Below are 72,089 nucleotides of genomic sequence, written 5' to 3' on the forward strand. Positions count from 1 at the left end.
TTTTGCGACTCAGATTTGGTGGCCCAACAAGTATCAGGCAAGTGGGATTCCAAGGACCCCCTCATGGCGGCTTATCACCGTGAAGTTGATGCCATTGCCGGACATTTTCAGGGTTACCAAGTAGAGCACATTGACCGCAGAAAGAATGAGGCGGCTGATGCCTTAAGCCGGCTGGGCTCTCAGCGAAAGCCAGTGCCGCCTAATACTTTCTTGGATATTCTGCATAACCCTTCTGTCAAGTTACCTACAGAGGAAGACTTGGCTGTTCCAGACCCTGAAGCACAGTTGGTGGCGGCTCTTGATGTTATCCCAGATTGGACAGTGCCATACTTGGCTTACATGACCCGGGGAGAATTGCCTGAGGATGAAATTTTGGCCAGACAAATAACCCGGCGGTCTAAGTCAATGATAATTGCCAATGGCGAGTTGCATCATCGCAGTGTCACTGGGGCTTTTCAGCATTGTGTTTCCCCTGAGGAAGGGCAAGAAATTTTACGAGAGATTCACGAGGGGGATTGTGGCCATCATGCCGGCTCAAAATCCCTTGTGGCCAAAGCTTTTCGTCACGGTTTTTATTGGCTGACGGCTCATGCCGATGCAGAGGACTTAGTCAGTAAATGTGACGGTTGTCAGAAGTTCTCAAGACGTGCTCACGTGCCGGCTCAAGAGTTGAGGATGATTCCAATCACTTGGCCGTTTGCAATCTGGGGGCTTGATATGGTTGGACCTTTCAAAAGGTCCAAGGATAAGAAGACCCACCTCTTGGTGGCGGTTGACAAGTTCACAAAGTGGGTTGAGGCAGAGCCAGTTAGTAAGTGTGATGCAGCCACGGTGGTTCAGTTCATGAAAAAGGTGATATTTCTCTTTGGTTTTCCACACAGCATTATAACTGACAATGGTACCAATCTGTCTAAAGGCGCCATGGAAGAATTTTGTCAACGAGAGCATATTCGACTTGATGTTTCATCAGTAGCTCACCCCCAATCCAATGGTCAAGCTGAGAGAGCCAATCAGGAAATCTTGAAAGGCATCAAGCCCCGGCTTTTGGTCCCTTTGCAGCGGACGCCGGGTTGTTGGGTGGAGGAGTTACCCTCTGTGATATGGAGCATCAATACTACTCCTAATAGGTCTACGGGTTATACGCCTTTCTTCATGGTTTACGGAGCCGAGGCGGTTCTCCCTAGCGACATCCGTCATGACTCGCCTCGTGTGGTGGCTTATGTTGAGACGGACAATGAACAAGCGCGTCAGGATGCTCTTGACTTGTTGGATGAACAGCGTGATATAGCAGCAGCTCGCTCGGCGATTTACCAACAAGACCTGCGCCACTATCACAGCCGCCGGGTTAAGTCCAGAACCTTTCAGGAAGGTGACTTGGTGCTCCGGCTCATCCAGGATCAGACAGATGCACACAAGTTATCCCCACCTTGGGAAGGGCCTTTTGTGGTCAGCAAGAACTTGCACAACGGGTCATACTACCTCATCGATGTTCGAGAGCACAAAGATTCACGTAAGTCGGAGGAGGAGACCCGCCAGCCGTGGAATATAGCTCAGCTTCGGCCTTATTACACTTGAGCCACCGGCTCTCATAATGTACATACTTCCGTGACAATGTATATATTATGATAAATAATAAAGCAGGACATCTGTCCTTTTTCCCCTCAAAGGTAAATGTGTCATTGTTATTTCCATTATGATCTCACATGGTCACTCGGGGGTTGATCCGGCTTACGATTGTATTCGAATCTAGCCGCTAAAAATTATGATCACTAGGGGGCTTCCTATTCAAACATAGGTCGTATTCGAACCAAAGAGAACATAGCTGTCGATACCCTTTTGATCGGCACACTGCCGAGCTCATTGGGGAGTTTCTTGGTCATATTTGAACCATAGCTCAACCCCCTTTGAGAACCGACGTGGATCGTATTCGAATCAGCGTCGATAAACAACTCTCAAGGTCATTTGAGGGCTTCCTGTTCAAACATAGGTCGTATTCGAACCAAAGAGAACATAGCTGTCGGTACCCTCTTGATCGGCAACACCAAAGCCATTGGGGGCTATACGATTGTATTCGAATCTTAGCTTAACCCTTTTTGGGATGGTTTTCTGGTCGTATTCGAATCAGAAGCCTCTAAGTTTTTTGAAGTTTTTTTTCTTGAAAACAATGTTTGGATTCCATTTGAAGTTCTTCTGATCATGTCTAAAGTGTTCAAGGGTGGTTCCTATTCCACTGGCTTAACCTTGATCAATAAAGATGATCGCATATAATAGACATCGTATTACAGAGTTGGGTTCTCACCCTCATTGTTCGGGTCACATAAACCGGAAGTATAATCAAAGGGTCACAGGTATGCTGTTGTGGTTGTTTCGAAGATATAATTGAGAACCGGCTTTTTATGATTTTGACTCCGAGTTATATGTAAAATATATGACCCTCTATGCGGTAAGCCGCCAAGGGACTTGTAATTGGTTCTCTATGCAGGACAGTTAAAGGCAGCCCTTTAAACATACGGAAGAAGAGGATCAGCATAAAACAGGGGAATATAAGATGGCGGCTTAAACAGTGTTGAGCGCCACACAGGTGCGCGATGGCACGACAAAAATAAGTGTTTTCCTATTCTATTACATGACTCCCCGAGTCCAAATAGTGAAGCATTGTTTTTTATCAAGACATAAATATGAGCCGCCTGAGGAGTCAAAGGTGTTGTTGGGCTGACGCTTCCGGTTCATCCCTTTCCACTCCTCCGGTTGTTTCCCTGTCCTGGAAAGTTGATGATTTCCAGTCAATGCCACTCAAGGCTTCAAATTCAGCTTCATCATCAATTAACCCGGCCGGATCAACTTCAGGGGCGAAAGAATGCTTACGAGGGGGAGGGATCAGACTGATTGCCTCATAGTGTGGTGTTGGAATTCTCTGATTATCGGCGTCATAATCCGGTTGATATTTGCTAACATCCGTATCATTACCGATCAGAGTGGCCACAGGACGTACGTCCTTCACGCAAGCGGCGAACTCCTTCTGGTCAAATGGGGTGCCATCCTCCTTCAAACTGGGATACCCAAGGGCGATGTCGATCGGGTCTAGCTCCGGTAGCCACGCCTTGGCCCGGCTTAAAGCAGCTATGGCTCCGGCTCTTGCAGAAGCTTGTCTCAATTCCTGGAAACGTTGAGGTAGCATGGCAAGCCGCCTTAGCACATCCGCCAGATGAGTGGGAACTTCATTTGACAGAGCCACGACGGCTAAGGCGCGTTGTGACCCGGTGTAGAGTTGTTCCACCAGGGTATAAATGGCCTTCAGTTTTGTCAGGATGTTCTGGTTGAGATTGGCACTCCTGGAGCCTGCATTACAAGGTCAGGTGAGCTGAGGACAATTGAGATGTTTGTTGAAAAAGATTGAAGCTAGCTAACACTTGCAGAATAACTTACCAAAGATTGCTGAGACCATCTGAGATATATGGCGTTTTAAGCCGGATAGCTCGGCGGTTGTTTCTGCAAGAGTGGCCTCCGCTTGTTCAGCCCGGTTGAGTAAAGCGGTCTTTTCATCCACCCAGGCCTTTCTTTCTGCCTCAAACTTCTTTTTCAATTTTTCTTGTGCGGATATACTGACTTCAAGCTTGGAATTCGCCTTTTGGGTTTCAATTTCTTGAGTTTTCAGGCGATTCTTCAAGTCGGAGATCTCCGATTCAAATTGCTTAATGGCGGCCTGTATACATTCCGGGTTATAGTTAGGATTATCATAATGCAACATTAAGTCTCAAGCACTTTGCAAGCAAAGATACTTGGCACTTGGGGGCTAATGTATGCTAAAGCGCTCTAATTACAGTGGCGGTTCATGGAAATAAAGTCCCAAGCACTTTGCAAGCAAAGATACTTGGCACTTGGGGGCTAATGCATATTGTTGTTCAAGTACTTGGTTAAAATACGGTGAAGACCGGTTCGATCATGCTGTCTAAGCCGGCCCTTGGGTGCTACCGGATAAGCCGGTTTTCTTACAGTGATTATTAAGCTGATGACAAGTCTATAACATATTTCATCATAAGTAATAGACTTGGGGGCTGGCCTAGTAAGGATAACTAAGGAACAAGCAACAAGAGTTATACCTCGGATTTTTGGTGTATTTGTTTCACCATATCAACTTCCAGATCTCGGTTGTTGTGCACTTGGTTTACATAACTAGAGACGATTTCTCCAATACTCAGATGAGCATAATCAGTGACATCCAGCCGGGTTTTGTGACGTTCCAGAAGTTCTTCTTTGGCGGAGCACTTGGCCAGCGCAGTGGGGTTTCCCGGTTCAATGAAGTCAGTCCGGGTGATTTCGACGTCCGGGTCATCCGCCTTGGCCGGGCTAGGGTTCTCCGGATCTTCAGAACCTTCCATGGCTTGTTCGACGAGCGGATCAGTGGTGAGAGTTGGAGTGTCATGTGCTGGTTCAGGCGATGGCTCATGAGCGGAAGTATCAGGAGCAGCCGCTCTGAGCTCCGGATCAGCAAAGACTGGTTCTTTGGCCGGCTTACTTTTCTTCGTCCTCTTGCTGGGCTTTACTTGTACACTGAAAATTAAAGGGTTAGTACAAAAAGCATGAGTAAGATAAGCACAAGATAAACAGATTATCATTACCCTGGAGCAGTTTTGAAAGCCGGCATGCTGGACTGCATTGATTCATCGGAGGAAGGTGAAGTTCCCTGATAGTTTGAGTCAGAAGAATTGAGTGGTTGACGAGTAAAACCCGCCAAAGGATACAAAGAATATAAATCAGAGATAACCTCAGCTCGGCGTTTTCTTGTTGCATCGGGTAAGCCGGAGGAGAGGTCTGCATCTTTACTGGTCCGGGTCTGCCTCTGACTCTCGTGAATCTGTTGCTTCAAAAGAAATTGAGGATCTTGATAAGCTAAAGGATGTGAAAATCTTACTTTCCGGGTTACCCTTCGGATTTTCTGTCTTGGTAAAGGCTCGGAGTCGGAGGAAATTATAGTTACCTCTTCAGTTACTGCATGACTTGCTCCTGTATCCTCCTGCTGATAATCAGTTTCAATAAGATGGTTAAAGAAGGAGTCTAAAGAGTGAAGAGTTACCTCTGACTCGGAGGTATCATCCAGATGAAACATGTCTGAGGCGCTAGGTTTGTTCCCCTTCTTACGGGCAGTGGCTTTTCTGGCGGCTTTCTTGGCCTTTCTGGCCTTCTTTGCAGCCTCATGGTCATACTTGACCTTCCAGAATTTATCACCAGCCTGTAAAATATAGCAAGAGTTTTTGAGTAAAGATGAAATTGACAAAATGGAAAGTAAGATGCTCAAGTTAATGGTTTACCGCTGGAGCCCGGTTAGCCTTGCAGAAAGGATTTAAGCCCGCTTTCCCGCAATCTGCCAGGCTCTCGTTCAGAAGAGATTTGGTCATGTCATTAACGACATCCTCAGGTAAGTCGTCAGGACTGTGCCGTAGAGGATCATTTTTCTGGCATGTGTAATTGCACATCAAGCCGGGGCGGCGGCTCAAGGGAATCACCCGCTAGGCAATCCAAACCCGGACCAAGTCAATACCGTTTAGGCCGTTCCCCAGAAGAGCTTTGATCTTGTTGATAGTGGGGGCAAGTGTTTGACGTTCAGCCGGAGATAATTTATCTGGTAAAGGGTGAGTTGACTCCAGGCGCAGGGCGCGAAAGCCGGGCAAGGGGTTCTCATCAGCCGGAGAAGTGTCTTGACAGTAGAACCAAGTCTGGTTCCAATCTTTAGGGTGACTCGGCGGCTCGGCATAAGGGAAGAGGCAGTCTCTACGTCGTTGGATTGAGATCCCACCAAGTTCCAAACTGGGCCCGTGGGCACATTCGTTTTGACGGTTCAGATAAAATAACTCTCTAAAGAGTAGTATGCTGGGTTCTTCTCCAAGGTACACCTCACAGAATACTTGGAAATTACAGATGTTTGACACGGAATTGGGTCCGATGTCTTGAGGGCGCGGGTCAAAAAAGTGTAAGACGTCTCTGAAAATTTTTGAGCCGGGTGGAGCAAAGCCCCGGCTCATGTGATCAGTAAAAATGACAACTTCCCCATCCTTGGGTTGAGGTTTTTCTTCTGACGGGTCAGGAGCGCGATAAGACAAGATCTCTTTCTTCGGCAGATGACCACTCTTCACAAAACTGTCTAAGATGCTATCAGTGACGGTGGATTTAACCCAGTTGCATGTGATGGGTGCTTTGGGAGCCTTGGGCGGCATTATGAAGGGTGGAAGCCTATGACAAAATAAAAATTTCCGGTTCAAATTTAAGCCGGAGAAAATACTTCAATTCATATTCAAGATGGCGGCTTACGAAGCGGCCTAATGATATATGGCTAATTGTGTCAGATTGTTTAAACCGCCATGGGAAACAGTAGCAATTAAATTATTTAAATCCACTATGAGTGATCAGGATCATTCATTGAGCATTGCCTCGTTAAGCCGGCGGTAAGAGCCGTCATGGATAATGGATACAGTTTTTTGCCTAAGTATCGCACAAACAGGTTTCACAGGTTGCAGTTGCTATTTTGGATCAAACGGTGGTTCAGAAAAGAAAATATTCTAGACCTAAAAACTAGTACATATGAGTTCGTGAGCTCTAATGAGGTCTTTTTACAAGCAAAAGGGATCTGCTAGTATTGAAAATGGATGCGAAGCAACTACCGCATGAGTTCCATACTACTTTTGGATCAAATAAAGCCGCGGTGGAGGAATTACGAAGAAACTGTGTTGAACCATGAAGAACACGGAAGAACTTGAAAACCCTAAATGCAGGTCTGAAGTGCGGGAAGGTGAAGACTTACGGCTGTAGATCTACTGCGGAGGATCGCCGCCGTTCTCTGGTCGATTCAGGTTGATGCAGCGGCCAAGATCGACGAAGATGAGGTGCTCTGCTGCGGCGGCGGGGAGAATGAAGAAAGACCTAAAGGTCATGCTTATTTATAAGGAAGGACTGACAGAGAGGGCGCGAGAAACGAGGAGGCCAGACATGGATATCCAGCTACTCCGACGCCTCGATTTTCGGGATGGTCATTAAGATAAAGATCCATTGAGATATGACAGAATAAAATGAATTTAATGGAAGATGACGTCATGGCGGGTTATCATGAATTCAGAAGATGACGTCATGGCGGGTTATAATTTTGCACAGACAGAAGCCAGAAAGTTTTTCTTAAAGTATTGAAGATTGACATGAACCGGTTCAAATCAATCTGGGGCCTAATGTTGGGGATATAACTACTGGTGTAACCCGCCCAGGAGGGGCCGGGTTACGCTATAGCAATTCATTATATGAAGCCCAATATAAAGCTTGAAGATGGCGGTTCAATAAAGGGCCTAAAGCCCGTAGGCGACTTAAGGCCCGTAGTGATAAACCGCCGTAATGGCGTGACTTGTGTTGTAAGGCAAGATTAACTAGTTACCGAGCCGGATACTGTTTATAAGCCGGCTGGGACTCTGTAGGCCGCGGGGCGTCAACCCGTGTATATAAGGGGATGACCCGCCGGCGGCTTAAGAGAGATAACATCAAATCGGTAGCCAGGCATAGCGGAATCGCTCCCTGGTCATCGAAACCCTAGTAATCCACCTCAACTGGAGTAGGCTTTTACCTTCACCGTAAGGGGCCGAACCAGTATAACCCTCGTGTCCTTTGTCCCGCTTTAACCCCTTTAAGCTTCCTAGTTGCAATGGCTCCACGACTAAGTCCTTTCACAAGGGCATCTGTCGTGACTATTCCACGACACTACCAATGTGAGTTTATTGATAATGGAATCATATCTTCATATGCTAAGGGTGTTTATAATTACTATGATGTTCAACAAATTGAAGAATTTGTTGCTTTTAAGGGTGCTTATGAAATTGCTTCTTTGATTGAAAAGTATGATGCTACTCTCTACAAATCTGAAAATTTTGCCATACTTAAATATTGCTATGATAATTATGCTTCTAATGCCTATGTTAAATTATATATTGAGGACTCCTCCGCTGTCCTAGCAGAGACTAATATTTTGCAGGAGTCTATGGAAGAAGAACTTGATGAAACTGTGAGCTCATTGGATGAAAAAGATGATGAGGAGAGCGAAGAACAAAAGGAGGAAGAGCGGATTAGCTACCCGTGCCCACCTTCTATTGAGAGTAACTCTTCAACCCATACATTGTTTACTTCCCCTTCGTGCTTACCGAAGGATGATTGCTATGATGATTGCTATGATGATTGTTATGATCCCTTTAATTCGTTTGAAATATCCCTTTTTGATGATGCTTGCTATGCTTATGGCCAAGATGCCAATATGAATTATACTTATGGAGATGAACTTGCTATAGTTCCTTATGTTAAACATGAAATTGTTGCTATTGCACCCACGCATGATAGTCCTATTATTTTTTTGAATTCTCCCGACTACACTATATCGGAGAAGTTTGTGCTTATTAAGGATTATATTGATGGGTTGCCTTTTACTACTACACATGATGATTTTGATGAATGTAATATGCATGTGCTTGCTGCTCCTACTTGCAATTATTATGAGAGAGGAACTATATCTCCACCTCTCTATGTTTCCAACACGATAGAATTGCAAGAAACTGCTTATATTATGCATTGGCCTTTACTTGGTGTGCATGAATTGTTCTTTTATGACATGCCGATGCATAGGAAGAGAGTTAGACTTCGTTGTTGCTTGATATATGTTACTTTGTGCTCACTACTAAATCACAAAGCATTGTTAATTAAAATTGGCTTTGATATACCTTGGGATCCGGGTGGATTCATTACTTGAGCACTATATGCCTAGCTTAATGGCTTTAAAGAAAGCACTGCCAGGGAGACAACCCGGAAGTTTTAGAGAGTCATTTATTTCTTTTGTGTGCTTTTATAAAGTTTAAAAATAAAAATAATGTGCCAAGGTTTGCCTTTAGGATGTTTACAATGCTTGTTGGTTTGTACGGTGCAGGACAGAAACTTTGGCTGTAGTGCGCAATTTTACATTTTTTACTAGAACGTCAAACAGTTCTGATTCTTTTTGCACTGTCTTTACATACAAATTTTTTATTTTTTATAATTTTTGTAGAATATTTGGGGTACGATAAGTATGGTGAATATTCAGATTGCTACAGACTATTCTGTTTTTGACAGATTCTGTTTTTGATGCATAGTTTACTGGTTTTGATGAAACTATCAATTTCTATCAGTGGATTAAGCCATGGAAAAGTTATATTACAGTAGACACAATGAAAAAACAAAATATGAATTGGTTTTCAACAGTACTTAGAGTAGTGATTTGCTTTATTATACTAACGGATCTTACCGAGTTTTCTGTTGAAGTTTTGTGTGGATGAAGTGTTTGATCGAGGAGGTCTCGATATGAGGAAAAGGAAGAGAGGCAAGAGCTCAAGCTTGGGGATGCCCAAGGCACCCCAAGTAAATATTCAAGGAGACTCAAGCGTCTAAGCTTGGGGATGCCCCGGAAGTCATCCCCTCTTTCTTCAACAAATATCGGTATGTTTTCGGATTCGTTTCGTTCATGCGATATGTGCAAGTCTTGGAGCGTCTTTTGCATTTAGTTTTAACTTTTCTTTTATGCACCATGCTGGTATGAGATAGTCCATGGTTGATTTATAGAGTGATCATTGCACTTCACTTATATCTTTTGAGTATGGCTTTATAGAATGCTTCATGTGCTTCACTTATATCATTTGAAGTTTGGATTGCCTGTTTCTCTTCACATAGAAAACCGCCATTTGTAGAATGCTCTTTTGCTTCGTTTTTATTTGTTAGAGCGTGGGCATATCTTTTGTAGAAAGAATTAAACTCTCTTGCTTCACTTATATCAATTTAGAGAGATGACAGGAATTGGTCATTCACATGGTTAGTCATAAAATCCTACATAAAACTTGTAGATCGCTGAATATGATATGTTTGATTCCTTGCAATAGTTTTGTGACATAAAGGTGGTGATATTAGAGTCATGCTAGTTGGGTAATTGTGAAATTGAGAAAATACTTGTGTTGAGGTTTGCAAGTCCTATAGCATGCACGTATGGTAACCGTTGTGTGACAAATTTGAAGCATGTGGTGTTTCTTTGATTGTCTTCCTTATGAGTGGCGGTCGGGGACGAGCGATGGTATTTTCCTACCAATCTATCCCCCTAGGGGCATGCATAGTAGTACTTTGCTTCGAGGGCTAATAAACTTTTGCAATAAGTATACGAGTTCTTTATGACTAATGTGAGTCCATGGATTATACGCACTCTCACCCTTCCATCATTGCTAGCCTCTTCGGTACCGTGCATTGCCCTTTCTCACCTCGAGAGTTGGTGCAAACTTCGCCGGTGCATCCAAACCCCGTGATACGATACGCTCTATCACACATAAGCATCCTTATATCTTCCTCAAAACAGCCACCATACCTACCTATCATGGCATTTCCATAGCCATTCCGAGATATATTGCCATGCAACTTCCATCATCATCATATACATGACTTGAGCATTCATTGTCGTATTGCTTTGCATGATCGTAAGATAGCTAGCATGATGTTTTCATGGCTTGTCTGTTTTTTTATATCTTTGCTATGCTAGATCATCGCACATCCCGGTACACCACCGGAGGCATTCATATAGAGTCATATCTTTGTTCTAGATATCGAGTTGTAATATTGAGTTGTAAGTAAATAAAGTGTGATGATCATCATTATTAGAGCATTGCCCTAGTAAGGAAAGGATGATGGAGACTATGATTCCCCCACAAGTCGGGATGAGTCTCCGGACTTTATGAAAAATAAAAGAGGCCAAAGAAGCCCAAATAAAAAAAAGGCCAAAGAAGCCCACCAAAAAAAAGAGAGAAAAAGAGAGAAGGGGCAATGCTACTATCCTTTTACCACACTTGTGCTTCAAAGTAGCACCATGTTCTTCATAGAGAGAGTCTCCTATGTTTTCACTTTCATATACTAGTGGGAATTTTCATTATAGAACTTGGCTTGTATATTCCGATGATGGGCTTCCTCAAATGCCCGAGGTCTTCATGAGCAAGCAAGTTGGATGCACACCCACTTAGTTTTCAGTTTGAGCTTTCATACACTTATATCTCTTAGTGCATCCGTTGTATGGCAATCCCTACTCCTCGCATTGATATCAATTGATGGGCATCTCCATAGCCCGTTGATTAGCCGCATCGATGTGAGACTTGCTCCCTTTTTGTCTTCTCCACATAAACCCCCACCATCATATTCAATTCCACCTATAGTGCTATATCCATGGCTTGCGCTTATGTATTGCCTGAGGGTTGAAAAGGCTGAAGCGCGTTAAAAAGTATGAATCAATTGCTCGACTTGGCATCGGGGTTGTGCATGATGGGAGCATTTTGTGTGACGAAAATGATGCATGGCCAAACTATATGATTTTGTAGGGATAAGCTTTCTTTGGCTATGTTATTTTGATAAGACATAATTGCTTGGTTGGTATGCTTGAAGTATTATCGTTTTTATGTCAAATGATAGACTATTGCTTTGAATCACTCGTGTCTTAATATTCATGCCATGATTAGATTACATGATCAAGATTATGCTAGGTAGCATTCCACATCAAAAATTATTTTATCATTTACCTACTCGAGGACGAGCAGGAATTAAGCTTGGGGATGCTGATACGTCTCCGTCGTATCTATAATTTTTGATTGTTCCATGCCAATATTAATCAACTTTCATATACTTTTGGTAACTTTTTATACTATTTTTGGGACTAACATATTGATCCAGTGCCCAGTGCCAGTTCCTGTTTGTTGCATGTTTTATGTTTCGCAGAAACCCAATATCAAACGGAGTCCAAACGGGATAAAAACGGACGGAGAATATTTTTGGAATATTTATGATTTTTTGGAAGTAAAATCAACGCGAGACGGTGCCCGAGGGGGCCACGAGGCAGGGGGCGCCCCTGACCCTCGTGGGCACCCCGTAAGGCAGTTGACGCTCTTCTTTAGCTGCAAGAAAGCTAATTTTCGGAGAAAATTCTGGGCGAAGGTTTCAACCCAATCGGAGTTACGGATCTCTGGATATAAAAGAAACGGTGAAAGGGCAGAATCTAAGAATGCAGAAACAGAGAGAGACAGAGAGACAGATCCAATCTCGGAGGGGCTCTCGCCCCTCCCACACCATGGAGACCATGGACCAGAGGGGAAACCCTTCTCCCATCTAGGGAGAAGGTCAAGGAAGAAGAAGAAGAAGAAGGGGGGCTCTCTCCCCCTCGCTTCCGGTGGCGCCAGAACGCCGCCGGGGGCCATCATCATCACCGTGATCTACACCAACACCTCCGCCATCTTCACCAGCATCTCCATCACCTTCCCCCATCTATATTCAGCGGTCCACTCTCCCGCAACCCGCTGTACCCTCTACTTGAACATGGTGCTTTATGCTTCATATTATTATCCAATGATGTGTTGCCATCCTATGATGTCTGAGTAGATTTTCGTTGTCCTATCGGTGATTGGTGAATTTCTATGATTGGTTTAATTTGCTTGTGGTTATGTTGCTGTCCTATTGTGCCCTCCGTGTCGCTCAAGCGTGAGGGATTCCCGCTGTAGGGTGTTGCAATATGTTCATGATTCGCTTATAGTGGGTTGCTTGAGTGACAGAAGCATAAACCCGAGTAAGGGGTTCTGGCGTATGGGATAAAGGGGACTTGATGCTTTAATGCTATGGTTGGGTTTTACCTTAATGATCTTTAGTAGTTGCGATGCTTCATAGAGTTCCAATCATAAGTGCATATGATCCAAGAAGAGAAAGTATGTTAGCCTATGCCTCTCCCACATAAAACTTGCTATCGGTCTAGTAACGTAGTCAATTTCTTAGGGACAATTCCACAACTCCTACCACCACTTTTCCACACTCGCTATATTTACTTTATTGCTTTTTTATCTAAAGAGCCCCTAGTTTATATTTACGTGCTCTTTATATTCTTGCAAACCTATCCAACAACACCTACAAAGTACTTCTAGTTTCATACTTGTTCTAGGTAAAGCGAACGTTAAGCGTGCGTAGAGTTGTATCAGTGGTCGATAGAACTTGAGGGAATATTTGTTCTACCTTTGGCTCCTCGTTGTGTTCGACACTCTTACTTATCTAAAGAGGCTACAATTGATCCCCTACACTTGTGGGTTATCAGGCGTCCCTATGATTCGGACGGTGAAAATCTTGTTGAGGAATTGATAAAAGTGGGTTTGAAGAGGTCAAGACTTTAACTAGTGATGTGCCCACTATTTTGGATTACAAAGACTTCAATTATGATAGTTTCTCTTTGATTGATTGTATTTCTTTGTTGCAGTCCATGATAAATTCACCCCATGCTTATGAACAAAATAAAGCTTTTACTAAACATATTGTTGATGCCATGATGAAAGCTTTTGAAGAAAAGTTGGAATTAGAAGTTTCAATTCCTAGAAAATTGCATGATGAATGGGAACCTACTATCAAAGTCAAGATAAAAAATTATGAGTGTTTTGCTTTGTGTGACTTGGGTGCTAGTGTTTCTACAATCCCGAAATCTTTATGTGATGTGCTTGGTCTTACCAATATTGAGGAATGCTCTTTAAATTTGCACTTAGCGGACTCTACTATTAAAAAGCCTATGGGAAAAATTAATGATGTTCTTATTCTTGCAAATAGGAATTATGTGCCCATAGACTTTATTGTTCTTGATATTGATTCTAATCCGTCTTGTCCAATTATTCTTCGTAGACCGTTTTTGCGTACTATTGGTGCCGTGATTGATATGAAATAAGGCAATATTAAATTTCAATTTCCACTAAGGAAGGGAATGGAACACTCCCCTAGAACAAGAATTAGGCCACCGTATGAATCAATCATGAGGGCATCTTATGGATCTAGAACCAAAGATGACCAAACTTAGATCCTACGCGTTATGCCTAGCTAGGGGCGTAAACCGATAGCATTTGTTTGGAGGCAACCCAATGAATAAAATTTATTTTTGCTTTTTGCTTTCTGTTCTTGAGTGTTAGCACAATTATGCTACTGTTAATTGTGTTTTTTGTGTTTTAATTAGTGTTTGTGCCAAGCAAGGCCTTTGGGAAGACTTGGGTGAAAGTTTATTTGATCTTGCTGGAAAACAGAAACTTTTGCGCTCACGAGATTATTTGTCATTTTTAACAGGAGAGTGATTTTACGTTGATTCTTTTTGCATAGGATTAATAGACAAATTCCTCACGTCCACCAATTTATTTCATAATTTGTGGAGTTACAGAAGTATTCGAAATATTCAGATTGCTACAGACTGTTCTGTTTTTTGAAAGATTCTGTTTTCTTTGCGTTGTGTGCTTGTTTTGATGATTCTATGGTTTTCTTTGATGAGTTTTTGCCATAGAAAAGTTGGAATACAGTAGATATGATGCAAAAACAAAATAAGAATAGGTTTTCTACAGTACTTATTGTAGTGGTTTGGTTTCTTATACTAACGGATCTCACGAAGGTTTTGTTTGAGTTTTGTGTGATTGAAGTTTTCAAGTTTTGGTTTATCTTACGATGGATGAAGGAATAAGGATAAGCAAAAGGATAAGCTTGGGGATGCCCGAGGCACCCCAAGATAATATTCAAAGAAGTAGCATCCAACTAAGCTTGGGGATGCCCCCGAGTGGCATCCCCGCTCTCTTCTAACAACCATCGGTATTTTACTTGAAACTATATTTTTATTCATCACATGATATGAGTTTTGCTTGGAGCATCTTGTATGATATGAGTCTTTGCTTGTTTTGCTTTGTGTTTTAAGTGTTGAATCCTTGCTGGACACACCCTTTTGAGAGAGCCAAAAATTATGCTATGCTTGCTCCTATGCTTTACTTAAATTCATAGAGCCTTGGATTTGCTCTAGTACTTCACTTATATCTTTTTGAGCACAGTGTGCTTTGTTATTTTTGAAGAAATGCTCTCATGCTTCACTTAGATTTATTTGGGAGTTAGTAAATTTGAAGAAATTCTCTCTTGCTTCACTTAGATTATTTTGAGAGAAAGAAAAAATTATGCTCATGATCTTCACTTATATTTGTTTGACTTATCAAAAGCAACATATGAAAATAGTCCAAAGTGATAGATATCCAAGGAGGGTATAATAAAAACTTTCATGAAGATCATTGGACAAAATAAACTTGATTCTTAGTAATGGTTTTGAGATATGACGATATGATATGTGAGTCATGTTGATGAGTAATTGTGCTTTAGTAAGAATATTGATGTTAAGGTTTGTGATTCCCTATGCAAGCACGAAAGTCAATAGCTATGCAATGAAATTTATATCCTACTTATGGTGCATTATTCGGTGTTACTTATGCTTAATGCTTGGGTACGAGATTTTTGCTTTTTGGTTGGTCGCTTCTCAATCTTTTTGTTAGGCTTCATTTTGCACTAAGTATGATCACTACTTGTGCATCCAAAACCCTTTAAACCAGTTTTGTCGTATGAGTCCACTATACCTACCTATATGCGGTATTTCCATGTCGTTCTAAGCAAATTTGCATGTGCCATCTCTAATGTTCAAAATAAATTTCTCTTTTGTGTGCTCTACTACTCGCGAAGCGGTAAAGGGTAGCCAATATTTTCCATGCTAGATGTGTTATTCTCATGATGAGTGTTTATTCACTTGTCATTGCAAGAGAGTACGACAAAGTTACTAGGGATGCCCAGTCCCAAAATGAATAATGAATTTACTTTATGTTGTCAAATAATAAATTCCTTTGAAAGTGTTGGTATGGAGGGCACCTGTGGATACGGTTAGCCATTGAAAGTGAAAGTTATGGTGGAAAAAGAAATAAACTTTATTTTCTGTTTGGGAACCGCCTATGATGTATCTAGCATGGAAAGTGTTGGGATGCTCTAAGTCGTTTTCGTTGGTGGGAAAAGTATGCCTCTCAAAAATAATTTTTATCTCTCAATTTAAGCTTTGAGCTCTGGCACCTCTACAAATCCCTACTTCCCTCCGCGAAGGGCCTTTCTTTTACTTATGCAATTTTTATTTTGAATTTGAGTCTCCATCTTCTCTTATAAAGCACCAACTAAGGGGCACTATGATCGTATTTGAGCATTGGGTGTAGCTAATATTCGAGTGTGTTTCATGAATGGATCAATGATTGACCATAATGGGCTAGGGATAACTTGCTTTAGTGTTGATATTTTGAAAGACATGGTTGCTTGTTGGTATGCTTGAGTATTAAAGTCTTCATGTCAAAACTAGACTATTGCTTTGAATCATATAAAAGTCCATATGTCCATGCTATAAAGAAAAGAAATGTGATGAACATGTTAGGCAGCATTCCACATCAAAAACTCTGTTTTTATCATTTACCTACTCGAGGACGAGCAGGAATTAAGCTTGGGGATGCTGATACGTCTCCAACGTATATATAATTTTTGATTGTTCCATGCTATTATATTATCATTCTTGGATGTTTTACAATCATTTTATATCATTTTTTGGTACTAACCTATTGACATAGTGCCCAGTTCCAGTTGCTGTTTTCTGCATGTTTTTTACATCGTACGAAATCAATATCAAACGGGGTCCAAACGCAACGAAACTCCTGGAGGATTTTTTTGGGCCAGAAGAAAGCCATTGGGCCAAGGAAGCACCTTGGGGGCTGCTGGAGGGGAGCAGCACCCACCAAGGCGCGCCAGGAGGCCCAGGCGCGCCCTGGTGGGTGCTGCTCACCTCGGGTGCCCCCTGAACCGCCTCTTCGCTCTATAAATACCACAATATTCCAGAAACCCTAGGGGAGTCGACGAAAATCAATTCCAGCCGCTGTAGACTCCAGAACCACCAGATCCAATCTAGACACCGTCATGGAGGGGTTCACCACTTCCATTGGTGCCTCTCCTATGATGCGTGAGTAGTTCTTTGTAGACCTACCAGTCCGTAGTTAGTAGCTAGATGTCTTCCTCTCTCTCTCTCTTGATTATCAATACAATGGTCTCTTGGAGATCCATATGATGTAAGTCTTTTTGCGGTGTGTTTGTAGGGGTCCGATGAACTTTGAGTTTATGATCAGATCTATGTTTTTATACATGAAAGTTATTTGAGTCTTCTTCGATCTCTTATATGCATGATTGCTTATAGCCTCGTATTTCTTCTCCGATATTTGGGTTTTGTTTGGCCAACTTGATCTATTTATCTTGCAATGGGAAGAGGTGCTTTGTAGTGGGTTCGATCTTACGGTGCTTGATCCTAGTGACAGAAGGGGAACCGACACGTATGTATCGTTGCTACTAAGGATAACAAGATGAGATCTACATCCCCGCAATAGATAAACGGATCTCGTCTACATCATGTCATCGTTCTTATTGCATTACTCCGTTTTCTCATGAACTTAATACACTAGATGCATGCTGGATAGCGGTCGATGTGTGGAGTAATAGTAGTAGATGCAGGCAGGAGTCGGTATACTAATCTTGGACGTGATGCCTATATAATGGTCATTGCCTGGATATCGTCATGATTATTTGAAGTTCTATCAATTGCCTAACAGTAATTATTTTTCCACCGTTTGCTATTTTTCTCGAGAGAAGCCACTAGTGAAATCTACGGCCCCGGGGTCTCTTTTCATCATATTTGCCTTTACGATCTATTTTCTCTTGCATTTATTTTCAGACCTATCAAACCAAAAATACAAAAATACCTTGCTGCAATTTATTTGTTCCGCGATCAATTTATCCTATCTACCACTTTTACCTCACATTATTTGCCTATATTTTGAGGCGCCGTACCCGAAAGGGATTGGCAACCCCTTTAACACGCCGGGTTGCAAATATTTGTTATTTGTGTGCAGGTGTTGTTTCCGTGGTGTGAGGAGGTTCTCCTACTGGTTCGATAACCTTGGTCTCAGCACTGAGGGAAATACCTTACGTCGCTATACTCCATCATCCCTTCCTCTTTGGGGAAATATCGACGTAGTTCTAGCAGACATCAGTGGACGCCACCGAGCTGAACTTGTGCTGAACGCGGAGGTGCCATACGTTCGGTAATCGATCGGTTGGATCACGAAGAAAGTTCGACTGCATCAACCGCGTTGTTAAACGCTTCCGCTTACGGTCTACGAGGATACGTAGACACATTCTCTCCCTCGTTGCTATGCATCTCCATGGAGGCCTCGAGAAGGTGCAAAGGAGTCTAATAATTTGCCATTACACTTTATCGAATATTTAACTGAGTTAACACACACCATGATCCGTGAGGCCCAGTCTTGGGAGAAACCACACTTGATCAAAACATTCTACAACAAAGTCCAATCCACATGGTCATACGCCTTGGGAAGGTCAAGTTTATAAGCATGACATCTCTATGCATTGCCCTTCAGTGATTACATATAATCAATGCATTCAAAAGCTATGATGGAATTGTCGGAAATAAGGCATCCCGGATTAAACACACTTTGATTTTCTGATATAATTAAGCTCAGTCAAAATAGGACACTGATAGAACATGTTACTGATACTAATTGGACGGAAATCCTTCAGCTCCTTAGGGTGGCAAACCTGAGGAATTAGGACTATCGCCGTATCATTAACCCCATCGGGCATAATCCAATCGATGCAAAAATTCATTACCGCCTCAATAGTTTTTGCCTTCAATACCGCCCAATTACGTTAATAAAAACGTGCAGGAAATCCATCTGTACCTGGCGCTTTGAGGGTCTGATCTGAAATAATGTATCTGAAACCTCTTTTTCAGTATATGGAGCCGACAAACCATCATTCATTTCAACGGTCAGCTTCATCGTAATACTCTGAACGACCTCCTCTGGGTCAATGGTGGGATCCTTTTTACCATCCCTGATGGCATGTCGCACCATGTACCATCATGTGTGCGGAGCCTTTGAATCAAGTTCATCCGCATCCGCCACACCGCACGTCGATGCAAGTACTGCGTATTGTGTTCCGCTTCCTTGAGTCAAGTGATACATGAACGTTGCAGCCACATCATCTCTTCGCGGTATAAAAGTTCATCTAGCTCGTTCATCTTCTGCCGGATCGCTGCACGATCGGCATTCCCACCCTGCATACTACTCAATTCATCACGCAGTTTTTCATTCTCGAGTGACATGTGCATAGTTCTTCTTACTCCAATCTTTTAGATTTCTCGTCATTTCCTTCAACGAGTTCGCAACCGAACCAAAGTCCCCGCTCGGCTTGTTCTTCTCCCAAGCCTTTTGCCACCGCATCCGGCAGGGACGGTTCACGTTCCCACATAATTTCATACCTAGGAGACAAGCACTGGCGCTGTTCGCCCACCACCGGCACCAACTGTAGCAGCACCGGGCAGTGGCCCAAAATTTCTCGCTTGAACTGGTTGTATTTCCGTTCTTTGCAATGGAAAGGGGTAAAGCCCGGTTCAAAAAAAAAATCCTTACAAAATGTTCCTATCATGCTTGTTTGCTTTGTAGTACTGCAGCAAACCATCTGTTTTGTTCCTATAAAGTTTTCCCATCACTCCAAATTTTCCGTTCGGTGCAGGCTCGTCGAAAAGTTCATGTGTTTTTTAATCCTTGGGAAAAAGTTGCTGCGTCTTCACCGATGCAACAAAACAATTTCAGTAATACATTCACGCTGTTCCAAAATTACTTAGAATTTAACAAAACACGTACTCCTCCCGTAAACTAATATAAGAGCGTTTAGAATACTAAAATAATGATCTAAACACTCTTATATTAGTTTATAGAGGGAGTACATCTGAATCACCATATATATTATTCCATCCCTGTATTATTTTGACCATCCTCCAACTAAAGAGGGGCGTTGTTGCACCATCATTTGGACTATGCCAGTGGAATTTGGTGCCGACTAGATCCCGGCCCCTAGAAGTAGACGACAACTGGAATCTAAGTCGACAAGATCCACTGCTCTAAAGGGCACTACTACAGTGACGTGTGAGATCCCTGCTGGCCAAGGTAATAATGCAACTACAGTCGACGAGAGAAGCACAGCCACGCAATCGTGTGGGTAAAAGGGAACGAGAGTGAGAGGGGCCAGTGAGCTCACACGTCATCATGAAAGGAGCCATGCCGGCAGCTGGCCTCTGGCTGGTCGACCTCCTTCTTTCTGTTGGGAGTAAATTGCACAGAAATATCACAATTGGGGCATTGGAAACAGATTGGTATCAAGATTGGTAATTTTTACGTGTCAGTACCAACTTTGGGACGAGGCGTTGCAAAAGAGGCTAAAACAGCTGTTTATACGTATTGACACGGAAACTGACCGGTTGGGCCCGCCCGTCAGGCGCCACGCTGGCCAGTGCGCGCGTCGCCTGCGCTGGCTGCGCGCTGACTCGGACGAGGCCGGCTCGGCCCGTTGGTGCGACCGAGCCAGACCCCGACCCCGCTCTGCCCTGTCCTCGCACCTCGCCGGCGGCTGCCTCCCCACCCGCCCCGCCGCCGCCGCACCACGCCGCCGTAGCCATCGATCGAACAGCTCAGGCGCTGTCACCTCCCTCCTCTCCCCCGCGGCTGCTGTGCCCTCCTCTCCCCCGCGGCCGCTGTGCCCTCCTCTCCCCCGTGGCCGCTGTGCCTTCCTCTCCCCCGCGACCGTTGTGCCCTCCTCTCCCCCGCGGCCGCTGTGCCCTCCTCTCCCCCGCGGCTGCTGTGCCCTAGGCGACGATGGCCTCGGCGACTCCGGCAGGCGGCGATGGCCTGGGCGATGCGAGCGGCGGCAACCTCCCCCGCTTCGATGGCAGTGGCGGCTACTCCAGCTCGGAGTACAGTAGCGCGGAGGAAGATTTTGCGGAGCCGGCGTTGTCGATGGAGCAGAGGCTGCGGATGGCGCGAATTTGGGTGGACAACCCTAGCACCGCCCATCACTGGACTCATGGCTTCGGTGGTGTTCTGTAAGTGCTCCACTGTTCCATTCTTGCTCCATTCTTGCTCACTGAAATTGGGGATTAGGGTTAGAGTGTACTGCCTGCATGTTTAGCACTGTAATTGCTAGGCCTAACTAGAGCAGAGTAGTATAGTGGATTACATGAGTCCTAACTAGAGCAGCATTAGGTGTTACCTAGCTAGGGTAAATAAAAGCTTTGCTTATATGTTAACTTAAACAAAGCTCTGTTTATATGTTAACTTGTGTATATGTTAACTAAAACAAAACTCTGTTTATATGATAACTTGTTTATATGTTAACTGAAACAAATCTTTGTTTATATGTTAGACAGTATGTTAAGTAAAATTGTTTATTAACCAATTTTGTCTGTTATTTCATTTTGCAGTTTGTATGATGACATTTTGGATGTTAGGTTCTTTTTTGATGCTTCAGAAATGTTAGAGCTGAAGCTCTGCAGTTCAGATGTAACATACCTGAATATGATTGCAGTGATGGAAACCCAAGGATTTAGTGAATATGATCTGCTGTTTCACATTGAGAATCCAGATTTAGGGGAGAAAGGATTGGAGATGGTAGAGAGTAATGCTGAGTTGCAACTAGTAAAGAGGCAGGTTGAGGAGTGTAAGGTTTTAAATTTGCTAGTGAGGGCATGTGCACCTCCTTGCAGCAAGTTTCAGAGGCAAGAATTATCCACTATTGTGTTATATGATCTCAGTGAGCCACCCATCTATGCTGTTGATGAAGAAGGAGTTGCCTTTGAAAGTCAGAGTAGCAGCTGCAGTTTAGTAGCTCATGGTACTGGTGTTTGCACACAAGAGAGCAAGAATGTAAAAGGAAAACTGAAAGCTATTTTGGAAATAGAAGAAGAAGAGGGATATGATGGCAGTGGTGGTTCTGATTGTGAAGGTGAAGATGACAGTGATGTAAACCCTTTTTATATGGGTGATGCTGATGACATAGAGATGGATGAGGGAAAGAAACAGAGAGAGTATGATGAAGTAGAAGAGGAAGAAACAGATGATGAAGAATCTGAGGAGGAAGAAATGGTGCATTACTCTGGTGACACAGAGGTTGAGGAACCTTTTGAAAAGGATGAAGATGACAAGGTTGTTTCACAGGATGAAGAAACTGTAATTGTACATGAAGAGAAGAAGAAGAAGAAACAGAAGCTTCCAGTTAGGAAAGGGCCTACAACAAGGACACATTCAAGTGTAGTTCAAGAGGAGGAACCTGATTTCCAACCTTCATCTGATGAAGAACAGAAAGGATTGTTGAAGGAGGCTGATGATGATGGTTATGAGCCATTGGCATTTGTGCTTCCAAAGAAAAGGAAGAGCAGGGCAAAGCAGAGGCCTCCTAGAAAATGGTACAATGAGAAAATGGAGGCACCACATGAGCAATTATGTCTACAGATGTGTTTCAAGGATCAACATCAATTCAGAGAGGCTTTGTTGAACTTACACATCACTCAAGGCAGAAACTTCAAATATCATAGGAACTCAGATCAAAGAATAATTGTAGAATGCAACCAAAAACATTGCAACTTCTTTATGGTGGCAGCAGTTATAAAAGGTGAAACTACTTTTGTAATTAAGAAGATGAGAATTAAGCACACTTGCCCTATTAGTACAGGGACAACAAGGGTAAGTGCCAAGTGGCTTGCACAGAAGTATGAGTCACTGTTCAGATCTGATCTGACAACTGGCATTCAGACTTTGATTGATGCCTGCATGGAGAAGTATGGTGTGGATGTGCCCAAGTCAATGGCATATAGGGCAAAGAACCTAGCTATTGATGCTGTGCTAGGAGACCACAAGAAGCAATACCCTAGGTTGAAAGACTATGCTCAGACAGTGATGGATACAAACCCTGGGAGTAGAGTAGTAGTCACTACTGTAACTCCAACACCCACTGAAAAAATCCCCCATCCAGGTCCAAGATTCCATGCTATGTTCTATTGCATCAATGGAGCAAGGGAGGGGTTTCTCAAGGGGTGCAGACCATTCATTGGTTAGTTTGTTCACCTTGTGCATTAGTTACATATTGTTTCATCTTGAAATGCATTTGAATGTTTTTAATACTGAATTTGCTTGCTCAGGTGTTGATGGGTGCTTCATTAAGTTAACTACTGGTGCTCAACTACTTGCTGCCACTGGTAGAGATGGCAACAACAATATATACCCACTAGCATTTGGTATTGTTGGGCAAGAGGACACACCTAACTGGTGTTGGTTTCTACACCAACTTAAAATCTGCCTAGGAGGAGAAGTGGGAAGGTTTGGTCCATATACAATAATGTCAGATAGACAAAAGGTATGTGCTTGCATCTTATGTCATTGTTCCTATATGGTTGTTTTGTGCTAGATAGGAGCTTAGCTAGTTTAATTGTGTGTCCCAGGGCCTACTAAATGCAGTGAATGATGTCTTTCCTAAGTGCAACCAAAGGTTCTGCCTTAGGCATATCTATGCAAACTTCCAAAATGCTGGGTTTAGGGGGGAAGATCTGAAAAAGTGTATGGATAATGCTGCCTATGCATATAGTGAACACAAATTTAACATTGCAATGAATGACCTTAGAGCTGAGTGTGAGCAAGCTTGGGAGTGGCTTTGTCAAATACCCAAGAAAACATGGGCAAGGAATGCATTTGACACAAACTGCAAGACTGACCTTGTAGTTAACAATTTATCTGAGGTGTTCAACAAGTATGTCCTAGATGTTAGGAAGAAACCAATTAGGACAATGTGTGATGGAATAAAGGATAAGCAGATGGTGAGGTGGCATAGGAATAGGGAGAGTGGAAAGAAAGCTAGATGGGACATAACACCCCATTATAGTGAGAAGCTAGAGGTTGAGAAGGAGAGGGCCAAATATTGCAAACCAATTCAAGCTGGTGTGGACTTGTGGCAAGTTACAAGTGGGCAGCAAACCCATGCTGTTAACTTGCAAATGCACACATGTGGGTGCAGAAAATGGGACCTAAGTGGCATCCCATGTAACCATGCCATCTCAGCAATAAACAAGGCCAAAAGAAAACCAGAGGATTATGTCAGCAAGTTCTTCAAGAAAGAAATTTATCTGGCAGCTTATGAACCAATGATCTATCCAGTTCCTGGTGAGCATGACTGGACAAGGACACCTGGTCCAGACATTGACCCACCTGCATTTAAAGTGAAGAGAGGAAGAAAGAAAGAGAAGAGGATCAAGGGGAAATTTGAAGTCCCAAAGCCTAAGGAGACATCAAGAATGGGGACTATAACATGTGGCAATTGTGGACTGCAAGGACATAGGTACACAAGCTGCAACAAGCAGTTGAAGCCTGAGCTGGCTTTGAGGAAGAACAAACATGTGGTAATCCTCTAATAAGTAGTAACAGGTTTTCCTTCTTGTACATTCTATTTTTTTAAGTACTAACTCATTTTCCTTCTTTGTTTATGCAAGCCTCTTGCAAGGAATTCCAATGCTGGTGCTGCTGCTACTACACAAGCATCAACAACTTCTCATCCAACTCCTACAACAACACCAACAGCTGGAAGAGGAGCTGGGAGAGGAGCTGGGAGAGGGGTTGCAGCTGCAGCTGCTGGGACTGGTGCTGCTAGAGGTGCTGGTAGAGGTGCTGCACCAGGTGCTGGGAGAGGGAGAGGTGCATTCTCTGCCCCAAGGCAATCTGGTCCCTCCACATCTACTGCTCCCTCTACATCTACTGCTACTCCACCTTCTGGTGGTAGAAACAGAGGATGGAGAGCCTACTTCTATGCAAGTGGTAACCACTAAATGGCACATGTGCCATGTAATGTTCAAAACTAGATACTTCATGTGTGTTCTTGCATCCTATGGTACAATGTGATCTTGCTGGTGCTCTCAGTGTACTTTGCTGGTGCTCTTATTGTACTTTGCTGGTGTACTTTAAGAATCAATGCCATATATGGCTTTTGTTCATGTGGATGGATGGATTTATTTATTAGTTAATGCCATTTCTGGAGCTGGCTTTTGTTCATGTGGATGGATGTGATCTTGCTATTTATTAGTTAATCAATGCCTGGAATGGACTATGTTCATGTGGATGGTTCTTTTTATATCTTTTTATGATTGATATGTTCATGACAATGGTGCATACTATTGGATAGAGTAACTCTGTTGCTGGATATATTGCTGGATTTTGGTGGCTCGGGGTCGACGGAACCACCTAAAGGCATCATTTAGGGTCTAGGGTGGCTCGGGGTCGACGGAACCACCTAAAGGCATCAACTAGGGTCTAGGGTGGCTCGGGGTCGACGGAAACACCTAAAGGCATCATGTAGGGTCTAGGGTGGCTCGGGGTCGACGGAAACACCTAAAGGCATCAACTAGGGTTTTGGTGGCTCGGGGTCGACGGAACCACCTAAAGGCATCATGTAGGGTCTAGGGTGGCTCGGGGTCGACGGAAACACCTAAAGGCATCAACTAGGGTTTTGGTGGCTCGGGGTCGACGGAACCACCTAAAGGCATCAACTAGGGTCTAGGGTGGCTCGGGGTCGACGGAAACACCTAAAGGCATCAACTAGGGTTTTGGTGGCTCGGGGTCGACGGAACCACCTAAAGGCATCATGTAGGGTCTAGGGTGGCTCGGGGTCGACGGAAACACCTAAAGGCATCAACTAGGGTTTTGGTGGCTCGGGGTCGACGGAACCACCTAAAGGCATCAACTAGGGTCTAGGGTGGCTCGGGGTCGACGGAACCACCTAAAGGCATCATGTAGGGTCTAGGGTGGCTCGGGGTCGACGGAAACACCTAAAGGCATCAACTAGGGTCTAGGGTGGCTCGGGGTCGACGGAACCACCTAAACCTATCATCTAGGCTCTAGGGTGGCTCGGGGTCGACGGAACCACCTAAACCTATCAATTAGGGTTTTGGTGGCTCGGGGTCGACGAAAACACCTAAAGGCGTCACTCTAACATAAGCATCACTCTAACATAAGCATCACTCTAACATAAGCATTACTTTTGCAAATGCATTTAAGCATTTAAGCATCACTATAACATAAGTAACACTGGAGTTCAACACATTATAGAATACACATCCATTGTTCACATTGATCACATTACATAGTGGAGTTCAAATGCACAATCCATCCTTTTCTCACAAAAGGATGAATAGCATAACTACTAGAGTTACAACCAGAGTTCACAATTAGTACTAGAACCATACATACATTACACAACCATAATTCTAAGTTACTAGGTCATTGCACAACCATCATTCCCAAAAGGTCTGCAATGCCCACTAATCTCAAGTCATCTTGTTCAGTTCTGCAAGATGGCCTGGATCCCCTTGATCTTCTCCTTCAGCTTCTCCTCTGCCTTGATGAGCTCAGTAATCTTAAACTCTTGCATCTGCTTCTCTTCATTATGGTTTTTCTTGAGCTTCAGCAGATCAGCAACCTGGAGCTTCAACTCTAGCTTCTCTTGGGTGAGCTTCTCCTCAAACTTTGTGAACTCTGCATTCTTCAACTCCAAATTCATCCTACCCTCACTCAACAATTCCTTCTCTTTCATATTCTTCAACTTCAAGTTTTGGATGACAGTTGCTTGAGCACTTGTCAGGTTGCACAGGAGTTCATACTTTTGTTGAAGCTTCTGTGCAGCTGCATCTTTCTTTGCCATTTCTGCATTCATACCAGCCACCAATTCAGCTCTGCATTGGTGCTGATATGTGACAGCAGACTGCAGATAACTGAATCCACAACCCTATCCTGCTGAAAGTCCACAAGTTGATGCACATCTTTCACTAACTTGTCATAGTCTGCATCCAGCTTGTTCTTTTCTTCTGTCAACTGATGAATAGTTAGAGCACTTTGAAGATTATCATTCACCCTAGCAGACTTGCTTTCTTCAACCATTGACCAAAGCTTCAGCAATGCATTCTCCATTGTTGGGGGCCACTGCTCATCAACCCACTGAACAAACCCACAATTCTGACCTTCCTGGAAAAATTAGAAGGGCAAAATTTAGTACAATACAACTACTAAGAGTACTAAGCAACAGTTAGTTCATGGCAGTACCTAATGTTGGCACTGACATTAACTGGATTTGCACAGCCATTTGCTAAGCAACAGGACCACATTGTAAAATAGATTAATGTAATCCTACAATGCATGATCAACTCATATATTTACCAGGCACCAGAGTAACACTCCATTCAACTTAGAAGTTGCTAAGCAGCCATGTGCTAAGCAACAGCAGTTGCTAAGAATTGACCATTAATATAATGAAATCCTAACAGTAATAAGCAACACAATGTGAACTACTTTGCCCACCTAAATACACTACACTAGCCTGCAGCAACAAACTAGCTAATGAGACTACCTACTGTCAGCAGTAAGCAATTGTTACTAACTGGCTCCACTGAACTTAATATTGAGCAACACTGCATTTGGAAAGAAGTGTAAATAAATAGCATGTGCACACAACAGGAGCATATATTTTAGCAGAAATGCATTCCACTGAACTTAATAATGATCATTCCTAACAAATTTAGCATGCACATAACTGAATCACAGGTGGCAAACAAGACTCTGCCACTTTCAATGAACACATCCAGTGCTTAATCACCAAGGCAAGAAAATTACCGGCTCTGCACATGCTAAGAACCTTCTCCCAGTCATTGTTCCTTCAAACGCAACAAGCCTCTCTGATGGCTTCCCATGCTTCTCGCACAACACTATCAGATCTAGCTCAAGACCCTTGTAATCCGGGTCCTCAAGAGAGAAAGGCACCTGCCCAAGCAAAATCCAAGTTACCATCATGTGCAGAGGACGAGGACAAATCAAATCAAACGAAATCCTAACAACAAAGACCACCTACACACAAAAATCCCCAAATTTCCTAAACCTAACCCTAACCCTAGCTCCAATGGAGTAACTTACCTGGTTCAGCCCATCGGTGGAGGTTTCGGAGTGCATGTACGGGAGGCTTGAGTTGTCGTCACTGCTCTCGTCCTCCAGAACCATGGCTGCGGCGGCGTGCTGTGGCGGCCGGCGGTGGCGGGCGCAGGCGACGGCGAGGCAGGAAGAAAGAAAGAAGAAGCGAGCGCGGTCGGGGTCGGGGTCTGGCTCGGTCGCACATAAACGGGCCGAGCCGGCCTCGTCCGAGTCAGCGCGCAGCCAGCGCAGGCGACGCACGCACTGGCCAGCGTGGCGCCTGACGGGCGGGCCCAACCGGTCAGTTTCCGTGTCAATACGTATAAACAGCTGTTTTAGCCTCTTTTGCAACGCCTCGCCCCAAAGTTGGTACTGACACGTAAAAATTACCAATCTTGGTACCAATCTGCTTCCAATGCCCCAATTGTGATACTTCTGTGCAATTTACTCTTCTGTAGGCAATGACGGTTTTCTAATTTTGGGTGGACTGTGCATGTGATCAACCATTAAGTACCTTTGCTCCGTGATCTGTGCCACTACGTGCTCTAGCTAGGTTTTTTTTTTTATTGAAACTCTCCAGCTAGGCATTTGAGTTTTTGTTGGACTGCCGTATCTAAGCTACGCCATCTCTTCTTTAAAAAAGTTGCTGAAACGTGGCATTTCGCCTCTGGAGTTCAAAAGATTTCGGACAGACCAGCTGCAACTCTGTGCACTCCTTTAGGCTTTAGGTACTTGTTCACACACACCATCATTAAGAAGATTGATTGAGACATGCATTTTCACTTGACAGAAAAGAAAAAACGGAGCGTAGGGGTGCGCACCTTTCCGCTCTACGCAGGTAAAAGATCAATTTCATTGGGTCCCAAGAGAGCCTGTCATGGTCCTTCCAATTTGCATATATACTGGTAAGGTGTACATGTGTGCGTTCATAGGGGTGAGTGTATGCGCGTATATATGAGCGCTTGTGTCTGTACTGATGCTTAAAAAAAAATATTTGCATATATACTATTGTTTTTCCACTTCTCACACGGATGCAACGCGCGAGATCCTCCGGGTCCAAGCATTGGTCGACAGCTAATTAACCCATGTAGTAGCTTTTTACAAGATCTCAACACAAAGCGTATGATCTTTGCACGTGAACCGGAGCTCAAGATTGGCTTTTCCTCAACCCTCACTAACCACTCTCTCACACAAATACACACGTAGACCGATAAAACGTGCAAGAATTGATCCACGTCGCATGACGCACATGCGATGTGGAACCAGTGACAGAGAGCACTGGACGGTCGGGAGTCGGGACAGCGGCTCACGGGCAACTCCACAATCTGCCAAGCTCGCCTCCGGCCGGGTGGTCCGTTCAATCAATCAATAGTACGTGGTGTTGTACCGTGCTGCCCCGCCTTCAACTTCAGTCACATGCAGCCAGGATCCATGGACGGCTCACAAGCCCTAGAGGTACATGCATGTCATATATATATCATCACTGTGACTACCAACGGCTCCATTTGATTAAGATCTTGGATCCATGAACAGTGCCACCACACACACGTTTGAGAAGAAGACAAGGCGTGGTTGAGGAGGAGGGCTCCATGGCTGAAAGCGACGGCAACGGCGGAGGCGCATGGGCGCCATGGACGACAGCTACGTGAACGACCGAGCTAACCTGTGGCCTACATCGAGGACGACGATGGCTATATCAACGGAGCAACGGGAGGTTGGTTGGTGACTTGTCAGGGCGCAGCTGGGAGTGGGACAACGTGCGCCTTGGCACACCTGCCCTACCACGATACGTATGCAGATCTGAATCACATCAGTGCAGCAAGCAAAAGTGGCAGCGTCCCATTTCTTTGGGTACGGTCCTTTGTTGCACCATAAAAAAGACAACGAAATTACACCAACGGAAAGATTGAGAGAATAAGTTATTGCAACGATAAGATTAATTACTACAAGGGCTGCACACCACATTGTATGTGGAAATGCATACGCATGCACAGCTAGTGCTAATTAAGTAGACAGCAAGCAAGCAACCAACCAAACCAGAGATTGATATATCAAAAAAAAAATCCGCTGAATGGAACAAGTGGTTTGTTGTTTCACAAAGTGAAAAGTGGTGCCAACCAGGCTTATAAATAAATGTTGCCTTTTGAAAAGAGGTGATTTGATTGTGGAAAAACACAAGGTAGCAAGCATGCATCCATGATTTTCCTTCACATGGGCAGTCCGGAAGGAGCTTTCATTCCGACTTTTGTGCTTGACAGTGTTGCCAAGTAATCGCTGAAGTGGCCACTAGACAAGAACGAACGATATGCTGGCCAACATCCAATGAACAAGAAGGACACCATCACCCATTGGTTTTGCGAGCCACGATACTCGCCCGGCTCTGAAGACGAGATCAAAATCATCATTGAAAGAAAACATCAATGAAACATGCCACAGTCGGGCGTTGCCCGGTAATTAAGAGACCCACACATGCTCGCCACACACCAATAGAAACCAAAGTTGCCTCTTTTGGGGTTATTTCAAGGATCGTCAGCACCACAATTTTGAGCCCTACACGCCTTCTCCATTAGTATCAGAGCGAGCACCGTCAGAGACGTGATGACCTATTTGGAAGCCCTCGCGATGATCACTGAATTTGTCATTTTTATCTCCCATGATGTGTTCTGAATTCAGATCTTAAATTTTGCAAAATAATAGATTATCATGTTGATACTATGATGTTGTTTTTTAGGAGAAGAAAAATTGGACACTTGCAAACAAGGTTCAAAATGGTAGCGCTAGGGGTAGCTGTGGCGGTTGGTCTTCAACTTGGGTCGTGTCCGATACGCTGCTAGGCGGTTGTACAATTCCAACTCTCACAAAAGTATTTGGGGAACTATATGCATATAACCATTAATTTAGAACATGTAAACAAGTAAAGCATTGGCTATTGTCCATTGGAATATGTCCTATTTGGCCCGTCAATGCAATATTCTCTGTCTTTCCACTAGAGTTAATGGGTTCTTGCTTCCAAACTCCTATTCCATGTGTAGCGCAGTAGCTGCCAAGCAAGCGCACACCTGCATACCTTTTTGTTTTCAAGTTTTTTTTTCCTTTTGATGTCTTTCCTTTTTTTCCTTCTCCCTTTTTTAAGACATTATTATTTTTTAAAAAAATTGGTGAATATTTTGAGATCGTGAATAATTTTTACAATTGAAGAAAAATACTAATTCATGAATATTTTACGAATTCATGGACATTTTTCTAATTATTGAGCATTTCTTAAATCCATAAACATTTTAAATTAGCAGACACTTTTTTAATATATGTTAACATTTTAAAATTCATAAAATTTACTTCCAGAACAATTGTTTAAAATTGTGAACAGTTTTAAAAATTTGTGAATATATTTTGCAATTCTGGTACATTCTTAAATTCATGATATTTACAATTTGAAAACATTTTTAAAAATCTACGTTTCTTAAAATGGTGAATACTTTCAAAATGAACATTTTTCAAAACCCTTGAACATGTTTCTAAAATCCATGGATATTTTAAAAGAATGATAAATATTTTAAAAAATCCTGGAATATTACTTAATAAATTTCTATTTATTTCATTTTACATCTTTTTGAAAATAGTTTCCATCAATGAAATTTAAACAACCGATGGCGAAGGAGCATTTATCTTATGCTTTTTTGTCAACAAATCTGCTCGAAACTGGGGCAATGAAAGACCGGGTTATGGGTCGTCCCACAATACTTAGCTAGTTCGATCGCTCGGTTGCTGGACCGCTCTCCAGGGAGCAGTTCCTGGTTAAATAAATTTGTACATTCAAACTGTAAAATAATTAAATTTAAAAATATAAATATGAATTTAAAGAAAATTTCATGAAACTATGTTTGCAAATTTTGAGTAAATATTCATGAATTTGTAAAAAAAATCATGAATTAAATATATTTGTGAATTTTAGAAAAAGGTTTGTGGTTTGAAAAACATATGAATATAAAAATGAAATTAATACTAATTCTTTAAAAAGATCACGAATTTGAAAATAAACCAGGAATTTGAAATTTGTTTGTGAATTGGAAAAAGAAGTTCATGCATCTACAAAATGTTCACATATTTGTAATAAAAAAGGTTTATGAATTTAGTAAATGTCCATAATTTGATAGGCAAGAAAAGTAAAAGAAAATGGGAAAATAAAATACCCAATGACAGGTAAATCATACTTTTGAATGTGTACGAGGAGGATGGACGAGGAGATGGAGCGGCGAATTTGGGATAGTGCGCTTGCCCCCACCTCACCTGCCAACATATGAAATTGCTGCTTCTGAATGTGTTCTATGAATCAAATTTCTTCTTCTAATTGGGGATTATTGGGGAAGAATGTATGACTAAATGATAGGTGGGTACTACTTGGAAGGAATTTATTGTGACTGGTTTTGGGTGATTCTGACATTGCCAAAGCCTGCTTCAGCTTCCATATACTCTATCTACCGTCTGCATAGCAATTTTCGTCAGCAAAATTGTGGCGACTCTTCTCGGGTTGCTCTTAGTTTGGAACATCCAAAAATAATGAAGCAGGAAGAAGTGCACAAGCACATTGATGTCATCGACCATGACATACTTGAACACATCTTTAACCTCTGTTGGTATCATTCCGTGAAGAACCATAGCCAAGAAACACACTTATTGCAGCCTAGAACACTCATGAAAAATCAGACTAATCTACTAGTACAACATCCATCACATATAATAATGATGATAATAATAATAATGGCAATGATGATGATGATGATGATGATAAATAATAAATAATAATAATGGCGATTATGATGGTACAAAGTAGGGCTTTTGTGTTCGTTTACTTCAATCTGGCCTAAGTAGCATGCATCCTTGTGAAAAGCAAAAAAATAATTGAAGTCATTAGGAAGCACCAATATTTTGAAGAAAATAATAAAATCAATCTAGAAATCCAAATTGTTATTTTATGAAGCATATCCAGAGAGCATTTTATTGCTAAAGATGGTTAGAAATAGTCCGACCAGATAAATACAGAGAAGAAGAAAAATTACGGTAGAGGTTGATCTAACTGTAGCTACTTGCCACGATGTACCAAGTGAATTTTTAAGTTGATTGGTCTCACGAAAAGCGATGGCCATTGTTCTACCTCAGAGTTGTACCCTTTTCCATCTATCTCAAGACAATGGGTTAACATGAAAAGAAGTTTAGCCTCCGGACCACGCACAACGTTCGATTAGGAGGGCCTACCTAAAGCCCCCTACTTCGCCACGAAGAAGGTGACGACTCCATCCTCTCTCCTGCACTGATTCTAGCACAAAATCTTCTAGGAAGCTACACGTTAATTAGTTGTTGAGTACAGTTTTGGGCCTATAGAATTTCCTGCATTTCTTCTATGTGAGAAGAATACAAGTTGAAAAGACTGCCGTATATGCTTTTTGGGACCGAATATTTGATATTTTCCTTGCACATGGCAGAAAGACACGCGTTCATACGGTTTCTTCTCATTCAAAATTTCTAGTAATGCAAAGGTGAATGGTTCAGATTAACTAGCATGTGCTGGCTGCTGAGTTCACTGATCTTAGATCTCTCCCTCCCATCCGTACATTTGGTTGGCTGTTCTCCCCTCGTCTACTGCAGCTGCATTATTGTTTTTGTCAGGGCATTATTGTACTATGTTTTGGAGCACTGAATCTCGCCGGTTTGATTCCTGTCGCTGGCCGTCCTGTTGTATCAGGGTGAGGGGTCGGCCAGGATAGATAGTCCAAACGTAGCAGCACCGTTCGTACTGAAGAATCTCTCTTTCTGGTTCGCATATTCTAACAGCACAGACAGAAAAAAAAATGCATGGAATTCAAATGTTCTTTCTGAATGGTATGGAATTCAAATGTCATCACCAATCTATAAGAATGAAATGAAAAATTTGTTGCGTCACAGAAAAAGCGCAGGAACTTTCCTGAAAAAGAGATTAGATGCATTAACAGCGGGGCTCAATGAAAAATTTTCCTTGGAGATTGGAGCTTACTAGTTAACCATGTTCATGACGCAGATCTGATGTAGAACCAATGAGAGAACACTGGACGGTCGGGACAGCAGGTCATGGGTAACTGAGAGTGGATTTTCTCCTGCAGCTTTTCTCAGCTCCACACATCTCGGCTCTCATGCTTTTTCTTTCGACTTTCAATTTTCAGTCTTCTATATATTACGAACGATAAGTCCATTTTTTTTCAGATTCGTGTTGCTTGTGATGAGGGCTTTCAAGTAAGATTCATTTCAAATATGTTTTGGTGAATTTTTACATCTTCGTTAAGTTTGAACAGCTGAAACTTGGTACGAGCGAAAGACAAAATCGCAAGTTTTAGAAACCTAAACTTAAAACTTGGTGTACCCTCGTGGAGAGTCCAACTACTTTACGGATCGCGAGGCAAATCGAGTGACCGATCAAGTTTCAACTCGTAAAACTTGATAGGAACGATGATATAATTAGCAAGTTTCAAAACTGAAACTTAAACCCTAAACCCAAATCTCTTAACCCTAAGCCCTAAAGCCCTAAGCCGAGAACCCAAAAAACATAAAAGCATACAAAATTTGGTAAAACTGGACAAAACGATAAAACGGAATGTTACATTTTGTCTTTTTTGAAGTTGTTGAAATGTATTCTAAATTTGTCTTATTTGAAAGTTCTCGACGCGACGAACACAAATATGTAAACAAAACTTAATTTGGATTTTTGGTTTAAAAGATATAGTAAATTGAAATTAGAAGATGAAATGAAAAAGACATGAAAGGTGAGGTGGATGGGGCATGCAACACAAAAGCATGCGTGTGTGGGCCATTTTAAATTAATTAATGGCTAAGCCATGCAACAAAGAAGATAAGCATGCATACATGCGGATCTCCAACCAAATGGACGGCTGAGCCATGCACATGACATGACCTCCTGGTGCAAGCGAGAATCTCTTTTCTCATGGGTAACTAAGCTAGCTGCAAATTTTGCCTCCAGTTAGTCAGTTCAATTGTAATAACTAGAGGGTACCCAGTCAATTCAATTGTAATAACTAGATGACACCCAGCGCGTTCTGCGGGAATTGGTTGATGAAATTTTGAGTTGATAACATGAGAATCAAAATTAAAAATACATATGACTTAATATATTTGATTGTATATCATTATAAAATATTTATTTGGATATAAGTAGAATAATTGAATAAAAACATTTTTCCATGCATGATTGAATGTTGTTGTGTGGTTATTTCTATTTTCGTTCATAATTATATGGTGATCTAGCATGCTTGCATGTTGAGATAAATAAATTAATGAGATGACTTTTTAAGCATATAGGATATGCTGGCTCACCTTCAATCAAACACACAAGTGTATGAACGGCTCACGGACTCTTACAGATGGAGCGATGAATATCATCACTGCGCACAAATGCATCCATAAACAGTGCTACTACATTTATGGCTCGCAGAAGAAGACAGTGTGATAGCTATATGAGGAGGGCTCCATGACTCAATGGGTGATGGCTCTAGGAACGACTGAGGTTTCAATGGGTGATGCCCTTTATTGAAAAAATATACATGGGCGATAGCTACATGATCGACGATGATTAATGGGGCATGGCTTGTGAGGGTGCGAAGTGAGACAGCACGCGTGCGTTTTGCCCTGCCATCACACATAGGTATGTCAGATCAATACTCTCTCCCCCAGTGTTTATCGAGCACTCGGCAAACATCACTCAGCGATGCATTTATCGATTGTTACACTAAGCACGCGTCACTCGGAGATTGTTTTTGTCCACCTTGGTAAGCGGGGAGAAATTTAAATTGTAAAGACAACTATTGAACATGACGCATCACACGTCCGCCTAGGGAATATCTTCCCGGGGCCCTCGAGTGAAGATGATCGCCAGGACGACCAAGATTTCAGAGAATAAAAAAATTTTAAAAAAAAAAATCAAGTTGCTAGGGTGAATCACAGTTTTTAAATAAGATCACATGTCCTTGTTTTCTGCTACTTTTGTTCTTTTAGAATATGCGAACCAGACAGGGAGATCCTTTTGTTTTAAAACGGAGACGGCCACCAACCCGAATCAAACTGAAAAGATTCAGTGATCCAATTACTGCAGTATTACAATAATGCCGAGAGATCATAGATAACATTAACAATGTAGAGAAAGTCGTAGCACAGTATCAACGGAGCTCCTGAGTACAAGAGATAATGTAGTTCGCCGCGTCCTCTCACGACCAAACTGATTTGAGCTGCTGTTTGGGTGATTCCATGAGTTAATTTCCATCGTTCATACCACAGGCACCATGCTACAGTCGCTACAGTTTCTCGTAATTTGGAAGGCCCAAGATATGAACTTCATGATTCTTCAAACACAACAAGTGTTCAAGTATTACTTCTCCAGCCCGGTCCACCCCGATGCCCTGTTTGATGATATCATCCACGCCTAGCAGTTTTCACACATCCGCAACTAGCTTGCATTCAAACAACAAATGTTTGATGTTGTCCGGTCCAAAGTTGCATGATGGGCAACTTGGATTAATCTTTATATGCTTATTAGCAAGGATTGATCTGCAAGGGATCGCGCTATGAATCCTTGATAATGGTCCACCCCGGGACTGTACCTGTGGTAGGAGAGACGGCAGGGCGTGGCGACCCTCTTGCATGGCACCTCCTCGTTCCACGCAGAGGAGGCCAAGACAAGACATGGGTTTGTCCACTGCGACGGGCTCGAGGATACCGTGTGCGTGCTCAACCCAGCCACAGGCCGAGTCCTCGAGCTCCCCTGGAGCCCCAGCAGCATTGTGTCGCGCTGGCACTTGGTGGCACAAGGACACCAAGCGTTCGGCTTCGGGCGCGACCATCGCTCCAACGCCTACAAGGTCGCTCGCTTCTTCTACCGTGAAACGCGTGCCATGGGTGGCCTTGGGATGGAGGTGTTCACTATCGAAAAGGACCAATACTGGCGTGAGACGGCCGCACAACCATCGTACCCGTTTCTAGTAGGACGGATTGCGACCTTCTTCAAGGGTTCCTTGATTTGGACAGTTGACCAGTACTCACTGATGTATGAATGTGATCCCTCGCTTCTGCCTGATCATGCAAGTATGACGTGCTTTGTCCGGTTTAGTCTTGAAGACGAGTCATTCAGCATCATGACGGGTCCTCCATGGTTTGAAGGGGGCGACTATTTAGAATCCAGATTAGCTAAGTTGAACGGTGAGCTAGCCGTCCATCGTCTAGTGCCCAACTATGAATCTGCTGAGATATGGATGTGCAATGATGCGGAAAGCAACAACCCGCCAAGGTGGGAGCAGCGCCATGTTTTCAACTTCCGGGCTTTTGTTCGTCTGATAGCTACATTCGACGATGAGATAGTGTACCAAGACGGATCATCGTATCTCTGGCGTCAAACTCATCAAGGAAATAATTTTCTGGTTTGCATGACTAACTTGAAGTATCGTAACCCCGACATGGGCACACTTGTTGAATACTCATGGGGGACCATTGAGGACTTTGATGTAATCTTTTTCATTCCTACCCTAGTTCAAATCTAGTTAGCTGGCTTATTGCTACGTAATCAGCAAGGACAATCACTGGTATTTTAACCAAATATAGTTGTTTGCACATGGTAGATTTTATATGAACTTTGACTTGATTTCATAAGGGCTTGCATGATGAGATGCTTCAGTTAACTAGGTCACTCTAATAGTTTTTGCAAAATTATTGTAAGTTATTTGTCAGACACACGCTTCTGTTCGAAAAGAAGAGGCACACACACACTTAATGGAAGATCGGTGTTTTGCTTCTTCTTTTTTACAATCCATGGATTTTAAATGTTATTGAATTGTTTGAGTTTGAACATGAAAATTTCAATTATATCCATACGAAGGTCAAATTGAAGAGGAGCTCATATGCACAAACATAAGAGAAATATAAGAGAGAATTAATATAAGGTAACAAGTTTTAAGGAATCAGACATAGTAGTACACTCCAAAACCTCTAAAACCCTTTGGAGGTTGCCACATAAGATTTGCTATCTTTGAAGGTGTTGCATAACCCCAAATGCCTCTTTCTTAAATCTACCAAGGCCCATAGCCCTAACAAACAACCGGCTTCCCAACCTGATTCCTCCAGAATTGATTCTATTATAAGTGAACTGCCAGAATTGATTCTATTAAATGAACTGCGGGCCAGCCAAAGTGAGAATCGGTGAAATCGCTGATTCCCGAGCTTCTTTGTTGCTTCCCGCACTCACTTGACATTTTTACATATTTTTACCACCTCTCAAACCTTTCATTCCTCTCATCCCCGCCCTCATTTTTCCCATCTGATTGTGGCGAGGCACACATGCCCTACCCCCCGCCGGCACCCATAGCAGTCGGATCTGAATTCCTCCGCCTCTCCGACCTTTGTGCACCATCCTCCCTGATGGAACCTCATGCGCCCTCTACCGTCCCGAGGTCGACCAACGCCCCAAGCCCACCACTCGCTGCTCCAGCCATGCCCTCAATATGCTCCGTTCCCGAGCCTGATCTACTGCACTCCACCGCCTCCCTCATTTCCATGTTGGTCCATCGAGTAGAACCGCTCCTCTACTATCATGGTTGAGAAGTTGCCATGTTATTTGTCATTTTTTTTCTCTTCTCTGATGGACATTTGTTCATATCATGTGTGTTTTCTCCCGGTGAGAATGTGTATGTATGTATGTATGAATTGGAAGATTTGTGAGTTGTTCAATGAGTGTGATTAGTTTTGCACGTTTCACGGTTGACCAACGCATTCGGGGCGTTGCAGATATTTCACAATACTTCTGATATTCTAAAAGAAGGGTAAACAATAGTAAACTTCTGATTCTCGAAATCTATAGCCACAGCTGATTCTCAGGAATCCAAGCCACAACTGATTCTTAGGAATCTGTAGCCCAACCAAATGGGACCTAAAGGGACTACCAGACCCAAAAGACTCATCGTTAGGAACTCCTCAAGCTGCAGACATGACGGATACTTACCGTTGCCATCATTCCGAATTTCAACTTTCGTACTCCAAGAAAAGAATTACTAACATACTGGTTTTCAATAAAGTAGCCCTAAAATCAGACTTACCATTGCCATCATTCCACATTTAAGCCCAAGAAAAGAAGAAACACAAATTTTGAAGAAATGATCAACGGCCAAATAGCAGATTTCCTTCACAAAGAAATCAAATCATTTCCGAGGTGAGAAACAATAGCTTACGTCAAATGCCGGTGTCAACTTGCCCAACACGGGCCTGAATCAACAAAGAACTCCTCACTGGGCAAATCCTGAGCGAGAACCGCAGGGCACAAGCCTTTGTACAATTAACCAACACATGCAAGACATCGTCACCTTCAGTACCAAAAATAATGCAAATTAATTGAACTTTCAACCACAAGAGATCAACAAAATATTGGAAATGCGGTACGTAGAGCTTCTGGTACATGGATCACTGGCTGCTATGATTGAGCTCTGTAAAATCACATGGAGAAGTTAATCACAGCAAAATTAATCTTTGCCTTCATGACCACAAAACATTGCAAATAAATTGAACTTTCAAAAAACAAAAGAACAGCAAAAATATTGCAAATGCCGTGAGTAGAGGTACCACAAAACATTGCAAATAACTTGAACTTTCAAAAAACAAAAGAACAGCGAAAATATTGCAAATGCCGTGGGTAGAGCTTCTAGGTACATGGATCGCTATCTGCTAGGACAAGCCCTATGTATGTTCTGTAGAATCATATAGAGAAATTAATCACAACAAAATGGTATCTCCAAGGCTACTACCACAACTGCAACAACAACCCAGCACAAAACAAAGAATGTTGACTGCACACTAATACATACAAGAAACAGAGGCTCGGGCAACAAACAGAACAGAACCCGTCACGCGCAAAACTTAGCCAAAGGGCGAGGCGACAGGGCCAGCACCGGCGAGGGCGTCGGACCGCTTGATGCTGCCCATGCCGCAGATGACGCAGCCTGGGGCCGAGAGGGCGGAGAACTTGGCGCCGCAGAGGTCGCAAACGTCGTGGCCGATGGTGGAGAGGCGGCTGAGGGTGACAGCACAGAACTGCGAGGGGTCCTCAAACGGGTCAATGGACTTGTTGGTCAGCCCCCGCTGGACGCACATGTCGATGAGGCTCTTGAGCTCATCCTGTTTGGTCGGCGGCGCCTTGGAGTAGAGCAGGTCCAGCATCTGCTTGGCATAGGCGAAGTTCTGGACCTCCATGTTGCGCTTGATGGCGGTCCGGATGCAGTTGATCCGGTGCTTGGCCTGGATGGGCAGGGACGCCAGATGCCGAGACAGCCTGCCCATCTCCTCCTTGGCGCTCAGCGTGCCAGCTCCCTGGACTCTTTGCAGCCGAGCGATTTCCTGCACGCACAGAAGTCATTTCACGCAAAAAATAAGCAGCAGAGAGCAACCTGAACTTTGATGACAGATAAAAATGATTATTACCTGTAGCAATGAAACGGCGATCTTGTACTGCGCACAAATGGTAGCCTGCGCTTTGATGTCGGCTTCACGTGATTGGTCCTTGGCGAGGGCCAAGAATGCTTCATCCAAACAATTTAGTGCATCCGTGAGCTGATTCTGCTCAAGATGTGCAAGACCCATCCTGTAGCATTCTGCAGCAGGAGCGCCACGGGGTACCTGTAATCACGGATACGGGTGTCAGCTGAAGCTATGCCAAGTCCATCAGATAAAGTGTCTAACAAAAGGTAGAGTAGAGTAGAGTAGAGTACCTGGCCAGGACGCACGGCTTTAGGCGCTGGGGGCTGAGCAGCTTGCTTTGCCGCTCCTGGACCCTCGAGAGCACTGAGATCAATTGGTTGCGAAGGAGTAGGAGCAGCAGGTTGAAAGCCCTGTGGCTGTGAAGGAAGAGCCTGGCTCTGTGGAGGTACACCACCATCAGGTAGGCCAATTGGGTTCATAGGAATGCCTTGCTGCTGAGGGAACTGGCCTTGTTGCTGAGGGAACTGGCCTTGCTGTGGCCCCTGTGGCGGCACCCCACCATCTGGAAGACCAACATTGCCCATCATGTTTTGAGTAGGTACCGGTCTGCCGACGTTCATCCCAGACTCAGGATTGGCCATTCTTTGCAGGATTGCTCCTGGAGGAGGCAGTCGATTCGCAAGTTGCTGTGATGGAACGGTGTTCTGGAAGAAGTCCTCAGGAATAGGTCCAGCTGTCACTCCCAGGCCTCCGATTACAGGACCCGTGCCGCCGGTCGGCGCTTGTGGTGGCGCCACCAAAGTATTTGTTCCAAAGAAATCGACTGCGCCACTCGGCATTGCTGGAGCAGCAGATGGTGCTGGGCCTGCTGGCTGACTGAATTCTTGTGGTGTTCCAGACGACCTTGTCCTACTGATCGGAGGAGCCATCAAACCTAGCTGTTTCGTGGCCTCTTTCAGTTTGTTAACATCAACAGCAGGTGCAGCAGGCTTATCACGTATCCTGATTTGTATCCTTTTAGTCTTCGACGTTGACTCGTCCTCATCACTGCTTCCAGCATCAACAACACCATACAGAGTCTTTTTAAACTCCTCCGCTGCTTTGGCCTGTTCATCTGCAGAAGCAATTTGAACCCCTAGCTGCCTGGCCAGACTATCACCAACTGAATCACCAGCAGCATTTGCTTTGTTTTTCAGTGCCAATTCAGAAGATGCCGGTTGCCCATTCTCACTACTGGCCGCCGCCATAGCTTTAACCAAGCTCTTTTCGCTTACTTCCACTACATTACCCCGGCCCTTCATCACACCCAAGTAAACACCAATATGATCTGCAATAACAGATGGGATGGCAGCATCAGTTGTTCTCATGTAGGGCATCACCTCTCCTGCAAGCTCCCACTGAGGAATACTCTTCATGCTGGTAGGTGTTTTGATCTCCCAGTTCCCTCCTGCCCATTCCGGGCCTTTAGGCACCATACTTTCAGCAGCAAAATTGGCAAAGACACCTTGCGTCCATCCAGTTGAACGAACTCTCAGTATTCTTTCTAGATAACGTCTCAGCTCAGGATCTGTACCAGATTCCTCCAACTTTTGTGCAAGGCGTCGCAGGGCACTAGGGTTCAGGTGACATATAAACAGATCCAGCATGCTTTCATGATCTGCAATAGCCTCAAATGTTTCTTTCGCACTGTCAAACTGACCATACCTGAAAAGGAATGCATCAACTATTTACGCTCTGAATCATGTAGACTGTTACACTGAGGAGATTGGGAATAAGGAAAATAAGAACAGTCCTTACAAAACATAAATTTATCTAATGGTATTTAAGTAGCAAGAAGGCAATCGTTAAGATTATGTTAATTAGCACAGGGCATACACAACAAGTGATTGCTATGTAAAATATTATCTCCGCTAAAAAAATATAAACATTATCCAAACACAACAGATCACCCATTATCCAAATATAAAACAGGTTATGGCTAGCTAGTTTTGCGATTGGGCCAGCATGCACACTAGTCAGAACTTTTCAAGCAAAATTAACTAGTATGGATTCTGTCTGGACTCTGGAGTAGCAATGTGGAAGCCAAGCCAAGGATATCTCTGAAGTTCCATATTCAAGATGATGTCTAGTGTCTCTAAGCAATTTCAGCATTTGGTTGGTGTAGAAGTAATGACATGTTGTGATACAGGAAAAAAATAAAACAGTATTTGCAATTTAGTCATATGAGTGGAGAGGATATCCTTTTTGTAGATCAAAGTTAGAGATGATAGCTGACCGTACTTAATGCATGCGTAGCCCAACTCTCGGAAACGCTGGAACAGATGAGAAGTGGGAGGGCACTGAGGATAATCTCTGGAACGCAGGAACTCGTCTTTCAAAATCGATAAAGCAGCAGAGAACCGGAGAGCTTTGATGGCGTAATTGCAGCGCATGATCTATCACAAGTTGCAATGGAGTATTAGATCAACGAGAGAACAATGAAGGAAACAAAAGATGGTGAAGGTTAAGCTCACTTGTGTAAACTGAGGTCCTGCTTGAGATAATGATACAGCAAGGTCTCCACAGACAGGGGGTCCCTTAGATAATATGTCCAGGGACTTCGGAGTAACACGCAGACTATCAAACCTGCAGTGAATGAGAGAACATAAATGGGTAAATCATGGACATCCAGTTAAATACAAAAACTATGCAAAAATTACTCTGATCAGAAGTTTAAAACATAAACGAACAACCAAATGACAGTGCATGATTACTAAATGCTACAACACAAGTAACTCACTTGTGTACTGAAAAATGAGTACAGCAGCCAAGCAAAAAAAATTACCTCGATGTTATTTGGTATAGCACTTCTGAAAGATCGATTTTTTGTGTAAAGTGTTGCTGCATGGTAGCAAAACCAATAAGAAGAGGTTCAAGAAGACCAACTAGACAGCTTCTTATTTCCACACCCTTTTTCTGTCTTGGATTTATATCTGTTGGATTCACAAGCAGCAGACGGTCGTTCAAGGCACCAAGCAACACTGCATGCATAAAGATGCATATGGTTAAGTCCAGCACAAACTCATAGGACTAACAAGAAAACAATAGCACGGAGCATGTTAACAAACTGGGAACATAGCACAAATGCTAGGTTGGTTATTTAAATGAAAAAAAAGTAACTTATGTCATCATAACAAAAAAGAAGTCTGGGAGTAACTGTTACCAGAACGAGGGAAGCTAGTGGAAAGGATTGATCGAACTTTGTTGTCCCATCCAAGCATACTTATTGCAGTTGCACTTGAGAAGATGAGCGCTGGTCCAACCCACAACATTGACCGATAGTATGCAGTAGTTAAGTGCTCAACAAAACATGATTAACAGTTTAGGGCAAGACAAGACATAAGCTATCCAAGTTTGAGTAACAACATAAAGAGCGAGAGTATCGGAAAACTAGAATGATTAAAGGATATTGATGGGAGACCACGATCATATTTGGTTGAGCTGCTTGAAAGTATATCAAGATCAGCAGAGGCGATTAGTACCCTTTGGTTTGTCAATATTCCGGCAACAGGACCTCTCAAAGTTGTCTGCCAGTGGACCTGCATATTAGATTAATTTCATTAAGAGTACGCACGTCAAACGCAGTCAAGTAACTGCATGCCCATAATGCTGGTGGTGAAACTGAATGCTTGTTTTAGACAAGTTTCAAAAGGGTACTAATCAAAGGATGTCCATAATGCCCATAGTAGATTAATATTTTAGACATGAATCAATGCATCATTTGAATATCAGTTACACCAAACTACTCGAGGGAACCCATCCAAGAACATCTTTAGAAAATGTATCATAACCCCATCACCAAGAACGGTCACTAACTTCATTTTGGAAGACTGTTTACGGAACCCTAGGAGTGAATCAATACAAATAAAGCACCTGAAGAACAGTTTCGTTTGGCTTTAACTTGATAAACTTCTTCCCATCAGTTTTTGTGGTAATAGATAGCCCATTGTCTGTAGATAACCTATAACCAGTCAGGAGCTTCGCCAGTCCAATATGTTTTCCCGAGATCACATACAACAAGGATGATTCTGCAAGGAGCAATGCGTTAGTCAGCAATAGTTCACCTGAGTCCAGTAACATTAATATCTCAAATAGGTCACCCCTAATAACATATCGTTCTTTTTTGTTGAAAGGAGAGAGGCAAGATGGCAGGAAAACGTACCTTGTGGAGATGAAAATATGCGATCGACCTCAGATTCAAAAGTAAACTGCGTAGGACCTTGCTTTTGTGTTGGATTAGCAGTAGGATTCTCAGCAAATGTGTTTTCTTCTTCTTCAAGCACGGCAGCATTATTTTCAAGAGCTTCCTTCGTGGCTATTGGTTTGAGATTATAAAGATTCAGGCTAGTTCTGTCTTCCTCCAGAATAGCATATTGATTATCATCCGGTCCCAAAAAAGTAGCATCTCGACCTAAGAAAGGGCAACACATACCAGGGGTCAGCTAATCATGTAGAAATGTCCTACGGTGGCAATTAGATACAATATGTCACAAAATGGAAAACCTTTTATTGAACTTCCTTTGCTGTTTACTGTCTGCAAATCAGTCTGCTCCCAGTAAAGAACAACTTCATGCGTCACTCCAATTGGACCACTTAATTCAAACACAACTAGAAACATATGCTGCTTTGGGCTATATGAAATATACTTGGGGTAGCATTCCATATTTGAGGGAATCTGGGAATAGGGTGCATGGGAATTATAAAACAGAGAACGAACAAAATAAACAAGAAAAAGTTGCACCATTGTGCAATAAATACCGTAGAGTAAAGCTTCTTATAGAGATTATCGGCTCCAGATGATAGGTTATGGGCCATCAGGTTAAATCCATCCAAGTAGAAAGCTCTAACTGGATACTGAACCACACGGTTCTCCTGGTTGAAGAAGTTCAAGTCCAGATGGAATGGCTGCAGTTCCAAAACTAGCAAACTGGTTAGAGAGTAAAATAGTTTAAGTAAGCAAAAACGTTGAATGTTATAGCAGTCACCTGACAAACAGGAATATCTCGCAAAAGGTTGCTAGGATCTGAAATAGTAACAAGGGGTAAACGAGAGATTGGACCACTTTTAGCATGTCCCTCCATGAAATGCTGCAAAAAATTGTTTGCAAGAGAATTAAGAAGTTTGTAACAACATACAAGCACAAGTATTGGTTGACCAGCAGAATTAACCAACAATAAGGGCTAAAATTGATAAGATATAGAGTATATTAACAAAAGGCTGAAATCGGAAGCATGCAAACTTTTTTGAGGTTGCAGCATGACAGAACCAACATAGGTTAAGAACAACAATCTTTTGGGAATGAAGCTTTCAAAGAGGTTGTTGTTTTTTCTTGTGAAAAGAGTATATTTTTATTTCAGGTTCGATGGAACCTACATAGCTTCAGTACATGTAAGGACATAGCACAAGTTGAAAGCTACCAAAAGGAGGCACATACACTGTGAAGGAAAGCCTTCCTTGCAACATCTGAGATAGTTAGCTTGCTCTGGCTGACAAAAAGAAAGAAGAAGTAAACTCCAACCATTATAAATACTGTGTGCAACAAAGAAAGTATGGTGACATAGTAAATGGAAATACGAAATTCTACCCCTTCAAGTGCTGCTCTTGAAGCTGCGCCTGGAGTTGGTGCTCTGCTAAAATTCCGGATGAACCCAGGGCCAAAAGTTTCTCCTTTAAAACAGCAGCTGCAATACCACAACAAATTTTAGTGCATGAAGTGCTCAAAATTCTAACAGTGTAGGAAATATAGCCTGACTTCATACAGTATTTTAACCCGTAGGATCCAACTAAAACGAAATAATGAGTTTTCAGCAATTTTAACCAAGGGGGTGATCTGAGAATATTAAATAAGGATAAATATAGCAAAATGAGAAGAAAAAAAACACATCCATATGCTTACCAGTTGACCCCCTAGCCCCCTGTAGTACAGCAAAAAGCTGCCTCCTTCCTTCCCTTGTGTATGCAGCCTTGTTCTTTGCAGCTTCTGTCGCAGACATATCCTGCAAATCAATGACACTTTTTTATGAAACTCATGGCAATGAATACTGCATTTATGGGGTTCAGAGTTAGTGTGGCCTAACTTGAAAAATCACTGCAGCCAAATTGAACTTTGGATGCACTGCCAAATTCTTTATTCGAGGCAAAGGGTACACTGCTTCACCACCTTGAAGAGTGAGTATCTTTGTGATGTCCATTGTTTCAATGGCTGCATAGTTAACGAAGAAAATGGTTACACAGCTCATTGTAGGAAGGAAAAAAGAAAGATTAGCAATCACTAAGTAGCACAGTTCATGAAAAAAATTATTGAGACTATTTTAACAACATATGAGAACAATAAAATGGCTTAAGTGCTATAACAGAGATGTACAGTCACCATCTCACCGAGATACAGCACTAACCATCCAACATGACAGTTAAAACCCAAAGCACAAGAAAATAACAGAAAAGTTCGAGCAAAAGCATAAACGGTAAGGAGGACAAAACCTAACCAGCACGCTCAAAGAAATGAGTTTCCATTGGTTGTCTATTGTTATTAATAATAACTCGTGTCTTCCATACTTGAAGACCCCCATCCTTCGAAATTGTCACGAGCAGCTTTAGTGTAGGAAGCCAGGAAACAGATGTGATTGGCTGGGAACCAGCCTGTGTACTGATAGAAAAAAGGCAACAATCAGATTATCACATTGCAGATAGATGAAAGATGTAGAAGGAAATAACTGAGAATGAACAGTACGTCTGGAAGCACTTTAACCAAGCAGAATAACATGCCATCCAAATAACAGAGAAGTGCATGGAGAGGGTTGACTTGGCTACAACATGTCACTATGCCTTTCCTAATGAAATCCAGGTCAAGGAACGCGAAGCATAATATTATAACTTATAATTGAACTTGCACAGGTAAGACTAGGTTCCTATAATCCTTCCCCAGACCCCACCTTGTGTGGGAGCTTCTATGCACTGGGTCTGTCCTTTTATAATTGAACTTGCACAGAAAGATACACTAATTCGATGTAAAATCAATTGTCCTCCAATGGGGTGACAGGATCCACTATAACTTCTGCGAAAAGACACCACAGATAATATAGCTAGCAGAATATAAATCCAAAGGAACCACTCTAATATGCATAAAAGCAGCCCTGTAAAAACTGTTCTAACTAAACTGGTGTTTTATGCAACTCAATGTTTGATCGCCAACCAACGATCAATATAACATTAATTCTGTCCATGCGATAAAAATTCAGTAGTACTGCATATTGCAAAAAAAAAATCACACAACAAAAGATTTCTCCCAATCTCAACAGTGTACAAGGTACAGCACACTTACATCCCAATCATGTTTGGCCTCTCAGTTGATACATCCCATGCCAGGAGAGTGCCCCCTCTATCACCAATAAATACCCACTCTAAGGTCGGATGAAACCCAAAAGCACCAGCTCCCATGAGCTTAATTGTACTGTCAACCGGAACTGCCAGAAAATGGAAAAATTATGAAGCCTGCTGGTGGCTAAATGATAAAACATATGAAAACAAAGCAATGTATATTACGTTGTAACGTGTAGTGAACAGCATATGTCTGGACGTTGTAGGCGCGTACCAAGCCTTCAGCATAAGCTACATACTGAAATTAAAAGTCTGTATGTCAAGATAGGAAAACAGAAAAGAAACCAAAAAGATATGTAAAGGAATCACCAAAAAGAAGTGAAGGAATGATTGACTTACGAACACAGGAAGGCGAGGATGGCAAGCCAGGTTGACAATGGGTTTTTTAAGATCAGTCTTTATTTTTGTTGGTGGCCTCCCACCTTCAACAGTCCCAACAACTATAATAAGAGAGAAAAGGGCGTTAAAGAACACATATAGGTGTTTTTTTAATGAAATGCAGAGCCCTTCAAGTGAAGAGAAAAACCTGTCACACTCATTCTTTTGTGAAAACCGAAGAAAACAATAGGTTCAAGAGGTGTCAACGCAAGATGAACTTCTGTGTCTATTGAAACGTGGTCTGTTTTTTTCTCAGGTGAGTGCAGCACAAGCGTCTGCTCGGTAGCGAAATCACATGATCTGATTGTAGCATCCTACAGAAGGAGATATGCATAGACAAGAAACAGTTGCATGAGATGTCAATATCATGTGAGATGAGAACTTACTAGAGAGCAATATTAATATCATGTGAGTTGAGAACTTACTAAAGCAATATTTTATCATTATGATGGCAGATGGATGATGAAAGATAAAAGCCATAAAAGACGTCTAGTGATAAACTTGAAGAATAGCAACTTTTCTGCCCACAGTATTGAAAACATAGGCAATTCTGCTAGGTCTAGATTAGATGGTACAATATTATTCGTTGTTCTAAGTGGATGAAATAACTTGTACCAAATAAATACTGGAGCATTGAAACAATACAAACCTCAAGGATAGCAATGATAACATGGCTAGAGGTAGGGCTATATGCCATACGAACAACACGAGCTCCAAGGTCAACCAAAGCTATCTTGCTTCCAGTCAAAGCATCAAATTCTGCAAAGAGAAGAGAAAAACGAGACAGCTAATAAGAGCTCGATGCGCCACTTCCTTACAAGCCATGTGCACTCCTCTCTTAACGTCTTACACAAACTTCAACATAGTTATTGAGTAAACTGTACGCCAATGGACTCATACTTGTCAGGTATAACCGACTGGATTACCTCAAAGTGACAACGAAAGGACCTCCCGGACCAAAAGCATGACACGAATGATGTATCACAGTAACATAACCCAAATATGATACCGACATTAACTACCTGTACTCTAGCTATAGTAGCTTCCAGAAATCCTAGTGAAAACACAGCAGCTATTACTCAGCAGAGAACCATGGAAACATAGTACCTAGAGCTCCGCAGCATTTCAGGCCCAAGAGGTGTCCTGGGTGCGAAAACGAGCTATGCGAGTGATCTGTATGGACTAAGACTAACTAACTAGTCAGTAGCGAGAGCTGGACTCGTAGTTGATCAATCTCACTTGCGGGTTAGCTGAGCTACTCAGATCAGTGACCGCAACTACACACGGTAGACTCAGGAGCCCAGAATTCGAGGTCCACACCCATTTCCACCGCCCCAGCTAGTCAAATTCGACTACTCCTGGCGAGAACTGAACCCATGCTGGGCCGAATTTTCCACAGCAGTCTCCTCTGCGTCCATGAAGTGGTCGAACTCGCACGCATGGGCACTAGCTAAGCTGCTCAGATCACGGAAGCTACACACACGGGGCGAAGGCATTCCCGCGACCCGAGATGGTCCGGTTCGAGCGCAGATCAGCAGCAGCGGAGACCAGATAGATCACCAGGCAGGACCCGCCCGCCCAGCTAGCTCCGCCACAGCGGCAGAGGGAGGGGCGCGAGGAGAAGGGGGGCGTACGTACCGACGACGTGGGTGCCGACGGCGACGGCGACGATGGCCTGGGAGGCGCGGAAGGCGGCGGCGTGCGGCTGCAGCGGGCGCGCGGGGGCGCCGGCCCCGCGGCGGCCGCCGGCGTGGCGGAGGTCCAAGTGCTGCACCGTCTCCCACTCCATCGCGCCGCGGATCTGATCTGGCCCGGCCGGGATGGATGGAGGCTCAGATCTCCCGGCGGGCGGTCGGTCGGTCGGTGGTGGGATTTGACGAAGCGATGCGACTCGGCTATACTGCTGGCACCCGAGTCCTGAACGAACCAACCAAGTGGTTCCTCTTCTGTGTATGCCCGGTGGGCCCACAGGTCAGACACGCGCACACACACACACTCCCAAGAGGAAACCGCCCCTCGTAATTTGGTGTATTTGCAGATTGCAAATGCAAATTATCCCTACTTGATTCCGGAAAAGAGGCACTACACCGTATAAAAATGGGTCTTTTTTTTTAACAGGGCAAGGGTCTCGAAGGACCCATACTTCATTCATTAGATAATTAAGCATCAATGCATAAGTTACACAAGGACCCACAAAGAAAAGAAAAATACAAGCCAGTCCTTACATCTTGCTAAGAGGACCCAGAACAGACAACAAAAACGCAATCCAATCCTTTCTTTTACACAGTACCAGCCGGAGACCAAAGCCGCCATCGCCGGGGTGAACCACTTGTGGCTTCGCTGCGCCATCTCCACCAAACCGGAAGAAACTACAACAAAAGTTCGACTGCCCTTTTAACGACGGCGCGTCAGGAGGAATGAACGGAGCCGACGAGGCTCCATTGGGTCTTCATTCGACCAAAAGAAGCAGAGCGGGGGCTGAAGTCGGCAAGCTACTGAAGTGCGCCTGATGATGAGCTCGAGGGAGAAGATTGCAACTACAGCAAGACTAGAAGTAGATCTTAATTATCTCCTCTGCATCTCGTCTACCTTCACCATGAAGGCATGAAGAGAGCAGATGTGGCAAGAACTACACCTCCAGATCTGGGGATCCAATAGCCTTATTCATGGAGATGATGGTGAAGTAGCCCAGCTTCGTCTTTGTCTCCTGCCAGAGGAGCACCACGGAGATGGAAACAAGCACCAATAGTTGTCGGACGCGGCCCGTGAATGGCGACACTCCCCTAGCAACCGATATAGCGACATACGCCAACAAGGCAAGTCCTACCAAGCTAGTACTACTATATACAGGAAGATCTCGAGCGCCTTTCCCTAGCCATCGCCGGCCAGCAGCGCCGTCGGATGAGGCATGGGATCGAAGCCCTTCTTTGTCTAGGGATGAATCTTCCACATGCAAAGATATGGCAATGAAATATGGCGAGCTCCCAAGAAAACAATGATTGGTGACACCATAAGTCCATGCAAAAAAGCATGTTGCGAGGATTAGCCATGATGAAATGCACTGAACACAGTTTGTGCTCTCAATGTCACGCCATTGTCAATTGAAGGAACGACACTGTGAAACATGACATGCAGGGCGCTTCTACAACACTCACAAAGAAAGAGAAAAAAGAAAACTTAATAGAACTTTGAGTTGTGCTTGGATTTCTGGATCTTCACACTACCTTTTTCATGGGGATATGAATCAAGTGGCATCAAATCTGTTGCACTTGAAACTAAACCTGGGCATTCCTCGGGCCGGGCCTATCAAAGCCCGACTTGCAAAGTCTAGGCCCGAGCCCGGCCCAAAAAACGTATATGTAGGCCTGAGCCCGGCCCGAAGGGACTAAAAAGATTAATTTTGGGCTGGGCCGGGTCGGGCCTCCGTGTTTTTCAAGCCGACCACAAAGCCCGACCCGGCCCAGCCCGGGTTTTTCGGGCTGGGTCGTCGGGCCGGGCTGCCCATGCCCAGGTCTACTTCAAACAAACCCTCTTTTAACTGTCCTAGTTCAAAAAATGCTATTTAGTCCTCCAGTATGGTCCGGCCCATTTCGACATTTTTGCCGTACTTGAAAGGTTCTCTAGAACTCTGTGAACCAGATTTTTTTAATGTTTCTGCCTGGTTTTTTTACTTTTCATCTACCCTTTTTTCTATTCTCCATTTTTACATTTTCTAAATTTTGAATTGGTTTTATTTTCTCATATTTTTTAGTTTATTACTCCCTCCGTCCCATAATATAAGAGCTTTTTTGACACTACACTAGTGTTAAAAACGCTCTTATATTATGGGACGGAGGGAGTATTTCCTTCCCATTTATTTTATTTTTATTATTTTACTTACTTATTTTGATAATTCATTTTAAATTCTTGAACATTTTCTGAAATCATGAATTGTCTTGGAAAACATGTATATTTTTTAAAATCATGAACAATTTCTAGAAATTCATGAACATTTTTGTAAGTCATGGAAACTTTCCAAATTCATGAACATTGTCTTGAAATAGTGAAAAAAATTTAGATTATTGAACTTTATTTGAAATCGTGAACATTTTCAGAAATCTTGAACATTTTTTTAATCAGCAAACAATTTTTCGAAATTTTGGGAGAAGTTTTAAAATTCATGAATATTGTTTTTTGTTTTGACTAACTTTTTGAAAATGCATGAACATTTTTGTGAATTCATGAACATGTTCTAAATCAGCAATCATTTTTTCAATTCATGAACTTTATGAAATTTGGGAACAATTTTTGAAATTCACGAATTTTTTCTGAATTCTATGAACATTTTAAAACATCATCACATTGGTTGAAATTTCAAATTTCTTTCAAATTCATGAACCTATTTTGGACACCATTTTTTTTAAATCAGGATCATTTTATAAATTTTCCACACACTTTTTCGAAATTTTGAATATCCTCTGAATATGCAAATAGTTTTTCATTACAAACATGTTTTGAATCCGTGAAAAATTTATGATTTCCTGGACATTTTGCAAAATCATGAACATTTTTGTGAATTCACAACCATTTTATGATTTCTTGAACATTTAAAAAAAATCACAATTGTTTTGTAATTTGGAACTTGTTTGAAATCCCAATTTATTTTAAGGAAAAACGATAGAAAAGCAGAAAGAAAAACAAAAGGAAAAAACAAAAAAAATGTAGGGCGCATCGTAGCCTGTATTTGGGCTGGCCCAAAAGAGGAGTTGGGGGGAGCGTGGGGTGCGCGTCTCGCGTCTTCGGTGCGCGCACTGGACAAAATGGGAGGTCCCGTTCGAGACCTCCTCATTGCCGCCCGTTGCGTCAACTAGTTAAGGAAATGCTCACTGCTCACTGCGGAGGATGTGAAGATGCATAGCACATGTGGTTCTCTAGATGTGAGTTCTCGGTGTGCAAGTGAGATGCCCAGTAGCGTTTTGCTGCAAATGTAATGGGAAATTTGGCCTGGTCTGTTTCATAATAAGAGAGATATCCGGTTGCTCCACTGTCCCCAACAAATTTCTGGTGCAGGGCGTGTTGAGCTAAAAAATATCCTCTAATAGCCCACCTTTCCCTGTTTTTATAGTGGTCACAAAAGAACACCCTAACTCTCCACTTATAGAGGAAGAGATGCCCGAAGAAACGACATGCTCTCTGTTCGCGTTGATCATATCTCCGCCACCGCGCCACCATCTTTCCTCAACGAACCTCCGCAAGAGTGTCGACGTGGATGGTTGCAACACTTCCCTTCGGCCCTTCCCTACCGTCCTTGGCGCTCTTCGTCTATCTGCACGCCGACCCTGTCGCACAGTCGACTACCCCCTGCCCTTGCGTCCCACGTTGCAACAATGTATAGGCCTCGGTTTGCCACCGGAATTAGCCACCGGCCCGCGCCCTTCCTCTGTTGTTGGGGAGAGAGGGAGGCGTCGGCAGCCCCGCCGCACCATCGAAGAATTTGAGGACCATGGTGGTCGCATTATCTCTTGCACCTTCACCATTCCACCACCTCCTCCCCCTTTCTCTGCGCCATATCAGGCAGCCTTCATCTCCGCAACTCTGGTTGCTGCAACGCTGTATAAGAAGGATGAGTACGACGCCCTGGAAACTTTGAGCAAACGTCAGAAAGGTTTTTTTATTTCATTTCTTGATGCTAAATGAATCAAATTCGGTGCAATTATTCAAAGTATGGACGATGATGGATAAAAATAGTTCATTTTCTATATGTGTAGTGATCAATCATACCTCAAAATGTTGAATGAGTCCTTCGTCATAGACGGCATTTCGTTGTCTAGTTCATTTAAGGAAGTTGATGATAGTGTCGTCGAGGATGCCTCTACAATAGAGAAGAAAATGGGGAAGGTTGACCAACTACACCACGGGGGAGGGGGTACCTCAGTGGTCATGTCAAAGGAGAGTGTAAGCTTCGATTCGGTTGAAGGGACCGATCAAAGCATGAAGACTTATTGGAAGCGCGTTGTCAAGCACTTTCATCGAAATGTGACAATATCGTCCGAACGCTCAATAAAGAAATGTTTGCAATTGGTGTGCAGGTTGTGTCGCCCAAGTTAAATGTGCCAAGCCAAGTGAATGAAGGAGGAAATGCTAGTGAGTATCCTATCTAAAAAAAGTTTTACACCTAATTTCCTAAAAAAATGTTTAACTTTGGACCTCAACTACACCATTAGTTGTATAAACGGAGGGAGCCGATGGCAAGGGTAATTGTCATGGTCCATCGTTTGGCGTTATTCCAACACAATGAGAAGTGTAAAGATACAATAAATCTCTTCTAGCTAAGAAGAAGACTAAATCACCATCTACTGCAGAGCTTCATAAATAATGATGATGTCGATGATGATGATGAAGGGGAAGGCCGAAGTGGTACTCAGAGCTAATCGGTGGTCACCAATATCAAAAAGGGGTCGCCTGTGAGGTGGGTGAGAAGTATAATCAAAAGAATGGAGTTTCTTCAAGACGTCGGTCGAAGAGATAATAGCAATATAGGAGTTGGAGGCAGAGAGAAAACAAGATAAGGAAGCAAGGTAGTTGGAGGTCAAGGTTGTGGAGAAGCACAAGGTAGAATGCGAGGAGTGCAAGACAACAATTGAAGAAGAGAAGTTGAAAGTCTTTTGGATATGAAGTGAAGGCTAAGAAGATGGTGCAAGAATTCAATATCATGTTCATGAACCTAATTGGGCTTGTAGCAAGGCAAATGAAGTATTTGGAGTTGGCGAAAGCAAAAATTCTAGCATCAAAGAAGGGGGGGGGGGGGGGTGAGTGGAAGTGGGAATAGGAGTGGGTGATGTTGTATGTTTGAGCTGTATATTTTATTTAAACTATATGTCGCCTGTTTGATATAGAATTTTTCTAAAATTTAAACTCGGGAAATGTTTACTTGTTGAAAGTAGTAACATACTGTTCTGAATAATGATGATGTGAAATTTAAGTATTCATAGTGTTTGCACAAATATATAGAGAAATAGAATAAAATGGATTATTGGTGATGGTTCTAGGGATCTGCGAATCCCCCCCCCCCCCCCCCCCCCCAAAAAAAAAGGATGACCTCAATAACCAGATATCGAGGGAGATTTATTGTTCACTGTGTCATGAATGGAAAACAAAATAGTCCAATGGTACATGTTTCAGCCCCGACGAGGGCGTGTAAAATTATTTGGATATGTCTTATCCTTCCCTGTTGGGATTCTTTGATCTAACACTTTGGTGGTCACTGTTGGCACACAAGATCTTCATTCAAAATGCAAATATTTATCATCCGTGATGATCTTGTTGGGTGCGGAGTCCATCTCGTGCACGACAAGTCTTTCCGCCACCACACTACTGTTGGTGCCATTATTGAACAGGTACACCCCTGCCGCCTCATAGATCGCCTCCGTCGGATACACCCGTGATGTCATTGTGCACCTCCCGCCCATCGCAAAGCTCTGCACAATGGAGTGGTCCACAAGCACCCTCATCGACAAAGCCTCACCATCTAGAACTGGTACCGTGCTTCCCACCACCCGCTTCGTCACGTCCCTGGCTCGTGAAGAACGTGACTCGTCTTGGCAAAAATTGGTCTGAAGGGCCCCGTCGAGGCCCCTGGACACATAGAAGTACACTGTCGTCTGCTCACCACAACAGTCGCTGGATGCAAGGACGATGAGGCCAAAGGGGCCAAGCGCACCGCGGGAGGCAGCACCACCGCTGTTGCTGCAGTTGTAGCCGATGTCGGCCTCATTGAGGGCAGCGATAGCAGAAGCGTCGAGGCGGAAGGAGGCCTCGATGTCGAGTTGATCAGCTTGGCGGAGCGGGACATAGAAGACAAAGCCAGTTTCAATGGTGATGTCGCTGAGTTCGGTGGCATTGAGGCGAAGGGTCTCGATCTCCTCCACAGGCCATAAGAGGAGGTTTGTCCTGGTTTTCTCGTCCAGAGCCACCGTCCTTGGAACTGACTGCACGCACGTAGTTAGTTAGTTAGTTAGTTAGTTAAGCTCATGAGTGCACACTGACATCAATCAAGAACTAAAAAAATGAACAAAACTGATTTTCTACTGGTGAAATCACCACACGAACAAAAAATGGTACCAAAGGCTTCACATAAAGAACTTCAAAAATTGCTCCAGAAATTCAAGCGGATGGCCTGTCGATCATTAAGTAAATAATATTTAAGCTTCTTGCACCTACTATGAGGGTAAATTAAAAAACAACTAGTATATTATTAGTTGGAAAAGGTTTTTTCTTTGCATGACAGTGGTTGGAAAAGAATACTAGTACAATGATGCTTGCATTCTTGGGAGCATGGTGTAAGGGGAGTCTCGGACCCATTCATGGTCGAGTTGCTGGCCCTTCGAGACCTTCGCCCAACTACGTGGGTTTTCATATGTGATCATGAAGGTTGACTGCTTGGATCTCATCACCCTCTGAAACTCGCGCCACAATTCATGTTCGATTGTGGCGCCTATCTTACAAGAATTGGAGACTATAGTGCCTAGTTTTTATTCATGTTAGTAGGGACCTTAATTTTCCAGCCCACCAATGTGCTCGGCGTGCTTGTACGCTGGAGAGTATAGACAGTTGGCTTGATCAAAGCTCAGATTTTCTCATCAGCAGCCTATGGACAGATTGTAACCGGATGTTATTTCTTTGAATAAAGACCCTGTTAGAGATATATTTGGGATACTTGTATTTAGTAGTCTAGGATTTGTAATCCGTCTCCTACCTTATCTCCAGGAGAGGCGTCTTGCCCTCCAAGTCTTGTACTCAATATATACTCGCCCTCGAGGCTCAATAATACATCCATCATATTCCGCAACAATCCTCTCTCTCCCTTCTAACATGGTATCTATCGCAAGTCGATCCTAAACCCTAGCCGCCACCGCTTCCGCACCCGCGCGCCGCCCCCGGGGCGGTCGGCCTCCATGACCGCCGCCGGGGGCCGTGCCGCCCGTACATAGGGTTCGTCCGCGGGCCGTGTTGGCCGGCTGCCCTAGAGAGTCTTTTTTCCCGATCCTTTGATCCGGATTTTTTCGCTCTCTCGCCGGTCGTTTTGATCGGCGTTTTTCTTTTTGGTTTTCCGATCTAATCTTGATCGGTTTGCGTCGCCCGCCGCCGCCGTCGACACCCCGCGCCTCTACTCCGACACCGGCGCGACTGGCCGGCTACTTCACCGAGCCGGCGGCCTCGCGCAACAGGCAGCCCTCAAGGCCGTCGTCCGCGCGCCGGCCCGCCCGTCGCCCTGCGCCCGCCGTCGCCGCCCTCCTCCGACCGGGAGACCTGCATCGCCTACACCCGGCGGCCTCGCACCATGCGGCGGCCAATCATAGCCGCTGCTCGCGCGTCGGCCCGTAAATCGATCCACGCCATCCGCCTCCGCCGCGTCTGCACGGCGGCCCGGCGGTCTACCTCGCCGGCCTCGTCCTCGGCTGCATCGGGACGGCTGCGTCAGGCTCATTGGCTGCCTCAACTCGGGCGCCGCTGCTCCGTTGGTCACTCGGGCCTCGCTGCCCGGGCGCCGGCGTTGCTTTGGCAGCCCGGGTGCCGGTGCTGACAAGCTCGTCCGCACGACGTCCCACGCCGTCCGTCGTCGCCAGCTTCATCTCGGACTCCGCCGCCACCACGTCTCCACCGAGCGGCGTCCCCGACCTCGCGCGCGATCGGCTTGATCATCCGCTCGCCGCCGCGATCCACCTCATCTACGCCATGCGACCGACCTGGCCCGTCGGTTGCGCGCGCCTCCGCAGGTCCCGTAAAGATCGTCCCCGAGTTCAGCGCGCCTCTCCATCGATCGAGCATCGGGCTGCCGCTGCGTCGCCCCGTCGGGCCGCAGCGCCGCCGCCCCGTGGTTCTCCTCGCGGCTGCATCGACTCGTGCGTCGCCGCTGCGTCGCCCCTTCGGGCCGTAGTGTCGCGATACGCGGTCCCCGCCGCCGCCCCGAGGCCATCCCCGCGGTGGCACCGACTCGCGAACCGCCGTTGCGTCGCCCCTTCGGGCCGCAGCGTCGCGGCCCGCAGTCCCCGCCGCCGCCTCGAGGTCTTCCCGCCGTCGCCCCGACCCGCCTGTCGCCGCTGCGTCGCCACTTGGGCCGTAGCGCCGCGGCCCGCGGTCCACTCCGCCGTCACCGCGCGTCGACCTCCCGTGGTATGCACCGCGCCGTCTCCCTTGGCGCGGGAACGCCACCGTCCGCGCCGGTCTTCGTCACGCTGTCAGGGTTCTTCGCCTACTTCGAGCACCGCCGCCGCACTCCTAACCTAGCCGCCGCCGCCGCCGTCAGGCCGCCGCCGCCGCTCTTCTTTGGCCGCCGCCGCGGCTACCTCCGTAGCTGTCGCCGCCGCCCGTCCACCCCACTTCGTCTTCGTCCAGCACCAGCTCGTCGCCAGCGTCGCCGTCATCTACCCCGACCGCTTCATCTACTCCGACAACCGCGGGCGACATAGGCCCCGCGCTGATTGGCGCCGCAACCATCGTCGAGTCCTTCTCTGCTGGCCTCTCCGACCTCTTCGACATGGCGTACAGCTCGTGCAGGTCCCAGTCTACGCATGACCGGTGCTGGCAACACCGCCGAGTGCCTTCGTCCACGACGTGTCCCCGAGCCTGGCAAGCCTGGTGCGGCGCTTCGTCAACTTCGTCTTCGACCGTCTACGCATGCCCGGTGCTGGCAACACCGACGCGTGCCTTCGTCTACGATGTGTCCCCGGGGTTGGCAAACCCGGCGCGACGCGTCGTCAACACCATTCTCCTTCCTGGCGCATCACTTCTTCGACACCACTGCGCCCATGACTAACTCGGCGCCTCCTTGCGCCTGCGGCTCCACGGCGACTCCCTCGACACCGGCTACCCCGACTCGACATCGACCACGGCGTTCTTCGCACGGCTACCTCGACCATGGCTACACCACCCTATGCTCTCGGCTACATCAACATCGGCACAAAGGGCTATCATCTGCTTGAGCAACTCGTCGGCTTCCTCTACAGTCAACGCGTCCGCGACGCGACACCGTCCACGACGCTCCCGCTAGGACTGCGGGGGGATGTCAGTCCGTCGGCTGCTATTCTCTCCAGTCTGACCGTCCGCGACGCTCCTGTTGTTCGCAACGCTACCGCTACGACTGCGGGGGGATGTTAGAGATATATTTGGGATACTTGTATTTGGTAGTCTAGGATTTGTAATCCGTCTCCTACCTTATCTCCAGGAGAGGCGTCTTGCCCTCCAAGTCTTGTACTCAATATATACTCGCCCTCGGGGCTGAATAATACATCCATCATATTCCGCAACAATCCTCTCTCTCCCTTCTAACAGACCCAATTCGATGCAAAAAAAAACTAGACATATATTGAAAATGTGGTTAACATGTTTCCGCCGGGTGCCGCGCGGCCTACATATAGGTCCATATTTCGCAACCAATCAGCCATGCAGGCCTCAACATTTTAAGCATGCAGGTACGTTGCATACCGGAGAAGAACGATTGCAAATTTGCAATTGCATTGATTTAACAACCCCAGCATTTTCAAGAGGCAATGCGTTGATCTATCTAAACAGTAAACATGCATAATGAACCAATGATGATGGATGCAAGATCGTAAAACAATCATAGGCTATCGATGTGTAGTATGGACAGATAGATATATACCTGGATTGAGGCCCATCCTTTGGCTACGTCGGCCTTCGCGGAGTCGACCTCACCGACATAACCCATCATAATGCGCCGCCGCTTCACCGGATCATAGAATGAGCTGGATGCATAAAGCTTGCCCCAGTCGTACCTTAGCCCGATCCCCAAGTCGGCCTCAGGGTCCACTGGGGTCCATGTGTTTGCCGCCGCGTCGTACCTCCCCAGTGAGTAGTAGTCATGTCGTTCATCGTCCATGCTCGCCTTCAGCACGTACAACACTTCTGATGAGTTGTTGCCGCCACCGACCGGGTAGAAGTCGATGCACTCCCACTCGCCGGTGTTCTCGACACGGTGCAAGATACCCGGGACGAGCTCATAGTTAAGGAAGTCCTTAGTCTTGTACATGAAGGCGATGCCAGCGTGGTGACCATTGTGGTCATCCTTGGACCCGAGGACGGTGCGCCATGTGTGATCAGAGCCATCAATACCACGCGGAGGTGGGGTCTCGGAAGTCGTTGGTGCTGATCCACGGTGGCGAGAAGAGGACGGGGTTGGCGGGGTGCTTGGTCCAGCGGCGGAGGAGGGGATCGTTTGGGTCGTCGGGGACGGCAACGCACTGGACCTCAACGGTGGATACATTGGTGGCACCAGTGTAGAGCATGATGAGTGTGCCGTTAGGAAGCACAGTGATGGTGCCTGACAAGACACCTTGGATGTCATACCACTGGTCAGGAAGCACAGCTAATGGAAGTTGGCACCAGTGGACGAGGTCTCGGGACGCGGCATGGCCCCACAAAATGCCAAAGGCCCAAGCAATACCCTTCGGGTTGTACTGGTAGAACATGTGGTACCATCCACGGTAGTATACCAAACCTGCAATGAGTGCTTAATCAGATCAATCAAATCAGTCCTCCTTGCCCTTCTTGAGGCCTCATGTTTAGATCACCAACTCACTTTTCACATATGTTTCTTTGGGTAGCTATAAAAATGCATGGTTTCAGCTTTCATTTCGAAAGAAAATTCCTCCATTCCTTTGGGTGAGGTTCCAAAAATATGTGTATCGGTCAAATAATTTCAACCTTGTTAGCTTACAAAAATACAGGGCGTATAAGTTTCAATAAAATCATATTTCGCGCTGGATCCACTGATATACTCACTTGGTACTGCAGCGTTGTTGAATTTTTTAAAACATAGTTAAACTTAACAAAGTGAGTTAGGACAAAAAAAATATATGTCTTATAATATGGGACCTTTTACGGTACATCAGATTAATTTGGACCGTTAATTTTTTTTGTTCAACGGCCCAGATGAGCAGATACTACACAAGATTTTCGGTAGTATATTAAGTAATTAAGGGCGTTTTGGGTAGTTCAAATGTATCCATCCCGCAGGCACCTTCCCCTGAAATCTCAGGCAGTAATTCTCCATCCCACACTCGTTCATTTGCCATCGCCATTGCCAGCCCGCACCGTCGCCATCGCTCGTCGCGTCATAGCTAGCCGTCGGCAGCGGCGAGTTGTCATGCCTTTGTGTTACCCTCGAACCTACAGGATTTTGAGTGGGTCACCTGACGAAGACGACGAAGGCGAGTGCGCCGCCCCGGCCGCATGCCCTCTTCCTCGCTTGCCGGCTGTCGTCCGCGGCTAGATTACTCGATTTTTGGTCTTCTCATCAAGCCTCCGGGATCTGAAACTGGTCGCTGACATATAGACGACAGCCTTCGCTTGGGCCGCATGACCCCGACCTTGTCCAGCCCGTCCCATGAATGACCATGCAGACACTAGAATACGAGGCCATATCATGGTAAATATTCAACTCCATCGAGCTCTCTTCTTTACATCATGCCATGTGCATTCTTTTCCAAAATAAAAGCTAGCTAATTAAGTTAGTTCCTGCAGCCGCCGGCGGCCTGCAAGCAGCGTAGGCTGTGATTTTTGGCAGCGTTGGGATGACAGTGCGCTGGGAGTAGTGCATGCGGTGTTGGGATGGAGGGGGAGCCAGCCTGCACGCAGCGTCTGGATGGCCGAGAACATGGGGCGGCGACCTGCAGGCTGATTATTTTGCTAGCGATGGATGGCCGGCATTGGGGACGGAGGCCTGCAGCGGCGGTCCGCTGCAATCAATCATATATGCCACATGGAATCTCCGTTCTGGTCAGTGTGCACTAACGTACCGTTGGGATCTGCATGTCGCCGGAGTAGCCCGCCACCGCCGGCAAACAGAAAGCAAAGGCAGCAACATCAGTTTGTCGATCAAACCACGCCAGAGAGAAACAAACGGAATTTGAATCTGAAAACGAATCGTCCGAATGGAGGGGAAATTAACTAGTCACGTACCGCTCATGAAGTTCTTCTCGGGCTGGAAATGGAACGCGGCTCGCTGCCACTGCAGCATCTCGTTGCTCCACGGGAACCCGCCGGCATCCTCGTCGGCGCCATTGACCGACGCCTGGTCCACCCTGGCTCCTCCTCCCGGCGTGGTGGCGGTGACCAGCACCACCACCAGCACCACGGCTGAGGCCGCCAGCAAGGCAGCGCACGCACGCCACCTCATGCCGCCGCTCTGATGCTCATGGGCGTCCTCGTTGACGGTGGATGGCAGCGGCTTGTACGCGGGCTGCTCGCTAGGAACGGCGTGTGACTCCATCGCGGCGCCGCTCGAGCACTGCAAGAAACAAAAATTGGTGGACTCTGGATGCATGAAGTGAGTGAGCCAGCACGTTTTTTATAGAGCTGGGCTGCGGCGGCGGATTTTCACTTTAGCTTTACAACGTTAACAGTGTTTAGAAATAAGCCCGCTGCTTTTAATACGTCAGAAAATAATCTGCTAACAGGAGGGAGCGCAGGATAGCCAAAACTATTAACCTCAATGCTCGGGATTTTGCTGTGATGTCCGAGAATTGGCGGTCTTGGTGCCATTCACAAAGTTGATCAACGGCGCGGACTTGGGACAAAAATTTCTGGGTGTCCACGCGTGCATTATGCATGTGAATATCAAGTAATGTTAGGCATAAAAGTAAAATACTCAACGATAAAAAATGTCCAACAGTAGAAATGCTCACCAAAGTTAAGTGTTCCGCTTGAGATATTAGTTGAATGTACTTGAGCAACAAAGTATACCAAACTCTAACTTATGGAAGCAAATATTATTAGCGGTGGCATGTTGAAATAAATAGAATCGGCGGGGATCAACTAACAGTGAGAAGTAGTTTGCGTGCATTTTGTGGTGGGCCTGTGATGATGTGGCATGTGTTTATGTTTCCCTAAGATAATAGAATACTGGATTGGTCTCCTCTGGCTCCAGAGCTGTTCATGGGATTAAATTAATTTGAACATTTATATTTGCATTGTACAACTACAACGGATGAAGGGCGCAAGGATCAAAAACGAAATGAGGTTTCCAAAACAACTAATACAACGTTTTTAAATGTCAAAAAGACCTTGAAAAATCTACATAAAATATACATATGTGTAGTATGCGTATAGAGATTTTCATTTAATGCATCTGTATGGTTGTGCTCTGTAAGAAACAGGAGTTACTATTTACCTGTGTGTACCTAAAACTTTGTATTTTCTGTGTACTTGCACATGCAGTGGAGCATGTGGTTTATTTCGTTGCAAAGCGAAGAACCTTGACTTTTGCCTTCTTGAAAATATGTGTTTCCAATTTGATGAAAGCAATGAGCTAGTAGTGATGCTCAAGAAGCAGCCAGTGGAGAGAACCACCGGGATCAGAGCAACTTGGTAGTTGTTGTCTTGGCTTACAGGTATCTGGCGTCATACTCCCTCCCTTCCCAATTTACTCGGCACATTAGCAACGAGGGTGCAATTTAGGTTGCTCATGGCTGGATTACCCCTACTCTCTCCATCCATGTACATAGGGCTCATGGAGTAGGATTTTCTATCATAGCTTGCCACATAATTAGTTAAGATTTTGAATGGTGTAAACGTTTTTAAAAATCCTGAAAAAATACTGAAACAACACATTTTATAACATGATCCAACGGAGCGATTGAAACAAATACAACTTTATGTGTCCTGGACAAAAAAACAAGTAGTTCATTATATATTTATGTAGATGTGAACTGAAATGCTTTTTTTTCCGAGGACACATAAATGCATATTTTCAGAATCCCTCCATTGGATCATCTTATTACAATAGAGAGATGTTCCACTATTTATTTAAAAAATATATAACTTTTAAATTGTTAAAAGCTTAGCGAGCTTAACTAGTTCTGTGGCAAGCTATGATAGACACAGTTTTACCTATAAGGGACTTAAATTAGAGTCTCTTCAGCTCAAAGGAACTTTTTTGCGAGGGCGGCTCAAAGGAATTTAATAGAATTTTTGGAGGACTCTAATGCTTATGAATTTTCACTCTTAGTTTATTTCAGAAAAACTCCTACCTCTTCACCGGGATGCAGAAGACAATTTCGCTGATACATTGATGTGTTCTTAACTCACAACATGTCATGTAAACCACATGCTACCTTTTCACCAGGATGCAACAAGACAATTTCGCTGATACATTCATGTATTCGTAACTCACAACATGGCATGTAAACCACATGTGTTTTCTATGTTTGTGCTTTTAGGATATGCGAGACAGAAAGAGAGATCCATTGTAAACTACAGATGATTATATATAAAATCGGGGCAAAAGCCTTTTTGGGTACACTATCGATCCATGGAATAGGGCCAACTCCAGCGCACGACCTCATCCCGTCCGTCCTAGTCAGTTTGGGGTAGAACGGACGAATAGCGCGGCCCAATGCACGGCCCTAAACGGACAAATGATCGGTTTTCGTCCGTTTTCGACTCATTCCCGGCCCAAACATGCGCCACGTTTGGGGTGAAACAGACATCACGCGGACGTGCGGGACGCACGCCCTTGTCCTCCCCGTGACCCGCCTGTCGGGGACACTAGCGCATGAGTGAGTCCACATGTCTGTTGTCAATGTACAAGTTCTGCAAGGCCGTGGTGGCAGTGTTTGTCCCTGAGTACTTGAGGCAGCCAAATGCTGCTGATACAGAAAGGCTATTGGCGATCAACCCTGATAGAGGCTTTCCAGGCATGCTTGGCAGTATAGATTGTATGCACTTCAAGTGGAAGAACTGTCCATTTATTTGGCAGGGCCAGTACAAGGGGCATGTTAAAGCATGCACTGTCATATTAGAAGTGGTGGCTTCGCAAGATCTTTGGATATGACATTCTTTCTTCGGCATGCCATGTTCTCACAATGATATCAACGTGCTGCAGTGTTCTCCAGTCTTCGCAAGGCTTGCAGAAGGCCACTCCCCACCTGTCAACTTTGAGATCAATGGCCACCACTACAACAAGGGATACTACCTAGCTGATGGTATATATCCTCAGTGGTCAACTTTGTGAAGACAATCGCGAACCCCCAAGGTGAGAAGAGACAGAGATTTGCCCAAATGCAAGAGAGTGCTAGAAAGAATGTGGAACGTGCTTTTGGTGTGCTTCAATCCCGACGGGGTATCGTTCGAAACCCTGCACTGACATAGGATGAAGGGAAGTTTTGGGAGGTGATGACTGCTTGTGTGATCCTGCACAACATGATCGTCGAGGACGAGCGTGATAACAACATCTTCGACCAAGGATTTGATTTTCAAGATGAAAATATTGAGCCCCTGCACCAAGAACCGGCGACGTTTGAACAGTTTACCCAATTCCATCATGAAATGCGTGACTGGCACACTCATTTGGATCTTTAAAATGACTTGGTTGAGCATATGTGAAATCACATTGGCAACCAATAAATGTATTGGTTCCTTATGTTTATTCAAGACAATTTAGATTTGGTTGTAGAACAATTTTATTCGAGACAATTTCGATTGGGTTGTAAAATTATTTTTATTTAAGACAATTAGTATTTGAACTTGCAAACTTGTTTTAAACATTGAAGTATGTGAATATATGGGCATATTGACCGTGACGGACAGGATGGGCCAAAGGATGCGTCTACGCGTTAGGCGCACGGCCACAGTATCCCAGAAAATGCCCGGATATGACCCGATTGCTCTATCCAAATGGACAGAATCCACCATCTCTCTTCCACTTACCACACTGGACAGCAGCAGATCCACCACGCGCGGCCAGCTTCCGATCATCGCATCACGCATCCGACCTCTAATATCATGTGACAGGTGTGATTAAGGCTTGAGGAAGAAGACAATGAATGCATAATTGAGGAGGATTTGTTTGGCAGGATTGAGACGATGGAGATGCATGATAGAATTTTTGTGGTTTAGAGGTGGGTGGAGGCCTGGCTCCAGAGAAGTACCGACACGCACTGTAAACTGTAACAAAAGTTCAAACTCGTTTCCCTCCGATGCTGTCCCGTCCTAGGGGCCGTAGCCCTCACGTAAACTTCGTTTTCCTATTTGATTGACGTATAGATTTCGAACCAATTTTCTTGAACGCCGATAACATCCACACATGTAGGCGTTAAGGATCTGTCACACATTTTGTGTGGTGTCTAAGAAAACCAGCCCATACATCTACGTGTGGGCAAAATAAATAATGCTTATGTGTCTTTTTTTGCCTCACGGTCCCTCCCACACGTCTACGTGTGGCGAAATAGATAACATCCACATGCCCGTACGTCAGGCCTCCTACCTTATGGTCCCGCACGCCCCGCGTGACAGTCACCACGCGTCCCCGCAGTTGCCATGGTCCCGGACCCTTTTCCATGTTCGTTTAACTGCAGTTGTCATGTTGCTGAACTACAGTTGCCATGTCGGACAACTACAGTTGCCATGGTTGCTCAACTGCAGTCGCCATCTCAGGTCAAGTGCCAGATGCCATTTTTGGACAACTGCAGCTGTTGCCATGTGTGGTCTGGTCTACTACAGTTGACATGATTTGAAAACTTTAGGAGTTGCCACCTACTAACACTAGGCACTTGCCATGTAGCACTACAAAAAGACATGGCAAAATAATATGTTCGGATAAAGAGAGAGTTGCCATCTGCTTACATGCACACTAGGGGCAGTTGCCATGTACCCTGCAAACACATGGCAACTGACAGCTTTGGGTGTGGGAGAGGAGACGGGCGTGTGGGCACGGTGATATCTTTAGGAGTTGCCATCTACTAAACACTAGGCAGTTGCCATGTAGCACTACAAAAAGACATGGCAAAATAACATGTTCAGGTAAAGAGAGAGTTGTCATCTGCTTACAAGCATACTAGGGCAGTTGCCATGTACCCTGCAAAACACATGTCAACTGATAGCTTTGGGTGTGGGAGAGGAGACTGGCGTGTGGGCGAACTGATAAACGCCCACACATCAGCCCCTCTGCGTGCATTGAAAACTGGCGTGTGGCCAAACTGCTAAACGCCCAAACACCAACACCTCCACGTGTGGAAACGGACGTGTGGGCGACCGAACGAATGCACACACTAACCCAATCCTACGTTTTTTTAGACAAGGAGGAGGACCCCGGGCCTCTGCATCTGGACGATGCATGCAACCACTTTAATAATTATTCACAAACGACCTTACAAAGAAATACAACAGTAAGTCTGAAGCCACCGTCTAGGCAACAACTGTCGCTACTCCTATCCAGTTGATGCAGGGATGCTGATAGTCTGGGCCTAATACCAAACAGACATCACAGCCAAACCTAACATCTAAGACCTGAGGCCCCAACCAAGCCACTTGCCGGGTATGGGGCACACGCTGGTCCAACGCGCTCTCAGAGGCCGCCGCCGCCAACTGCCACCACTCCATCTTCAGAGATGTACTGACGCATCAACCTTGCCCGGTCTAGCTGCCGTTGACGCCACCACGGCGCTAAACGACACCACCTCCCTGCGCGCGAACTGCTAAGTACGTCGCGGTCACCGCCGGTACACCTCAGCACCATGCCGCCAAGTACCACCAGCCGACACAGCTTGAAGTCTTTGGAAGATCTGTCGTGCATAGCACCTGCCGAATAGGCATGACAAAGCGTGGCACCTGTCGGCCAGGCATGACTTGACATTTCCACCGAAGCTCCGTGATAGACGAAGCCGCTCCACCTCCTGCCTCTATCTTCCAGCGCTGCTCCACGAACGATGCTCCCAAGAGAGAAACGACACTGTAATGCTGCCATCGTCTGATCCGGAAGACCAGATCCTAGAGTTTCCTCCGGAGCAGTACGAGTGGGTCGACAGTAGTCACAGACGATGCCTTTATCAAGGTAACGACGCGGAACGCCGCCATCGCCCGCTATCGGCTTGGTTTTCACCGGCAACTACGTCTCCCCGACTCGCAGCCGGTACTAGATGACGGATCCAGAGATCCGAACACCCAGCCTCAGGCCGACCACCTCTGACGGAAGAGATGACCACCACCGCCGGCTGCACCGGTCGGAACAGATTTGACTGGAGGTGCCGTCGACGAGACCACTAGGCCCTCCACACCGCCGCCGCCGATCTGAAGGCAGCATGCACGCCACCGTAGCCAAGCCGGCCACCGCCGCCCGAAGGGCCAGCCCATGCGCCTGCAGCCCCGACCGCCTCCGCTCGAAGGGCCAGCCCCTGCGCCCGCAGCCCCGACCGCCGCCCGTGACTGGGCCGCCCGCCGCGCCAAGCCGTCGCCGTCCGAGGACGGGCCGGCCTCCCGCCGCCTGCCGCAGCCATCCGCCGCGCCGCAGAAATCAGATCGGCCGCGCCACCACATGTCTAGGGGCCCCGCACCACCCCGGAGACGCGGGAGAGAGGAAATCCTCCGCCACCGCCATCGGCCCCCGGGCTTAGCCCGGCGGCGTCCCTCGGCGGCGGCGGAAAAAATCTGGCAAAACATGCCAAAATTCATGCAAACTCAAAACAGCGTTGATCCATGCGCGTTGGCGAGATGCAAACACCCATACGTGTGGGTGTTAGTATTTCTGATTTTCTTTTATGGCTGTCTTTTTTTTTGATTGGGTCGTGCTGCCGGTCTCACAGCCCACGGCTTCTGCTTCTCCAGGCCCACTACATCCATTTCATCTTCAAGATATCTCTTAATGAAACCCACCATTGACACGTGCTCTAAAATTCACCCCTCATGGATGGCTTCATGACGGACCCACCAAAATCCCCATCACAAGGTACCAATGATATAGCCAAGATCTGGACACTTCACCATAAACATCATCAGGTACAAGAGCCATTTCTTATCTTCCATCGAATCATTCAGAAAGTATGTTCCACGTCTGTCAGCTCATCGTCCGCTGGAGCCCGCAAATTTCTTGTCAATTGTCATGGTTCGTTCAACGGATCATATCGAGCAAACCATGATGTTTGGACGCTATCACTTCGCGTTAGGCATTAGGCAGGGTGGAGCCACAAATGTATCATGCCCCGGGCTGGGCCATGCTTGTAGCCTCTGAGCTACTATCATTTCACGTGATTTCTCCCCGGGAGCGGTTTTTCTATGCCCCAGATAGATGCACCCACACTAAACCCACAATTGAAAACATATCAAAATAAAATCTAAAACTTTGTAGATTCATTTATGACTAAATGTTTTATGTGCTTGCAAAATTTGGTGGCCAAATGACATCCGAAGAGCGCTTTGCACAAAACAATATTTATGCTCAAACGTATGTGCAATGTCTGAGCAGAATTTGTATTTCGTTTCTATGGAGATTGTTAGAAGGGAGATAGAGGGATTGGTGGAATAGTTTGTTGTATTGCTTGAGCCTCGTGGGCATATATATAGGAGTACATGATCTACTTGGAGTACAAGGCAAGCCAGAATATTTCCTAGTCTAACCTATGTTTCCTAATACAATCACGTTACTCAACATCCCCCGTAGTCACAACGGTAGCGACGCAGACGGTGAGACTGGAGAAGAATCCGAAGGCAAGCCGACGGACACGCCTCCCCATAGTCGTAACGGTCGACGCATCGTGTCGTGGCTGGAGTGGAAACCAACAAGGTTGCTCAAGCAGGCGGTAGCCCTTTGTGTCGTTTGTCGATGTAGCCGAGAGCGTGGGTGGTGGAGCCGTGGTCGAGGTAGCCGTGCAAAGAATGCCGTGGTCGATATCGAGTCGGGGTGGCCGGTGTCGAGGAAGTCGCCGTGGAGCCGCGGGCGCAAGGGGGCGCCGAGTTAGCATGGGCGCAGTGGTGTCGAAGTAGTGGTGCGCTGGGGAGAAGATGTTGTTGACGACGCGTCGCGGCGGGTTTGCCAAGCCCGGGGACACATCGTGGACGAAGGCACGCACCGGTGTTGCCAGCACCGGGCATGCGTAGACGGACGAAGACGAAGTTGACGAAGCGCCGACCAGGCTTGCCAGGCCCGGGGACACGTCGTGGATGAAGGCACGCATCGGTGTTGCCAGCACCGGGCATGCGTAGACGAGGGACCTGCACGAGCTGTACGCCATGTCGGAGAAGTCGGAGGGGCCAGCAGAGAAGAACTCGACGATGATTGCGGCGTCCATCGGCGCGGGGCCGATGTCACCAACGGTGGTTGGAGTAGACGAAGTGGTCAGGGTAGATGACGGCGACGCTGGTGACGGGATGGTGCTTGGACGAAGACGAAGGGGTGGACGGGCGGCGGCGGCGGCGACTACGAAGGTAGCGGCGGCGGCGGCCAAAGAAGAGCGGCAACAGCGGCCTGACGACAGCTAGGTTAGGAGTGCGGCGGCGGTGCTCGAAGTAGGCGAAGAACCCTGACAGCGTGACGAAGACCGGCACGGACGATGGCGTTCCCGCGCCAAGGGAGACCGACGCGGACGGTGGCGTTCCCGCGCTAAGGGAGACGGCGCGGCGCATACCACAGGAAGTCGACGCGCGGTGACGGCGGAGTGGACTGCGGGCCGCGGCGCTACGGCCCGAAGGGGCGACGCAGCGGCGGCAGGCGGGTTGGGGCGACAGCGGGAAGACCTCGGGGCGGCTGCGGGGATCGCGGGCCGCGACGCCGCGACCCGAAGGGGCGACGCAACGGCGGTTCGCGAGTCGGTGCAGCCGCGGGGACGGCCTCGGGGCGGCGGCGGGGACCGCGTATCGCGGCACTACGGCCTGAAGGGGCGACTTAGCGGCGACGCACGAGTCGATGCAGCCGCGAGGAGAACCACGGGGGCTGCGGCGCTGCGGCCCGACGGGGCGATGCAGCGGCATCCCGTTGCTCGATCGGTGGAGGGGCGCGGTGAACTCGGGGACGATCTTCACGGGACCTGCGGAGACGCGCGTAATCGACGGGCCAGGTCGGTCACGCGGCGTAAATGAGGCGGATGCGGTGGCGAGCGGATGATCAAGCCGATCGCGCGCGAGGTCGGGGACGCCGCTCGGTGGAGGCGGGGTGGCGGCGGAGTCCGAGATGAGGCCGGCGACGACGGACGGCGTGGGACGTCGTGCGGACGAGCTTGTCAGCACCGGCACCGGGCTGCCAAAGTAGTGCCAACGCCCGGGCAGCGAGGCCCGAGCGACCAACGGAGCATCGGCGTCCAAGTTGAGGTAGCCGACGAGCCTGACGTAGCCGTCCCGATGCAGACGCGGCGGAGGCGGGTGACGTGGATCGATGGCCGGGCCGGCGCGCGAGTGACGGCTATGATTGGCCGACGCATGGCACGAGGCCGTCGGTTCGGGGCGATGCAGGTGTCCCGATCGGAGCAGGGCGGTGACGGCCGGCGCAGGGCGACGGGCGGACCGACGCGCGGACGGCGGCTGGCCCTGACGGGCCGCCTCGGTGCGCGTGGCCGCTGGGTCGTAGGAGTGGCCGGCTGGTCGCGCTGGGGTCGGAGTAGAGACGCTCGGGGTCGACGCGGCGATGGGCGACGCAAATCAATCAAGAATAGATCGGAAAACCAAAAAGAAACCGCGCGATCAAGATGACCGGCGGGAGAGAGAAAACCCCGAAGCAAGGCTCGGGGAAAAGACTCTCTAGGGCAGCCGGTCAACACGACCGGCGGACGAACCCTAGGTACGGGCGGCGCGGCCCCCGGCGGCGGTCATGGAGGCCGACAGCCCCGGGGGCGGCGCGCGGGTGCGGAAACGGCGGCGGCTAGGGTTTAGGATCGACTTGAGATAGGCACTATGTTAGAAGGAAGATAGAGGGATTGGTGGAATAGTTTGTTGTATTGCTTGAGCCTCGTGGGCATATATACAGGAGTACATGATCTACTTAGAGTACAAGGCAAGTTAGAATATTTCTTAGTCTAACATGTGTTTCTAATACAATCACGTTACTCAACACAGATCATTTGATGTTATTTCGCTACCAAACTTTGCAAGCTCCTAAAAGATTTGTTCATAATCAATGCCATGAAGTTTACTATTCATAATTGGGTGCATCGAACTTTAGTGCTTTGGCCCACCCTAAGGCTAAAGCACTCTGTACTGGTAGGGCCCATCAGGGTAGCTTGCGTGTGGCTCGGAGTGCAGTTTTGGGCATACCTCAGTGCACGAGTAAGCTCCAAATCAAAGGAGCTTGGTACC

General features: G+C 45.5%; 2 protein-coding genes and 1 pseudogene across 2 annotated transcripts; all 3 read right to left on the bottom strand.

The window, feature by feature from the left end:
• Nucleotides 1-25,857: 25,857 nt before the first annotated feature.
• Nucleotides 25,858-27,847, bottom strand: LOC120969506 (uncharacterized). Its single transcript, XM_040396742.3, has 3 exons — nucleotides 27,756-27,847; nucleotides 27,459-27,605; nucleotides 25,858-26,813 (listed from the first exon to the last, which is right to left on the bottom strand). The coding sequence occupies exons 1-3, from the start codon at nucleotides 27,837-27,839 to the stop codon at nucleotides 26,502-26,504; spliced, it is 543 nt and encodes a 180-aa protein (XP_040252676.1). The 5' UTR covers nucleotides 27,840-27,847; the 3' UTR covers nucleotides 25,858-26,501.
• Nucleotides 27,848-39,398: 11,551 nt separating this feature from the next.
• LOC109742050 (uncharacterized) lies at nucleotides 39,399-49,950 on the bottom strand. The gene is made up of 24 exons (XM_020301134.4): nucleotides 49,674-49,950; nucleotides 48,685-48,794; nucleotides 48,184-48,349; nucleotides 47,997-48,097; nucleotides 47,823-47,895; nucleotides 47,602-47,743; nucleotides 46,766-46,926; nucleotides 46,358-46,482; nucleotides 46,177-46,276; nucleotides 45,865-45,961; nucleotides 45,715-45,766; nucleotides 45,266-45,367; nucleotides 45,039-45,185; nucleotides 44,784-44,955; nucleotides 44,443-44,691; nucleotides 44,154-44,308; nucleotides 43,691-43,819; nucleotides 43,444-43,561; nucleotides 43,066-43,261; nucleotides 42,755-42,866; nucleotides 42,522-42,676; nucleotides 40,532-41,945; nucleotides 40,245-40,439; nucleotides 39,399-40,160 (listed from the first exon to the last, which is right to left on the bottom strand). Exons 1-24 carry the CDS (start codon nucleotides 49,822-49,824, stop codon nucleotides 39,684-39,686), a joined length of 4,899 nt encoding a protein of 1,632 aa, XP_020156723.1. The 5' UTR covers nucleotides 49,825-49,950; the 3' UTR covers nucleotides 39,399-39,683.
• A 5,347-nt stretch (nucleotides 49,951-55,297) lies between these two features.
• On the bottom strand, nucleotides 55,298-62,321 carry LOC109742049 (sucrose:sucrose 1-fructosyltransferase-like; annotated as a pseudogene).
• Between the last annotated feature and the right edge of the window lie 9,768 nt (nucleotides 62,322-72,089).

The sequence above is a fragment of the Aegilops tauschii genome, chromosome 7, assembly GCF_002575655.3.
Source record: "Aegilops tauschii subsp. strangulata cultivar AL8/78 chromosome 7, Aet v6.0, whole genome shotgun sequence".
Classification (NCBI taxonomy): domain Eukaryota; kingdom Viridiplantae; phylum Streptophyta; class Magnoliopsida; order Poales; family Poaceae; genus Aegilops; species Aegilops tauschii.

Excerpts from the sequence above, each read along its gene's own strand:
- LOC120969506 (XM_040396742.3), bottom strand. The coding sequence starts at position 27,839 with ATGGTTCTGGAGGACGAGAGCAGTGACGACAACTCAAGCCTCCCGTAC. Across the intron at positions 27,606-27,755 it reads CCACCGATGGGCTGAACCAG|GTGCCTTTCTCTCTTGAGGA; the intron begins GTAAGTTACTCC and ends TTGCTTGGGCAG. Across the intron at positions 26,814-27,458 it reads TCTTAGCATGTGCAGAGCCG|GAAGGTCAGAATTGTGGGTT; the intron begins GTAATTTTCTTG and ends TAATTTTTCCAG.
- LOC109742050 (XM_020301134.4), bottom strand. The coding sequence starts at position 49,824 with ATGGAGTGGGAGACGGTGCAGCACTTGGACCTCCGCCACGCCGGCGGC. Across the intron at positions 46,277-46,357 it reads TGGCTGCAGTGATTTTTCAA|GATATGTCTGCGACAGAAGC; the intron begins GTTAGGCCACAC and ends ATTGATTTGCAG. Across the intron at positions 45,186-45,265 it reads GAGATATTCCTGTTTGTCAG|CCATTCCATCTGGACTTGAA; the intron begins GTGACTGCTATA and ends TTGGAACTGCAG.